At 36.9% G+C, this 72,089-nt stretch overlaps 4 protein-coding genes across 4 annotated transcripts; 2 read left to right on the top strand and 2 right to left on the bottom strand.

Moving 5' to 3' along the window:
* Window positions 1-28,994: 28,994 nt before the first annotated feature.
* On the bottom strand, window positions 28,995-51,902 carry X11L. Its single transcript, XM_067785878.1, has 11 exons — window positions 51,711-51,902; window positions 48,371-49,265; window positions 46,615-47,427; window positions 46,390-46,536; window positions 41,258-41,984; window positions 36,723-37,135; window positions 36,340-36,661; window positions 34,619-34,758; window positions 33,436-34,374; window positions 31,148-31,288; window positions 28,995-31,075 (listed from the first exon to the last, which is right to left on the bottom strand). The coding sequence occupies exons 2-11, from the start codon at window positions 48,884-48,886 to the stop codon at window positions 31,004-31,006; spliced, it is 4,230 nt and encodes a 1,409-aa protein (XP_067641979.1). The 5' UTR covers window positions 48,887-49,265; window positions 51,711-51,902; the 3' UTR covers window positions 28,995-31,003.
* Window positions 51,903-54,197: 2,295 nt separating this feature from the next.
* DENR (density-regulated protein) lies at window positions 54,198-55,074 on the top strand. The gene is made up of 3 exons (XM_067785880.1): window positions 54,198-54,420; window positions 54,498-54,759; window positions 54,827-55,074. The coding sequence occupies exons 1-3, from the start codon at window positions 54,307-54,309 to the stop codon at window positions 55,009-55,011; spliced, it is 561 nt and encodes a 186-aa protein (XP_067641981.1). The 5' UTR covers window positions 54,198-54,306; the 3' UTR covers window positions 55,012-55,074.
* On the bottom strand, window positions 55,064-56,179 carry Polr3I (RNA polymerase III subunit I). The gene is made up of 5 exons (XM_067785881.1): window positions 56,098-56,179; window positions 55,669-55,737; window positions 55,488-55,602; window positions 55,276-55,434; window positions 55,064-55,191 (listed from the first exon to the last, which is right to left on the bottom strand). Exons 2-5 carry the CDS (start codon window positions 55,674-55,676, stop codon window positions 55,090-55,092), a joined length of 384 nt encoding a protein of 127 aa, XP_067641982.1. The 5' UTR covers window positions 55,677-55,737; window positions 56,098-56,179; the 3' UTR covers window positions 55,064-55,089.
* Window positions 56,180-59,370: 3,191 nt separating this feature from the next.
* LOC137249474 (uncharacterized) lies at window positions 59,371-60,839 on the top strand. The gene is made up of 2 exons (XM_067781018.1): window positions 59,371-59,546; window positions 59,608-60,839. The coding sequence occupies exons 1-2, from the start codon at window positions 59,454-59,456 to the stop codon at window positions 60,595-60,597; spliced, it is 1,083 nt and encodes a 360-aa protein (XP_067637119.1). The 5' UTR covers window positions 59,371-59,453; the 3' UTR covers window positions 60,598-60,839.
* The last annotated feature ends 11,250 nt before the right edge of the window (window positions 60,840-72,089 follow it).

The raw sequence follows: 72,089 nt of genomic DNA, 5'->3' as shown, positions 1-72,089 counted from the left end.
TTAACTGAATTCCATTTTTGGGATGTTGCAAATTGCAACAACACTGACAACATAAATGTCATAGAAACAAAAACAAACAAAAAATGGGGGCATAAGTAATAACAACCTTGATAATCATACTTTCAACAATGTTATAGCTATTACAACTATTGGATATTGCATGCGACATTTCAGTTTAGTCACACACACACACACATACAAGGCGAATAACTGCATGACTACTAGCAAACCTACTTACCTACATAAGAGTATTCGGCGTTACGTCATCGTTTATATTTCTTATCAATGCCGGATAGTGAATTGCGAATATCCTCTACTAAATGTTAAGCACTTTTATGTGTATGTATGTATACCTGTTTACTTATACGTATGTATGTGCTGACGGGTGTATTCTTGAAACTGACAGATAGGAATATGGTAGGTGGATATTTGGTCATCATATATGGTTCCACTGATTGATTTGGCAGCGAAGGGTAATATTGCCAATTGATGTAGACTTCAAGTACAACATATGGATGTGCAAGTATAACCAATTCATGCATCATATATACATATACATACGTGTATATATTTTTTGAAAGTTTGCATCATTATACTCTATTGGGCGTTTATTCGTTGCATTTGGCGTTTATTCATTGCAGTATAGTCATGTCCTTTATTCGTGGCATCCGGAGAACGCCTTTCGAGCTATATACCAGGGCAGGCATCATTAGTCTTCTATAATGGGGCAGGAAGGGAATTTATTTTTAATTGCCTACTCAGTCCAAAGTGGTATTATTTGACAAGAGCGATTCTTGTTTAAATTTTTGGGTTGCTTTTATTGGCGAATGTTTAAAGCATTATTATTGATGATGATACTCCTTTGTTCTAGAACTCGTACCCCAAAGTAAAAGCATTAACAGCCTTATCCGCTTAAATGTTTGATTAGCAGCAATAGTGTACTGAGAGTACCTGTTTATGCCTTAACAAGTAGTGTCAGCCCTGGAATTTTTAACGATTTTATCATTTTCCTAAGCTCCAATACAAAATTCGAATTCATTTTTGTATTCGTATTGTGGAAAAATAAAAATTTAATAAATACTAATGGAACATATGGTACTACATAGGCTTGATATAGAACTCCGAATTTTTCTGAAATATTATTTTATTTTTCCTCAGAATTGGCCATTTAAATTCAGAAACTGACTAATCACGAATGAGCGCAAAAAAAAAGGCTAGTGAGCACCCGCACGCATTTCATTGGGGTTGGTAACGAAATCCTGCTTTTGCAAAATCCCGAAAGCAAAATCCTGCTTTTTAAAATCCTGTTTTTTTAAATACTGCTTTTTTAAAATCCTGATTTTTTAAAATTCTGCTTCTCAGAATCCCGAGTTTGAAAATTCTTTATTTAAATGTAATATAAACAATGTTAAAATGGACATGTCATTACTTTGAAAAGTGCGCACTTTTCAAAGTAATGACATGTCCACTTTAACATTGTTTATATTACATTTAAATACAACACTGTGTACACATTATTTTTTTATTTTATTATTCCACCCATATGAACATACATATGTATGTATGTAGACATGTTCATTGACGAATTGCTGGATATAGAAATACCTTTATACATCGTAGACTGAAAGTCATTGTAAGTAAATGTACCTCACAATTTTATAAACTCGTATCAAATTTACAAAAGGAGCTTATTTATGCGAAAACTTAAATACGAAGAAGGGAAAATGGAGAAATAATAAAAAAGAAAAGAAACATAGTTAAAAAAAAAAAGCAACAACGAAGAGTTATTAAAAAAAGGAATGACTTAAGTCAACCAAGTTATTTGAAGTGAGGTGCAAAAAATATTTCAATTTAGTAGACTAAAATAGTTTGAATACTTTTCGCTGCGTATGTCGGTTCATTTCGTTGTTCAGAAAGTTTATCTAAAGGGTACACTAAAAGCAGAATTTGTCAAGCCGGATTTAGCAAAAGCAGAATTTTGGAAAACCAGGATTTTGGAAAAGCAAAATCTAAAAAAACCAGGATTTTACCTATGCAGGATTTTTCAACATTTTGCAGGATTTTGCGATGCAGCATTTTCTAAAACAGGCAAACGTTACGCTCCCATTTCATTCGAAAGGCGTATTGGTCTAAATATAGTTTGCAAACTTTTAAAACGTTTTATCCTGACTTAGATCTAAGTTAACCGGAGGATCGATTTTGATTTCTATTTGTCGATAAACTTGGGATGATGCTTGTTAGTCCGCCGTCACCGTACAAATGGCGAGACTACTAAATTTTTGTTATTTTGTTTCAACACTCACCGGTCGGCCATGCCTTATCCACTTCGCCATTCATCAACAACCTACCATTCACCGGTTCATGGTTCAAGGGTTTCATCCTTATTCATCTACTGGCACGATTAGTACTGATCAATAACTCATTATTCCAACATCAAGCGGCCGACTATACACAATTCACAATTAACCATAAATCAGTCAACTATTTAAGCGCAGTTTTTATTTAATTTATTATTCATCATCTTCTTACTTCATTGATCATTCTAAACATCAGCCAACTGCTGATCGATTCATCCTTTCACGATTCACCTATTATACCAATATTTTAAGTACACTGCTACATGAAGAAAAGACAATGTTTTAAGATATTATTCAATAATTTCACAAATTTCTACCCGCTTACCATAATCAGCATGTTTTTTATCTTACCATGAACCGGCGACTTAGTTATATACCGCTTATCTCCACATCAACCCTTCATTTTTATGTGACTGACTCAAATAACACCACAGAAAAAGGGACGTAAGCTCGACTCCAAGTCGACAGTTGGGCTCCAAAAATCTTTAAATTGACGTATTTCGCTTATAACCCCTTGAATCTCAGAGACTCATTATGTTAAGTAGCAAATCGCTGAAAATTATTATGGGCACCTTACTCTAGGATTTAGCAGGTTAACAGGTTGCCTTACTCAAAGTGCTTAGGTTAAGCGTGTCATCTCAATAGGGAGTGCAAACAGCTTTCAACAAACTTTTATCAATTAATTCCAAGTAAGGCAGGCTCGGATTCTAAAAATATTTAACGCCAAATAAGTATTTATAAAGCCCTCTTAACATCGCATGCTCTTCTTTCTACTAAAATTGAAGCCCTGGGAGCCCCAAGGGAGTTCAAGTCTTCCTCGAAGAGTCGCTCCCAAATTATTAATTCGCATAACATGAACAAACCCCGCTACTTTTTAAGTTCTCTTCTTGGCGGTGAATAATGTTAAAATAAAAAAATTTAAATAAATAAGGCCGAGCTTCTCTTCGACTTCGCGTGCGCGTTTCAATTTTCCCTGCAGGACAGGACCTACTTGTTTTATGCCGACTTCGAACGGCATCTGCAAGTAAGATGAATTTTCACTGAGAGATTTTCATGGCAGAAATACACTCGGAGTGTTTGCCAAATCACTTTCGAGGGGCGACCCCATTAGAAAAACTTGTTTATAAATTTTGTATGTTGCTTTGCCCGGGAGTTGAACCCAGGACCCTCGGTGTGGTAGGCGGAGTAAGCTACCACCACACCACGGTGGCCGCTTAGCTTAAAGTAAGCTATCGGAAAAATAGTGATATAATTGGCAAAGTTTAGTTTATTTTTTGACTGTTGAGTGGAATGTTAGGATATCTCAGTTTCCGTTTCGAAAGAGCCCTATTTTAAAAAAAATAATATTCATAAACGTCCTATCTCAGCATAAATAAACTTAAGGAGGCTAAACGGCAAAACGTTAAACTTATCTTCGGAAGTCAAATAGCTTGGCATTATACTCGATGCCAAGTTAAGCTGGAAAAGGATATGAGATCAGCTCTAGCAGCATACTACACCTACAATACGGCTTTTGGACGGAACTGAATACTGGCACCACATGTCATGTATAGCACAGTCATTCGACCGATACCAACATATGGAGCTCAGGGCTGGTGGAAGGCGCTAGATAAAAAGAGTAATCAACAGAGTTCCGGGACGCTTCTACAAGTCTTCGTGCAGGGATAAGCCGCAAAAGGAGATCTACGACTTAGAAGTCCAACATGTGGGAATCAGCTAAGCATGGGCATCTTTCAAGGGAGGAATGGGAAGAAAGCCTAGGGGAAGGCCGATCTTTGTTGACAGCCAAGCCGCCTTAAGGGCATTAGAGTCCAACATGATAAAGCGGATATCGTGCGGAGGTGGCTCAAAATAGGGCATTTATAAAACAAAATCTGAGATATAGCTTATTCGAATTGTCAGACTATATAAGCTAGTATTTCACTATGTCGACGATTTAAAGACAACAGCTTAGAAAAGTCCCACACTGTCCATATTTCCCTAAAGTCTTGTTTGAAGAGCTTTTGAAATTCAAGCTTGATATAGAACGTTCGATTCCATCCGCAACTACACAACACTTACATGATTCTGAGCTTTAGTTTTATATTACCCATAACTTTCCTTCCTGCTGTTGGTTTTGCTTTCTCCTTCCCTTACCATGTAACGCAAACAATTTTAGACAGTTTTTAAATTGTTGTTGTTGTGATGTATTTCACTTTTCGTTTTCGCTGATATGACAGCAAATACATTTACCATCAACCATCCACCTGTGTTTACAACAACAACCATATTGCATATTGGCGCTTGTGGCATGCAACATTTTGTGCCGCAAAATTTCGACATTCAACCAGCTGCTACGCTAGCAAAACCATTAATACTCGTATCTGCGTTACAACTTGCCACAAAAATAACCTTAAAAACACTCAGACATTCATTCGTTTGTACCATGAACATATTGCAATAAGAGAACATCTGCGGCTACAAGCATTCAGCCAACAAACAAAAACTCCCCTACAAATTAAAAAACCCCATGCGCGAATTCACATGTCACATTCAAATGTGTTTTTGTTGTAAGTTATTGTATGTCCTAATATTAGAACTCAACTTTTGCGGCAAGGTAATCACATACCGTGGAACTTATCTGTGCTATAGAGCTGATAATCCCGATTATTATTAATTTGTCTGGAGAAAGATATTTGGTAGATAAGCCAGTGCAGGTGTGCGTTTAAACTAGGACTCTGACTGAGTTATGATCTATGCAAAGCTTCACAACTTCTTCAAAACGGTTGATTACACTGGACCACGAATTTCAACTTTTTCTCTTTACCAGAAACGCTGTTATAAAATTCGTATGTAAAATTACCCCCTGATTTCCAAAATTGAGTTCATTTTTGATTCTATGGCACCGTTTTTGAGATATTTGCAATTTACCGTTATTCGAAAAAACCAAAAAGATGGCTCGCTTTAATTACGTATGTCTCACGAACGGGTCAAGCAATAGGAAAAAAGTTTACAGTAGCAGAAAGACAATAAAATTTGCTATAAATGTATCATACATTGTTTTTTGTGAACTAGTTAGTTTTTGAGATATTAGCTTATCATTTCAGAGTTTTGTTTTTTTTTTATGAAAAAATATGAAAAAAAATTACAGTTTGTGAGGGCAGCATTCCAAAACCACAACTTTTTTTCCAGATATTTTTTCTTTACGTAAAGCTCTGTTTAATTAGAAAAAAGATAAGCTGTCATAGAAGAAAATCGATGCAAAACTACGTAAGTTATAGGCGGTCAAATAAAAATACCCAGGTTGCGCAATTTCAACGTATACCTGGTATAAAGAAGAGTGAAATATCTAGCTATGCTCTGTTTCTATTTAGTTAAAAGTTCAATTTATAAATGAAATTATCATAAGTCAAATTTTAAAACCGTGATTTATTAAAAAAAAATAAAATGAGTAAAAGGACGTCAGAATTTGAGTGTAATAACGATCCAGATATATTCTGTTTCATGTGTGGCCAATATACTATCATAAGGCGACGACGAGTGTTCTCAGATCATATCAAAACTTTATACTCCAAGTATTTTGGCATTGAGCCTAAAAATGCTGAAAAACCATGGACACTGAACACTGTGTGTACATCGTGTCGAGTAGAATTGATTCAGTCGGAACCAGGACAACAAATAAAATTTGATACACCAATGATATGGAGAGAACCTACTTGCCATTCAATAGAGTGTTATATTTGTCAAACAAAAGTACTTGATGTTGCAAGGTCAAGAATAGTAACCTATGTCAGCGTACCTACAGTGACATTATCAGTACTACATTCAACGGCAGTTGCGGATCGAGTTCCATTGTCAACAGTAATATCTGAGTGCGGGGAATCATGTTGTACAGAATTTCGCATGGGAAACGAGAGATACGTTCTATGACAAGCACAACTTAATGATTGGATAAGAGATTTGGAACTATCCAAGGAAAAGGCCGAGATCCACACTTCTCGTATGCAACAATTTAAATTTGTGTCATCCGATGTTAAAGTGATATATTGTAGAACTCGTCACGAACAATTTTCCAAACACTATACCAAGAAAAACAGTATATGCTACTGCAACGACATTCCAGGTTTATTCAAAGAGTTTGGTTAAACATATGATTCAAAAAAGTGGCGATTGACAGCAGTAAACTGAGTTTGAAGACTATATTATTGCATATTGGTAACAAAAAGCCTTCTATCCCGATCGCACATGCAGTAAATACAAAGGAAACCTACGAGGAAATGCAAAAACTACTCAAATTTATCAAATATGAAGAGCATGTTTGGAAAATATGTTCTGATCTCAAAGTCGTTGCAATGCTATGCGGTCTACAAAGTGGCTACACCAAGCACTGTTGCTTCCTCTGCAAGTGGGATAGCCGAGCTCGTAAGGACCACTACGTCAGAAAGGAATGGCCGGAAAAAGTCGAGTTTACCGTTGGTGTGGATAACATCAAATACACCCCTCTTGTCAAGAAAGAGAAAATAATACTTCACCCTTACACATCAAGCTCGGTCTCATTAAAAACTTTGTTAAGGCTTTGGACAAAGAAGGCGAAGCATTCGACTATTTGAAAACAATTTTTCCAGATATTTCTCAAGCCAAGATAAAGGAAGGTACTTTTGTGGGACCACAAATAAAAAAGTTGATCAACAATAATCAATTCAAAGGACTACTCTCATTAGTTGAGGCAGCAGCGTGGGAATCCTTTGAAAAGGTCGTTGCTTCTTTTCTCGGTAGACACAAAAGCCCTAACTACGAGCAGATAGTGAACGCCTTAATCAATAATTATGCGAAAATGGGTAAATATTAAGGGCTTATTAAAATTAATTTCCCAAAATTCTATAACTTGTTTACCTAACTAATATTTTCTTTCCAGGCGTAAATATGTCTTTAAAAATTCACTTTCTGCACTCACATTTGAGCTTTTTTCCGGCAAATCTTGGCGACGAAAGTAACGAACATGGCGAATGGTTTCATCAGCATATGAAATTAATTGAGAATCGATATCAAGGATTCTGGGACGTCGCAATGATGGGGATTACTGCTGGTTTCTCATAACAGAAACCGATCCTAAACTGAATAAGCGTCAAAATAGAACACATAATTATTTCGACTACATAGTAAAATCAAATTAAGAGAGAGATTGTTAGAATATAGTATAAACATAAGTAAATTTAAAAAAAAGTAAAAAATATGGGTAATTTCATTCATAAATTGAACTTTTAACTAAATAGAAACAGAGCATAGCTAGATATTTCACTCTTCTTTATACCATACATACGTTTTGAGGTATACGTTGAAATTGCGCAACCTGGGTATTTTTATTTGATCGCTTATAACTTACGTAGTTTTGCATCGATTTTCTTCGATGATAGCTTATCTTTTTTCTAATTCAACAGAGCTTTACGTAAAATATCTGGAAAAAAGTTGTGGTTTTGGAATGCTGCCCTCGCAAAAAGTAATTTTTTCATATTTTTTCATAAAAAAAAACAAAAATCTGAAATTATAAGCTAATATCTCGAAAACTGTCTGGTTGAGCAAATCATAACGTATAATGCATTTATAGCAAATTTTATCGTCTTTCCGATTCTGTAAACTTCGCTAAAAATCGCTTAACCCGTTCGTGAGATATACGTAATTAAAGGGGACCATCTTTTTGGTTTTTTCGAATAACGGTAAATTGCAAATATCTCAAAAACGGTACCATAGAATCAAAAATGAACTCGATTTTCGAAATCAGGGGGTGGTTTTACATACGACTTTCATAATGGCGTCTCTGGTTAATTTTGTTCGTCGACCAGTGTTACCCTTCCTAAACGACGGATCCAAATTCTTTGCGGCAGTGGGTATGCATTCATATGTCTTGCCACCTTTAATAGCTTTCTTATATGTAAGTTCTCGTATAGGTAGTTTGCAGGCGCTGACCGATGACCATCCTCTATCATCTTGGAAGAGACAGCTGCTGTCCTCGTAGCACCTCCAGCCGCGTGTTTGTTTGTAACACATAAATACGGTGTTGGTGTTCAGTAGAAGTTTGTGGGCCTTTTACTTAACCCTAGATTGACAGAGCTCTACCTCAGCCTTCAAAAACTCCACCCGAGGTACTGGTTTTTAGTTGAACGACAAGTCTTCAATTGATAACCACAAAAATATCCCTTCGGCCCTCGCCGAAGGATAAGACATGTATGCATTAGAGTGCTCGAAGTTGAACTTTCTTCATTATGCACGAGTATCGCCATGAATGCCATTCCTCATTAAGACTACTGGCAGGAACTATAATGGCGAGCTGATGAACAGACGTACAGAGCATGCTTAAGTTTTGAGAGAATCAGTTTTCCTCTTTGAAGAACTAAATAACCCAATTTCCGACAACGGATTATATTATGCTCCAGCCGACTCTGACATGAAAAAATAACAGCTCCAAGTAACTACGAACTACCTGTTGAGCTGCTCAAAAGGAGGGAAAAGAGTCGGTAAAGAGCATACAATAACTCTCATCCGGTCCGGAAAACAGCATCTTTTTCCCCGGAATAAGCCTGTTCAATATCGCATATAAATTTTATATAGCATGTTGTATGTCATTGCGACTACAAATCTAGAAAATATGCTAACGAATTATTTCAACTTGGCAAGGAGACGACCTCGAAAGTCCACTGAACGTGATGCTATGGATATCGGCAAAATAACTCTTCTGAATACATTTTAAAACTGTTGCATAAACCACCTTAGAATATTATACACTAGAATCTCGACGGTACATCGCCATGTGAGGAAAAAAAATTGATGGCTCATTGCGAGAAACCCCCCCCCCCCCGGATTCTTACCACAAAAAATATTCCTCCCCGCTAAACTGGTATCGTTCAGGGAACGAGTGCGAGAATGAGTCATATTCTCCAATGAGTTCAAAATAAATATAACCAATTAATATTCGCGATGAGTAGCAAGCTCTGAAATTACAGGAAGGATGGTTGAATTAGAGGTTTGGTAGCCGATTAGACCGACACAAATAAAAAATATGAAAGACTTCATCGTATTCGCCAAAAAACTTCTACTTCGGAAGGATCGGATAGAGAAGGAACGTGAAATGCAAAATGCCTTTTGGACAATAAGGAAGCGATCTGCGTTTAAAAAAACGCGCAGGATGCTGATTTCCCTTGGCATTTCAAATTGATATACTCTGTCGCAAAGAAGGAATGAACGGCGCTGTTCTTTCAGATGATCACAATTATTATGAAGACGTTAACAGATCTTTATCGAACTGCAATGCATTGCCTTTTAGTCTCAAATAAAGCAAGTATTTATCACAATCTCTTGCAAGTTTATAATAAAAATTTAAAGCACATCACAAATTAATTTATGCCTGATTTATGGTAGCATAACAATTTAAAAATTTTTAGAATCCCGAATTACTCATGTAATTTACACCATCCTATCATTTTTGTCAAACCGCGTTATAGCTTATTATATTTCGTAACAATTTCCAATATTTAGGTTGAACGCTGTTTTTTGTCGTTGCACTCTTCATGCTTCATTGCATGCAGTCATAAAGCGCAAATTCACACATACAATACACATACATTCATGAATACAATTTGTTTATACTCTCATAAATTTATTAGTGCGCACACAATTTATGTATGTGTTGGCAAGTCTGCACCCATTTTAGTGACTAATGCTCATTTTTGGGTCATTCATCGATGCTGACTAAAGCTATTTCATCATTCATGGCAGGCAGGCAGGTGATCAAAAACATAGGCAACCAAAAGTTCAAAAAAGAAAAACTGTGATAAAATTGAAAAACGAAAACTTTAGACCAAACCAACTCAATAAATTTCACTTTCATTCGCTATTTACACACACACACACACACACACACATGTTTATACAGAATTATAACAACGAAAAAAAAAATTTTAATAAAAGTAGATACCCACACTTAACCACTGACAGCCCACCTACTACCAACTATGTATATTGATCATTTGGCTCATGGCCCCAATGCGGCTTTTCATTTTCTATGCTGCGGCTTTTATGTTATTTTGCTGCTCGAACTCGATTTTGACCGCTTTAGTTGGTATTCATTTTGAAGCTAAAAACATAATGAAAGTTACACAAAACCAAATGATTTTATATTTGTTTTGTAGTTGTGCTTTTTGCGCGCGTTTGCTCACCAAATAATGATAACTAGTAGTAGCCTGGTTCATTGCTTTTGGTTCAAATTGATTAGAATTGCGCAGAAATGGTAATACATACAAACATGCACTTCCACATAGCAACAAACTGTTGGCAGCATTCATAAAATGATCCCACTGCGGTTGTTTTGCCGATTTCCATTACTTACTGCTCGCTTGTATGTGTGTGTTTGCATGTGTTCCCGCATTAGCATAATTTGCAATGAAAATTTAATTGGAAATTGAAAAGTAATGCAAAAATTGCTTTGAAAGAATATTTTGTACCCAAATCTATGGCTGGGTGTCCACGGCGTATGAGTGATTAAAATGCTTTATTTAACCATCCGTAAATTGCTTTTCTGGATACCCATCTAATTTCAATTGTGATAAGAAAAAGTTATAAATCTTCGGGAACAAGTAATAGCGACCAAAAGTCGATTGAACACATAATTCAGTTACTCCAACCGGCTATCTCAACTCAGATTTATTAGATTTATTTCTTCCTTCTTCGGGCTTCGATACTAATTCGTTCTGAGTCGGTGCATTATCCATATGAATAACTTGTCCCAGCTAGTATGGCCTTAGTTATTTTATTTGTTGTATTATGCTTATATCTGCGTAAAGCTTATGATAATTTATCTCATGGAGAGAAATAAAAATTTTCCGGAGAACTTTTCTATCGAATACTCGGATGGTTCGGTGCGGCCACTCACACTCTGCTATCAAAATCCTCTAACGGAAGTCCAAGAAAACTAGCAGTTTCATCAAAGTTGAACCATCGGGATGCTTCTGTTAGATACTTACGATCCACTTTACAATTCAAACAAGTAAGGACGGGACTGTCTTCGGCTGTGCATCATACCTTTTATGAATGGAGCTGAGCAATAATGCTTTCCATTCGTAATATCCAAATAATCGGCTGTATAACATATTGTTACGAATATTAGCAACACTAAGGGATACTATCATCTCTAAGCTATACACGTGCATCTGTAGTTATAATTATATAGCACTAACTAGTAAGTTCTGGAAATGGAAGCGCCTAGAAATATGTGAACGAGGAAACCGCACAGTATAAAATCAGCAACAGTAGAGGCGCGACAATCAGTTTTGATTTAAGACTCATCTGGCGAGCAATAGTAGTATTATTGTGAAAAACTTTAATAAAGACCATTTTGCACTATCGAATAGTGGTGTTACTTATTCAACAGTTTAGTGATTCGAACGTTATCAGAAGGGCGCAAATAAGGGGAATTGCGGTAAATTCGTTACAATTGGTGTCAGAAGAGGAATTGTTGAATAAATTCCGAAGACTTCGAATACAACTTGGACATGGCAAAGTTGAGTGAATTGAAGATCCAGCAACTGAAGGAGGTGTTGGAGAGCCATGGATTGAATACAACCGACATTAAACTCAAACTTCAAGTACGATTACGAGATGCAATGGAATTAGGAGGAATTGACGTGGAAGTGTATGACTTTCATCTTCATGGCGATGAGACAACAAAATTGGAGGAGAAAAACGAAACGTCGCAGGCAGTTACCAGCACAGACTTGAACGTGATATTGGCTGCTATATATGCACAAACATCGACAGTGGCACCCAACTGGAATCGCAGGAGAACCGCATAACGTCAAAAATTTATGCACAAGAAACGCGTATTTCACACGAGGTGGATGCTTTGAGAGGACGTATCGAGCAGTTGCAACTGAATCGCCCAGCAGTTTCAACGAGTAATCCAAAGATAAAAACACCATCCTTTAACGGTTCTGTTCCTTTCCAGGTCTTTAAGCTACTGTTTGAGAAGACCGCAGCAGTGAACAACTGGAATGCTGAAGATAAAGTTGCAGCTCTATTCGTAGCATTGAGGGGGCCAGCAGCCGAAATCCTACAGACGATTTCCGAAGGAGAGCGGAACAACTATGAAGCATTGACGGCCGCTGTCGAGAGACGTTATGGAAGCGAGCATAGAAAACAGATATACCAAATTGAGTTGCACAACCGTCACCGAAGAGCGAATGAGACTTTGCAGGAGTTTGCCTCGGATGTTGAAAGATTGGCTCATCTCGCAAATGCGGGCGCACCCGTGGAATACACCGAGAGGGTAAAAATCCAGAGTTTTATAAATGGCATACGGGACGTGGAAACGTAGCGAGCTACATACGCAAACCCAAAACCTACATTCACAGAAACGGTATCACATGCTCTGATTCAGGAAACAGCATCGCTTCTGTGTAAGCCAGCGTTCAAAGCACGCCGTGTGGAGGTGGAAAGGCCAGACTGGGTGAACAAAATATTGGAGGCGCTGAAAGGATCGCAAAAGCGGAATGAAAGAGTTATCAAATGCTTCAAATGCGGGAAGCCCGGTCACATTGCACGTCATTGCGATGTTGATCCTAGTGGTTTCAACAGCACGGGTGGTCTTAATAACAAAGCTGGAGTGGATGAGCAAGAGCGAGTAAGATGTAGAGATCGAGAGCTAGCTCCAGCTATTGAATGTCCTGTGATATCTGTGTCGCAAGTTGGTAGAAAATCGAGCAGTCTTACCGTCAGAGGGAATGTGGATGGCAGAGAACGTGTACTTACTGTAGATACGGGCGCATCTCATTCCTTAATCTGATCTGACTTGGTCAACAGGAGAGTAAAACCGCTACCTGGAGCAAGGTTGCGTACGGTCACAGGCGAGTATAACCAAGTCCAGGAAGAACTGATATGTGAAGTCTTAATTGGGAAGGTCATGGCTCTACACAAATTCATTGTGGCGGAGATTGATGATGAAGTCATATTGGGAGTGGACTTCTTAGTTGACCATGACATCAAGATCGATATGCAGAGAAGGGTTATGCGTTATGAGAACCAAGATGTACCACTTAACTTTAGTTTGGAGAAAGGGTTCAGCTTTAATCGAGTACTGGTGGAGAAGGCTCGACAAAGACCACGAAAGTCAAAAGTAAAGGTTGATGGAACGAATGGACCAAACAAAGCAAAATCAAAGATACCTGCGAGAGAAACATTGGCATTGACAAACCCTAATGGACGCACTAAAATGACTGAAAGAATTTTCCAGAAAGGATGCAAGGGTGGTTTCGAGCCAGCGCGCACTACTGTTGTGAAACTTCAAGACGATACTGATGATGCAAAGTCAATCCGTCAAGATCAAGCTCTGCGAAGTAGTTCTTCATTGGTCAAACAACAGAGTGCGAGGGAACGATCCAGGATAATGAGTAGTAAGATGAAACGCAGGTATGATGAGAACAATAATTCGGAAGTTTTCTTGGAGGGAGATTTGGTACTGCTATACAACCCTCACCGGCGGAAAGGTGTTCCATCCAAATTTCGGTGCAATTGGGAGGACCCGTACAAAGTTGTGAAGAAGATCAGTGACACCATCTACCGCATACAAACTATTGGGAAACCACGAAGCAGAAGAGTGGTACATTTGGAGATGCTAGTGGCGTTCAAATCGAGAGATTTGTCTGATCGGGCCGATCAGACTTAGGTGGAGCGCAGTGTTACGAATATTAGCAACACTAAGGGATAATATCATCTCTAAGGCGATGCTAAGCAGTGACTTGTATGCACATCAATAGATCAATCATTATGTCTACACATATGTACATACACGCAGCGGAGAAGAGACGCACAAACACATGCAAATATCTTATCTGAGATGCTCCCAAAAGTATGCAATTATAATTGTGAATTGTGAGAAGCTATACACGTGCATCTGTAGTTATAATTATATAGCACTAACTAGTAAGTTCTGGAAATGGAAGCGCCTAGAAATATGTGAACTAGGAAAGCACACAGTATAAAAGCAGCAACAGTAGAGGCGCGACAATCAGTTTTGATTTAAGATGCATCTGTCGAGCAATAGTAGTATTATTGTGATGAACTTTAATAAAGGCCATTTTGAATTATCGAATAGTGGTGTTATTTATTCAACAGCTTTGTGATTCGAACGTTAGTAGAAGATTTGGAAGAAGCGGAATTGCACTAAATTCGTTACAATATATATAATTTGAAGCTTCTAGGAGCGAAAAGCTTCCTATCTGCTTGTTTGGGGTATATACTATTTATACGACGGATCTCCGAATTTCTTCAGACAGAAAAGTATGCTCTATACCTAAGGATTTGGTGAAATTAGAAGCTTCTACGTGATAAATTGAGCAATATCTTACAAAAAACCTCTTTCCTGAAATATGTTTGGGGGGTAAATGTAATAGTAGTTCGAACAGATCGGCTTCGACAAATGTCTAATCGAACACCAAAATATACCAGCTGACAAAATTTCATCAAGATATTTCAAAAATTTCGGGACTACTTTGCGTTCAAACAGACAGACAGATGGACGGACACACGGACATAGCTAAATCACCTCAGATCCTCGTCCTGTTCAATTCGGTATACTTATTGGTAGGTCTGTCTCTTCTCCTTTGAAGACTTACAATTTTTTAGATTAGTGACCATTACTATTTCATATACCATTTCATTTCCATGAAAGGTATAAAAATGTCTGCCGTATGCAGGGCAAACATTATGTACGGGGTTGGTTCTGGATAAGTAACATTTTAACCTGTTGTAGCTTCCAGATCTTAGTTGGTTCAGAGGGACTCGTGTCTCTATTTTGATAGTCTGATTGGATAATTGGCAATGGTTCAATAATGTATACTAACAACGCGGACCACCAGACTCAGTATGAATTTGACTTAGGGCCTTTGTATGCTTAACTGGATCGAACGGTTTTGTTGAAAGGTGCTGGATCTCATCATACTTACGGAGTTATTTCCTCATCACTCTGGTACCAAAGGTTTGTGTGTCTTCCTTCCACGCAACTGGAGTAGCCACAGCCAACCTTATCAAAGGAATCGCAATACCCATGCCTATTTATGAACATCCTGCGGTACGATATCGAATGACTGACCACGAATGGTCCTCTCGATGCTCGGGTAGTGCCGATACAAAACATATGCCGGCTTTGCTGACGAGTGACGAACCCTTTCCGGGATACTCGTGAGACAATCGCGGAGCGCGAAATCTTTAACCGGGAGCATCGATCTAAATTCGAGGGGTTGTTAAGCACAATGCAAAGCTTTACAGTTTCCACAACCCAATTGTCAACCTCATCTACCCGAGGCAATCCTGTTACAAATATGAATGTACCATACACGTACTTAGCGGACGAGGCTCTGGTGACACCAAGCAGCTCACGGAACTTGGAGGTATGTGGGCTTGCGACGTAGATGGTTAAACGCGGTCATATTAAATCAGCATTGGCAAGACTCCCTCAAACCGTCTGATGGGAAGCTAAAAATCTAATCTGAAGCGCGGTGCCAACTCTATCGAAGACGGTTGTCAAAAAAGGACCCGATCTAAAAGATATAGTATCTTTAAGGGACAACCGAAGAAGCTCAAACGTGTAGATGCGGTGCTGCCAATAAGAAATACCCTCCCTTGCAGGGTAGCAAGATTCTTTTGCCCGGAAGTGGATGACAGGAGATCTTCCGAAATAACTGAGTTCACTAAAGCTCATCTATCAATAGCCATTGGGGGTTTGATAGGACACTGTCCAATGGGAATCCATGCGGTACGTCTCATTATACTGAAAACCCCATCCTGTTGCAGAGGTGGAATCATCGATTCACTTTATGCTTGATTACCCAGCTTTTACCAGAACTAGGCGAAAGTATATCGGTCGCGACTCACTTTGGTCTCCGGAGGATTTATCCAGGGTTGAGATCGGTCTCATTCGAAGGCACATAGTTGCCACGCAACGATTGTCTAAGTAGCTAAGTATAGCTACGTTACCGTTATTTTATGTGGTATCACAAGGTGCTACCACCTAACCTAGCCTAATGTAATACCTTAACAATAAGGTATCATTCATTAAAATCAAGTAAATTACACCGAAAAACAAATTTCGCTGTTTTTCGCAGGGTGTTGAAAAAAATGTGTGCCAACTTTTGAAATCTCCACGAAGAAAGTATCCATACACGGGGGCACATGGTGATACGCTCTAGTAAGCATTTACTCAGACAGTGAAATGGCACTCATGTCGCTTAATTTACCATGCGCAAAGTCCAAGGGCGTCAGTAACGTCAGGATTGTCACAGGAACATCCAGGTAATTATGGTCCACATCATGGACTTATAGATTCTTTTGCTGAGAAGACCCGCAGTGAAATTTGATGGCAATAATTTTATGAAATATTTTAACCCTCTAGTGATCTCCAAACGGGCTTATGCTTCGTAAAATCCAAAATTAGTCTTTTGTGAGGAGGATAACAAGGTAAAATGTTCCAAAAAACTACTCCTCGCAAAATTTTACCAAAGGAAGTTAAACAATTTTGAGGTTTTGCCATTTAGGTACATGTCTTTCATCAGGAGTTGGAAACATTCCGCTGCAGACAAAGACCCTTAAATTGTCACAACAGTATTTTTATTACTAATAAAATATGCGATTTTTAATCGAACCGAGAAAAGTCAGAGGCGCTGGATTTACCCACTAAACGCCTATTTACGCCCTTTTTTGTTTCCTCTGGCACATGTGGGGAGTGGGAATATGCGTACTCATTGGGACACATGCAGCAAAATGTCACATCACCACCCATAAATGAAATTCAAAACAAGTAGGAAGGCTAAGTTCGGGTGTAACCGAACAGTACATACTCAGCTGAGAGCCTTGGAGAAAATATAAGGGAAAATCACCATGTAGGAAAATGAACCTAGGGTAACCCTGGAATGTGTTTGTACGATATGGGAATCAAATGAAAGGCGTTAATGAGTATTTTAAAAGGTAGTGGGCCTTAGTTCTATAGGTGGACGCCTTTTCGACATATCGCCATAAAGGTGGACCAGGGGTGACCAGGGATATGGGAATCAAATGAAAGGAGTTAATGGGTATTTTAAAAGGGAGTGGGCCTTAGTTCTATAGGTGGACGCCTTTTCGAGATATCGCCATAAAGGTGGACCAGGGGTGACTCTAGAATTTGTTTGTAAGATATGGGTATCAAATGAAAGGTATTAATGAGTATTTTAAAAGGGAGTGGACCATAGTTCTATAGGTGGACGCCATTTCGGGATGCCGCCATGAGGGTGGACCAGGGTTGACTCTAGAATGTGTTTGTACGATATGGGAATCAAATGAAAGCGTTAATGAGTATTTTAAAAGGTAGTGGGCCTTAGTTCTATAGGTGGACGCCTTTTCGACATATCGCCATAAAGGTGGACCAGGGGTGACCAGGGATATGGGAATCAAATGAAAGGAGTTAATGGGTATTTTAAAAGGGAGTGGGCCTTAGTTCTATAGGTGGACGCCTTTCGAGATATCGCCATAAAGGTGGACCAGGGGTGACTCTAGAATTTGTTTGTACGATATGGGAATCAAATGAAACGTATTAATGAGTATTTTAAAAGGGAGTGGGCCATAGTTCTATAGGTGGACGCCATTTCGGGATGCCGCCATGAGGGTGGACCAGGGTTGACTCTAGAATGTGTTTGTACGATATGGGAATCAAATGAAAGGCGTTAATGAGTATTTTAAAAAGTAGTGGGCCTTAGTTCTATAGGTGGACGCCTTTCGAGATATCGCCATAAAGGTGGACCAGGGGTGAACAGGGGTGACCAGGGATATGGGTATCAAATGAAAGGAGTTAATGAGTATTTTAAAAGGGAGTGGGCCTTAGTTTTATAGGTGGACGAATTTCGAGATATCGCCATAAAGGTGGACCAGGGGTGACTCTAGAATTTGTTTTTAAGATATGGGTATCAAATGAAAGGTATTATTGAGTATTTTAAAAGGGAGTGGGCCTTAGTTCTATAGGTGGACGCCTTTCGAGATATCGCCATAAAAGTAGACCAGGGGTGACTCTAGAACTTGTTTGTACGATATGGGAATCAAATGAATGGTATTAATGAGTATTTTAAAAGGGAGTGGGCCGTAGTTGTATAGGTGGACGCCATTTCGAGATGTCGCCATGAGGGTGGACCAGGGGTGACTCTAGAATGTGTTTGTACGATATGGGGATCAAATGAAAGGCGTTAGTGAGCATTTTAAAAGGTAGTGGGCCTTAGTTCTATAGGTGGGCGCTTTTTCGAGATATCGCCATAAAGGTGGACCAGGGGTGACCAGGGATATGGGTATCAAATGAAAGGAGTAAATGAGTAATGAGTATTTTAAAAGGCCTTAGTTCTATAGGTGGACGCCTTTCGAGTTATCGCCATAAAGGTGGTCCAGAGTTGACACTAGAATTTGTTTGTAAGATATGGGTATTAAATGAAAGGTATTAATGAGTATTTTAAAAGGGAGTGGGCCTTAGTTCTATAGGTGGACGCCTTTCGAGATATCGCCATAAAGGTGGTCCAGGCGTGACTCTAGAATTTGTTTGTAAGATATGGGTATCAAATGAAAGGTATTAATGAGTATTTTAAAAGGGAGTGGGCCTTAGTTCTATAGGTGGACGCCTTTCGAGATATCGCCATAAAGGTGGTCCAGGCGTGACCCTAGAATTTGTTTGTAAGATATGGGTATCAAATGAAAGGCATTAATGAGTATTTTAAAAGGGAGTGGGCCTTTGTTCTATAGGTGGACGCCTTTCGAGATATCGCCATAAAGGTGGACCAGGGGTGACTCTAGAATTTGTTTGTAAGATATGGGTATCAAATGAAAGGTATTAATGAGTATTTTAAAAGGGAGTGGGCCATAGTTCTATAGGTGGACGCCATTTCGGGATGTCGCCATGAGGGTGGACCAGGGGTGACTCTAGAATGTGTTTGTACGATACGGGAATCAGATGAAAGGCGTTAATGAGTATTTTAAAAGGTAGTGGGCCTTAGTTCTATAGGTGGACGCCTTTCGAGATATCGCCATAAAGGTGGACCAGGGGTTACTCTAGAACTTGTTTGTACGATATGGGTATCAAATTAAAGGTACTAATGGGGGTTTTAAAAGGGAGTGGCCCTTAGTTGTATGTGTGAAAGAGTTTTCGAGATATCGACCAAAATGTGGACCAGGGTAACCCAGAACATCATCTGTCGGGTACCGCTAATTTAGTTTTATATATAATACCGTGATACTATTCCTGCCAAGATTCCAAGGGCTTTTCATTTCGCCCTGCAGAACTTTTTCATTTTCTTCTACTTAATATGGTAGGTGTGACACCCATTTTACAAAGTTTTTTTCTTACGTTATATTTAGCGTCAATAAACCAATCCAATTACAATGTTTCATCCTTTTTTTCATATTTGGTATAGAATTATGGCATTTTTTTAATTTTTCGTAATTTTCGATATCGAAAAAGCGGGCGTGGTCATAGTCGGAATTCGGCCATTTTTTATACCAATACAAAGTGAGTTCAAAAAAAATACTGATGGCCCACTGTGCAAGCAATGAACACTCACTAAACTTTGATGAAGTTTCTGTGTTCCAACAAGAAAAACATACAAGAAGAGATTCACATTAGAAATGCTGCACATAATCAACACACCGACAGACAAGAGAATAAATTACAAATCTGATGTAGAGAACGTAGCACAGACGTACCGATTTTTGTTATCAAAAAAGAGTTAGTATTATACTCCACGTTAAGCAGTACAAACGTGTAAATAAATGTATGTACATATATGAATAAATTTGTAGTAGGGATAATTATTTATTATATTAATGTTGTTCTTACCTCACTCAAACACGACTTAAACATTAATGCTTTATGTTGTTATTAGTTTGTCCTGAAGACGATTACCGACGGTAATTCGAAATATATTGGCAGAACGAAAAACTTGTGTTTTATTAGTTTTTGCAAGAAAAACATAGACCTCGAGCCAGCAAACTGGAAAGCAAAGTGAGTTCAGATAAGTACGTGAATTATGTTTAGTAAAGATATATCGATTTTTGCTCAAGTTATCGTATTAACGGCCGAGCGGAAGGACAGACGGTCGACTGTGTATAAAAACCGGGCGTGGCTTCAACCGATTCCGCCCTTTTTCACAGATATAAGTTATCGTCCTAGAATCTATGCCCCTACCAAATTGCACAAGGATTGGTAAATTTTTGTTCGACTTATGGCATTAAAAGTATTCTAGACAAATTAAATGAAAAAGGGCGGAGCCACGACCATTTTGAAATTTTCTTTTATTTTTGTATTTTTTTGCACCGTATCATTACTGGAGTTTAATGTTGACATAATTTACTTATATACGGTAAAGATATTACTTTAAAAAAAAAAATTTTTTAAAAGTGGGCGTGGTCGTTCTCTGATTTTGGTAATTTTTATTAAGCATACATGTAGTAATAGGAGTAACGTTCCTGCTAAATTTCATCATGATATCTTCAACGACTGCCAAATTACAGCTTGCAAAAATTTTAAATTACCTTCATTTAAAAGTGGGCGGTGCCACGCCCATTATCCAAAACTTTACTAATTTTCTATTCTGCGTCATAAGTTCAACTCACCTACCAAGTTTCATCGCTTTTTCCGTCTTTGGTAATGAATTATCGCACTTTTTCGGTTTTTCGAATTTTCGATATCGAAAAAGTGGGCGTGGTTATAGTCCGATATCGTTCATTTTCAATAGCGATCTGAGATGAGTGTTCAGGAACCTACATACCAAATTTCATAAAAATACCTCAAAATTTACTCAAGTTATCGTGTTAACGGACAGACGGACGGACGGACATGGCTCAATCAAATTTTTTTTCGATCCTGATGATTTTGATATATGGAAGTCTATATCTATCTCGATTCCTTTATACCTGTACAACCAACCGTTATCCAATCAAAGTTAATATACTCTGTGATCTCTGGTCAACTGAGTATAAAAACAGAACATAAGTACGAATTGTACGTGTCTACGCGTTTGCTCGTACTTGTTGCAACACAAATACAGTGAAATTACAATCACCTCGTTAGTAGCATTGCAAAACACAAATACGCACGCGCACTTGTTTTGCTCTAACAATAACAGGTAAACATACCAAAATGTGAGTTTTGCATACGTTTAGGATTGTATGGATCTTTGTTTGCTTCTAGGTATACAATACATTTATGTACATGCAGCGCTACACTTACCGGTCAACTGCACTTATCTAAGCCGATAAAAGTGCATAGGAGTAGGTACATGTGCGTATGTATGTACATTAGGGTGGATCGATTTGTATGGACGAAAGTTAACCGATATCGCGCCATCGATTTGTCGATAGGATATGGGCTCAGGAAAAAAAAGTTCCACTAGGCATACCCAAAAAATAATTTTCGAGCCTGCGAAATTTAATTGTTTTTACTTTTTTTCGACTTTGATTTTTAAGGTTTTTTCATGACCTACTAAAAAAATTTTCATATGTAGGGTATACACGACACAAAAATGTCCACTAAAACGTTGTCGATAACAGATTTTTGCAAAAAAAAACCTTAAAAAATTTTACAATGAAATGAAAATTTTTTTAGTAGGTCATGAAAAAAAGCTTAAAAATCAAAGTCGAAAAAAGTCAAAAAAATTAATTTCGCAGGCTCGAAAATTATTTTTTGGGTATGCGTATTGGAACTTTTTTTTGCCTGAACTCAAATCCTATCGAAAAATCGATGGCGCGATATCGGTTAATAAATCGACCCAGTCTAACGTGCATACATACATACATATGTACGTACGCTCATGCATACAATGCCCATAAACAAAGGTAAAGACGCAAATTCAAATCAAACTTGGCGTTAAGACATGACCCAATTTTTCATATACTCCCATTGTTGTGCCTGTATATTGTATGTATATACGCAGATGCTGCGCACTCCCAGTAGGAATCACAGAAGTAGTAAAATTTTGAATGCACAACTTATGTACATCTTCAGTTCGTCTCCAAGTCTGCATATTTCAACAAATAAATTATATCTTAATTTATGGTTAATATACATATCGTGGGGAATATTAGCAGTTCTATACATCACTAAGCTGCTACTAAATAAATCCACAACAACAATAAAATAAGCAGTCACACTTATGTACATGTACACATTAAAGCAAGCAGCCACACTTATGTACATGTACACATTAAAGCAAGCAGCCACACTTATGAACACCCTGCAAAACATCCTAAGGAGAGCGGTCTGCGATTGATCTCTTTTGTCCACATTGGAGTATAATTGATCCCCTCTAGTTCCTTTTGGGTATATTTGGCATCAGTCAGTTTGAAATTTATGTAGCCGTTTGAAAAATAACAATAAGCAAACAGCAACGAAATGAATAAAATAAAAAGATTAAATGTGAATGAATAGCATTATTTAATATATATGCGGAGAGCTATACCGAACCTAAAATATTAAGACCATATGTTCCATTATTCTACAAAGAAAACCAATACAAAAAAATTAATAATATTGTATAAGAGTTTAAAAAATTATAAAATCCGTAAGAATTTCAGTACATACAGTACCCATAGGCGAACAAGAGAGACTTGTCTGACAGTACCCCTAGAGATACGAAGAGAATATGTCCGACACTACCCGTATGGATACAAAAAGGGCCTGTCGGACACTTCACATAGGGGTACAAAGAGGTAGTTTCGAACAGTACTGAAAGGATCTGTCCGACAGTACCCGTATGGGTACAAAGAGGCCATGCCCGACAGTACCCAAAGGGCTTCAAAGAGGAAGTATCGAACATTTCAAAAAGGATCTGTCCGACAGTACCCGTAGGGGTATAAAGAGGACAAGTCCGACACCACCCATTCAGGCATAAACAGGTACAATTGGTCTCTCCATAGTATATGCTTAAACAAAAGGGACCACTCCAACCCATATAAAGAGAGCATATTTTGCAGCACATGCACACATCAAAGCAAGCAGCCATACATACACATATCCAGCAGCTTAAAGCAGAGAGATTATTTCACATACACCTATGGAGTCAGCAGATAAGAGCGATGAAGAAAGAGAAACAATCACACTTCACGTTATCATCAACTAATAGCAGAAGTTGTTACTCACGCATACACACGCCTTTAGCTAATAACCAAATATGAGATACAACTGTTCCAGAAAGCATGTTCGTGAAAAGTCTTGACCTTAGGAGAAATAGGTGAGGGGAGCTAACTAAGAGTATAAAAGCGGCGTGGTGCAAGCGATAATCAATCAGTTTGATAATTGTGAAGTACTACTCCCAAAGTATTCTATATAAAGAACGTTTTGTTATACTGAATATTTGAGTTTTTTTATTCGACAGTTCAGAGATTCGAACGTTAACAGAAGCTTCAAAATAATCAGAATTTCTAAAGATTCGTTACAATAGATATGTATCTTTCGGAATTCATTTTTCTCAGTTTAATTATATGATATACCAACAATTCCTATGACAATTTTCTTCCGACGAGTGCCGTTAATTGCGCATTGCGCATTGGATATTCTTTGTCATTGGGCGCTTTCAGCAAAAACAACTCTTGATCAGTCGTTGTGTGATAACATTCTGAACACAACTTTGAGTATCTTTGATCCACTCAACGGTTGGGATTTTACGTCAAATTACTGAGCATAGACTAATTGATTTTAGTAAAGTTTGAAAAATGGACGATTTTTTTTAATGGATCGATCGGATCTAAGCAAACGGTAAAAATGCATAACAGTTTTTTTTTTATATCTTTGCCTTCATTATCATTTATTTTATTTATTCTTTGTATATTAAATTTATTAAATTTTATAGTTTTTGATTGCATTATTATAAATGTTTGGAAAAAAAGCAGCGATTTTCTTTGCCATTCATGGTAGGCTATTAAACTGGCATCGCATTTATTGTGTTGTATAATATATATAGTAGTTGAATCTGGATTTTTATTTGAAGTGCAAAAAATATTTATTTCATACTTTTTTACACTTCGTAGACCAGCATTTATATAAATTTATTTTTTATAATACGTAAGCCAAACAAATTGCTTTACAAGCCGCTTTTTAGTTTTATTAGTTATTCATAATAATTTCTTTTATACATTAACAATACTCAAGTAAGAAATTTATATATATATATCATTTATATATTTTTTCTTTTTTTATTATTATAATTAAGTATACTGGTTTATTGATAGGAGTTGAGTGTTTTATTACTGAAATATTTATTAGCTAAGCTGGAGCATCTCATATTTTTTCCATCTATCTATATTTATTTAATTTTTTTTTTTTTCTTAAACTAAACAAAATAAATTAAATATAGAAAATTCATAGAAAATATTATTTGTTTTTACGCAACTCAATATAAAATTATTAAGAGTATACGCCAAGCAAAAGTTGAAGTTTCAATCTATGCAGGATTACGGGTTTCGAGTTCGAATGAATTAAATAATAAATAAATTAAAAAATTGACAATAAAATCCTTCAAACCTAACGCTTCAAGCTACTTACTTCACACTGCGAATACCCTTATATTTTCTTTTACTTGTCTTCGCGGCATAATTTTGCAATTAAATACTATATAAAAAACGTATAAAACTATGTACTAAGTTTTTTTTTTGTTTTTGCTACTATTAATTTAATGGACTGCATTTGTTGCTAAAAATAAGCTCGATACAATATATTTTACATTATTATGCTTTCAAATATATAACACTGAACGGTAGGCTGTGCAGAGAAACAAAATATCTCAGTTTATCCTATTTCCCGTCATCCAAAGAAGCCAAAACTTACGAATAAACATTTTTCCTGTTTGGCGCGTTTTGTGTTCGTTAGAAAAAACTTTTGGCTTGGTTTACAAAAAAGTTCTAGGACAACTTTGGACTCAAAGCTCAAACCATAGACGTCCCAATCAGATTGGACGAGATTAAATGAGGGCGGCAATTGTACATGAACGACCATGCAGGAAGGGCATAGACACTGCCTTCTGGCATTACGTGGTTTTTAAATTAGCCCCACCCTTTAGAGTGTGGATCGCAGTAGATAGTAGACCGCTGATCGATAATCGATTATTTTCATAATGTACAAAAAGTATGTTATTTACATCGTAAAGTGAAAAAAGTGAAAAAAGTTTCCTGTTTCGATTAAGTTAACTCTTTATAATGATTCATGGATTTAGCTATTAATTTATTGAAAAAGATTGGATCGACAAATAGTCAATTCTTTCCGATCGACACTCGCAATATGGGGTAAGCTTTGTCAATGATAGCAGCCGTGGGAAGTACGGGTTGCAGGAAACGATCGAGCACCAGCTATTAGGCTATAAGAACTAAGTAGCAGCAGCAAGAAGGTTAGATTCTAGAAAGCTTCTAATATTTGCCAAGAAGGCGGAAGTATTTTATTACACAAGTCCTGGGCCCGTATCATGTTATACGACCCATGAACGAAATTTCTTTAAATCACAATAGCTATGAAATGGCGAATCCTTTGATTGTCATATATTTACTATTGACCATACGTACTCATAACATCCACTTTGAATTACAATTTTTATAAAAAGTTTGACAGTTTCATATTTATCGTTTGATTGTGAAATTAGTTTTACATCTGTTATCGTATAACACGATGCGGCCGTTTTTCGATTTGGTCGTTTTTCAGTTTCGTCATTATGCAAACTTCTACTTAATTATCGACCGGCTTAATCAACCTAACTTTAACTGGGGTTTTATTGCTGATGTTTGAGAACTGGTTACTTTCCTCGAACCTGTTGCGTTTTGGAAACTCATTGAGTTTGGTTATTTTTGGGATTTCTTTTCAACCCCGAATTCTTTTCACGACCGGTTTCTTTTCCAAATGTATTATCTTTATTAGAACCTTCACATTCTTGTAACCTTTTCCTAATACCGGTTTTTTTTTTGGACGCAGTTATTTTGATATGATTTTTGAGAACCGGCTACTTTCCGCGATCCTGTTGCGTGTTTGAAGCTCATTGGGTTCAGTTACTTTATGGCACTATTTTTCCGTCCCGATTTTTTCACGATCAAAACTTTTTTTTTTAAACCCGATTTTCTTTTAAACCCTTTACATTCTTGGTACCTTTGTAGGGGCCAGCTATTTCTTGGAACCGGTTACTTTCTTAGGACTGGTTATTTTCTTAGAACCAATTACTTTCCTTGGACCTCTTATGTTTGAAAACCCACATGATTTTTTAGAGCTGGTTACTTTCCTCGAACCTCTAGTGTTCGGAAGCCCAAACATTTTTGGGAATCGGTTACTTTCCTCGAACCTGTAGCGTCGCGGAAACTCATTGGGCTCACTTACTTTTTGAGATCCTTTTTCAAAACCGATTTCTTTACAAAACAGATTTCTCTCCAAAGGCTTTTTTTCAAAACCGATTTATTCTTAACCCCCACTTCTTTTCAAAGCCGGTTTCTTTTCGGAGCTGATTTTTTTTCGAAACCCATGCTTCATTGAAACAAATTTATTACTTCGAAGTATTTCTTTTTTGGAATCAGCTACTGTTGAAACAAGTTTTTTTTGTAACACTTTTTTAAGTTATGCAACCTGTTTCTTGGATCCGTTTCTACAATCAATTACTTTTAGGTACCCGATGTACTAACGAAATAATGGCAAAGGCTATTTCAATCCACTTTCAAAATAGTACCGAAAAAAATTTATTGCGTTTAAGGTTTCTGCGAAACTAACCCGAAACGGTCTCGAAATCATCCACTGAAATGTTCCCGAAATTATTGACTCTACAAAACTCAAGACCAATTCCGAAAATGACGGTGGTCGTCGTAATTAACAGATAAGGTCTTTCTGAGCACGGCCATACCTTGGAATTGATTTGAAAAACAAACAAAGTGCATTTCTGCCGGAAAGTGGTTCACAACAAAGGTTCTTCCGCTTTGCTGATGTAGTGTTGTTCTGAAGAAATTGAGGAAAATAATCGATACCAGAAAGGTGTTAAAGAAAAGTACTAAATTCTTACTTACATCGTAGTCCTTAAAAAGCTCTGTACAGTATATACAAATTTACACAAATCATACCATCTTTACAATCGAAACCGAAATGAAAATCAGAACTCGAAGCAATAGGCAGTTTGCGACCTTTTGTAACATTGATGGCATAGCCTGAGGTAAGCATTATACAGGTATAAGCGCGGCATGGCTCGAGAACTGGCTTTGAGAATATTAGTGTTTCACAATATTAGTTCATTTGTGCTCAAATGTATGAAAGTGTTCACGTTATAATAAATCAGTACGCACAAACGAGCTACGTGCATGCACGCTTTGGGGTTCACATAGTTCAAATCCGATTTTTATTTTGTGGTATGCAGATATGACGCACACATTCAAGAAATCAGTGCCTGCATTACATGAGCATACTGGTTTGTTCGTGCGAAAAATTTGTTTAGATTCTTGCTTTTGTTAAAAAATTTATAGTAAACTCTGTGAGAAAGTTTAGCTGTGTAGGACTTAATTTTTAAGTAGAAAATTTAATTCAACTTTATACTTCTTTAAGAGGCCCTATTATAATTTGACTAGTAGTCTCTGTCTGCGCTTAAGTTTGTCGCTCCTTTCAAAGTTCAAAAAAAATAAAGAAATAAAGGGGAAATGGTGTACGTTATACAATTCACACCAAGTTTTTCCGATCAAAACAATGAAATGAATCCTACAATGAAAATGAATCCTAGAACCTTCGACACCTTACACTAATAGAGCTGGTTTTTTGAGCGGCGACATGGAATTTTACTTCTCAATTACCTACGCTGAAGTAGCACTTAATAATTTATTCTATGTTGTATGATCGGCGTTAAGGCTAGTTCCTGTATACAAAGTCCCACAGTTTCAAAATTACGTATGACAGCAATGACATGAATGAATGTGGTGACTATCCTTGATATTGTATTGTTGGTGTAGTAGCGATAAACACACTCGCCGAAAATTTTGGGCAGTGTAACCGATGTCGATGGTTCTTTTCGCGATATGGATAAGGTACACGCCTGAGCTAGCTCCTTATGGCCCGACTCTCTCGGTAACGATTTGGTATAACCACTTTAGACCTACTCGGTCATGCAATGAAAGTTGTAACAGGATTCGCCTTGTTTAAGTGAGGTTGAAACGTGTGGATAAGCTGTTGGCATTATGTCTTAAAACTCACGTATTTAAGCTATACTTTAAAAATTATATCATTTGAAATGGTGTAAAATTATTTTCGAATAAAGTTAGAAAATATTTAAGGACTATAAAGTTTCTGAACTGAAAAACTTGATAAATTAAAACAAAAAACTGTATTTGGATACATTCAAATAATACAAAATTTATTAATGCACATAAATGAGTCTGAGTACATAGCACATAATTATAAATTTATATCTAAATAAATGTATATTTGGTATTAAATTATAAATGTAGTTAATAGCAATATATATTAATTAAAATTTGATATACAATTATTATTTAAAATATATAAAAATTAGAAAACAATACGTAGGTATATATGTACACCTGCAAAAAGAAAAAATAACAGAAAGAATGATTTCTAAATTTCACACTTAATTTTTTTCTTTTTTTGTATGTCATGTAATTATAAAAACTAAGAAGTTTTAACAGATCTTTATGAAATTTCTAAATTTTTAATTATAATCCTAGGAAATTTTTTGTTTTAAAAAATCCTAATGAAAATTGTTTGTTTTTAAAAATCTAATATTTTTTTCAATTCATTTTAATCTGACAAAGTTCAAGTTTGATTTTTCAAAATTTTCGATTTTACAAATGAAAACAAAGTTTGGGACTGCAAATTTTCCAGGCTAAAATAAATTGAAATCATTTTCGTGATGATTTTTAAAGAATTCGAGCTTCTTCGAAATTGTTTTACATAATTTTCATTATACAATTCATTCAATTTAGGAAGATTTTTAAAAACTTTTCGAATTTTTTCGAAACCGTTCTCGAAATCGATTTACATAGTTTTCGTTATATAATTTATATGTGTTTTTGTTTATTAAAGAAAATAAATTTAGAAACAAATATCTGATAAAATGTGCATGTCATTTCTTCTGCAATTTTTGTAGTCGCAGGTGTACGTGTATATAGGCTGCGAATTCGAAAAACGCTTAATGCTCAGAAGATAGTTAAATATATGGCCCTTTTCAAAGAAATTTTACCAGTTTTTATATAATTCCGAAATATTGCTGTTTTTCAGCAATATTATTTTGGAGTGAAAGGAACTCAAGCTATGTATTTCTTAAGATAGGCCAATCACGAACATGCAGCATATATAGAGCAATTTGCTATCCAGCCAACTTCTACTTAAATAATAATATTGTGACGTCAATAAAAGATATATACGTAATTTTTTTTAATAAAATTTGTTTCGAGTGAAATATCAATTCATATTGATATCCAATGGCACTGATTTTAAAACTAAAAAAAAAAAAACAATTTACTTTATTCAAACTAAATTATCAACTAATGTGCAAATATGAAAATAAAATAAAAATATATATATACAATACATACAATTTTAAAAACTATCAAATTTTAATATCGTTTATGTTTATGGCTTACGACATGAAACTTGTGTTTATAATTATGCGCGCATTCAACTTTGTAAAACTTAAAAAAAAAACATATAAATCAATAGCAACCAAACTAAGTCACATAGCGATATCAAACAGAATTTATTCGTATTTTTGAACAAAAACAAAAAAAATATGCTCTTTTTTTACTCTATATTTTCAATAGCTGCGGCATTATTTTCTTCAACTCTTTTGTTTTTGCATAATATTAATTAAAAACTTAAAACATCTTCAGTCTTTTATAAATATTTGTATGCGATTAGTGCTTATTTGATTACTGCTGGCATGATACAACAGATATCTTTATATTATAAATACATTAGCAGCTTTTAACTCTGCTTCACATGAGTATTTTATTATTATTTTGAATGTAGTTGAATTGCATGATTTCACGGTTTTTAAGTATCGCATTTCTTTGTTTCTTAAAATTTTAAATTATTGCGTTAAGTAGAGAAGCAAATATTTATAAATGTATTTGTATAGTTAATACATATTTAGTTTTGTGATAGTTACTACATAGAATAAGTTATTAGTAAAAAAAAAGGTTTTCTGTGTGAGAGTATGCTTTAAAGCGAAAATGTTAGCCTATTTGTTGCGATAATGCAATGCGAGCAGATTTAAAAACATACTCGGTTGAAATACTAGTTTTCTCATATTTGATACACCTTTTGATTTCCATTCTCAAGAGATCAAATAGCACTGCCTGACATATGTTACACACCTTAATGTGAGTTTACGCCGTTTTTAAGTTTTTGGTTCGCTGAGTTTGGATTCGTGAACGATTTCGCTGGATTTTCAAAAAAAAAGTGTTAAATCAAAATTTTTGCTTACATTCGCAATACATTGTTTTTGTTAGTACAATAATTGAAATGATTAATTTCGCTTAAGCCCACTAGTTGTAAAATTAAATTTACCGAAAAATAAGCTTTTTTTTTAATTTTGTATGTAATGGCATGTATCTGTGTATATAAGTATGTATGCATATTATTATAGTGTAATAGGTAAGCTTAATTAAATGTAAATGGGATTTTCTTGTCCTGTGAGTAAACGAAACATTGAAGTTGGCATAGTCTTCATTAAAATCTGTAAGAAAAAGGAATCATTAACGTAATTTAAAATTATTTAGAATTTTCTTTTAAATGTATATGTTTGTACCTCGCCCACAGATGTCGCAAGCAGATTAACAATTTTTTCATGCGGCACGGCAACAACACTTTGATTGTTAATTTCTATGATGCGATGACCAACGCGTACACCACCACGCTCCGCGATGCCACCCCGCAGCAAACTACAAATCTGCGAAAGTACAATTAGTTGGAACACAGAATTAAAAAAAACAACAACAGAATTTAAAAAATGTTATTATTTTACTTATTTTTATTTATATACTTTTTTATCATTTTTAATTTTTTATTTTTATGTTAATATTTTTACGTTTATTGTTGTTTTAACTCCTTAATCATTTCCAGTTTTTTGTTTTATATTACGTTTCTTAATTTTTTTTTTTTTTTACTTTTTCAGCTTACTCTTTTTATTTGTTTTTCTTTTATGGATTTATGTTTGTTTGTTTAATGGTGTGTTCAATTTATACTTATTATTAAGAATTCATGAGCTTAACACCGGCTTATAATAATTGAATATTCAATTACTATGTTTTTTCATAAAAACAAATCTACACAACACGCAAATTCATAGAGCCAGAATGTCTCAATTGTGTTGTTAGTGTAGAAATGAGAAAAACTGAAATAAGCATGAAAACGAATACCAGCAGGATAGCCGAGTGATTAGGGCAACTGCAGTTTCACCGTGTGATTCACGGTTCGAATCTCGGTGAAACCTGTGATAACATTACGAAATTGCCTGATGATGATTACGTAGGCGGCTTTCGAAATGGATCCATCGCAATATGCCAGTAAATGTTCCTTTCCTTCTTTTCAGTTTCTCTTAGAAAAAAACATAGTAATTGAATAAATCATTTTTTTTTTTTGCTTTTATACACCTTTTTATTTTTAATGGTTCTCGTTTTACTTCAATCTTTAATTTTCTATTGGTTTAACTTGCATTTAATATTTCTGTTTTCATAATTTTTTAACTTTTTATTCTATTATAAAGTTTTATTTTAATAATTTCTATATTTATACGTATATTTTTGTTTTAACTGTTTAATTTTTCATTTCAAATTTGTTTATCTTTTTTTTTTATTTCAATTTTTTGTTCTTAATAATTGATATATTCGTTTTTACTATTTGTATTTCTTTTATCACCTTTATTTATTGTTTTCTATTTTTATGTTTTATTATTTAAAATGTAAGCACATTTTCACTTTATTTTGTCCTTTTAGTTCTAGCTTATCTTTTTAATCCTAATTTTAAATATTTTATTTTGCGTTTGAATAATCTACATATAAATATTTGTTATAAGGCAATAATTTTTTATATTTTCTTGTTTTTTTTTTTTTTAACTTTACCTATTCTTATTTTGCTTTTTTAACTTTTTTTGTATCTTCTTTCTTATTTTTTTTTTTTTTTGTTTTTTTGTGGCTTTCTTGGTTTTTCCAGCAAATGTTTTTTATTTTTTTTATGCGTTTTTATTTTTCATTTAATGTTTTTTATTTTGTTCTCGTTTTTTCTTCTTGATAATTTTTTCCATTTTTAATTTTATTTCTTTTTAATTTTTTCTAATTGGTTCTCTTATTTTTGTTATTTTTTGTTGGGTTTGGTTTATTTTTACATTTTATTATAACTTTTATTTATTGTTTTCCATTTTTATATTTAATTATTTAAAATGTAAGCACATTTTCACTTTATTTTGCCCTTTTAGTTCTAGCTTATCTTTTTAATTCTAATTTTAAATATATTATTTGCATGGCTTAAAATTTTTGCGTTTAAATAACATAAATGTATATATTTGTTATAAGAAAATAGTTTTTTATATTTTTATGGTTTTTTTATCTTTACCTATTTCTATTTTACTTTTTTCACTTTTTTTTTGTTTTTTATTTTTTATTATTTTATTTTTTTTGCTATTTACAATTTTTTTGTGTTTTTTTCTATTAGTTTTATATATACATACTTTTATATTTTTCTATTTTAGAATTTTTATTTTTTATTTGTTTTATATATTTTTTTTTCAAAACTTTTTATGTTATTTTTTTTTCATTTTTATTATATTTTTAACTTGTTTGTTATTTGTATATATATTTTTCTTTGCGTTTAGTTATTTTTTATTAATAAATTATATTTATTATTTATGAGTTAATCGGGGATTGCCCGTATTGCTTTTTTTAATGTATGAAAACATTTATTTCAAGCAATTTTTAATTTTATAATTTATTTAATAATTTGGGAAAATAAATATATTTATTATTATTATATAAATTATATTTATTAATAAACCTTAGTATTAAAAATGTTGAGTTCCATCGATCTAACCCCAATACTTACTACACCATTTTGCACACTAAATCCCAGCTGATATTTCGTATTCGGTCGCTTGATTTTCACCTCAACAACTGGTGGACACGGCACCACAGTAAATTTTACCGCTGTTTGATTTTTCGCATTACGTATATAACTTTGGCATGTCGACAGTGGCAATCCAACCAAACTCATACCATTAATCGCAATCAATTGATCACCAATATTCAATTGACCACAACGCGCCGCTGCACCAGCAGACATCAAATTCGCTATCACCACAGTAGGCAACATTGAACCCCAACCACTTTCCACAATAACCACACCAAGTATTTCACCTTTCACCTTTGGTACAACAACCTCCTTTTGTAATTCTTTTTTAGCAAAAATTTCTAATTCATCACCGAAAATCTCTTGACTATTTAGCACTTCTTGATAATCCATTTCCTTTACAAAACTATGATCCTCAATGCCATTGGCTTTTAGAAATTCCATATAGGCTACCTGAAATGCTTGACCAATTGATTGCGCAATAAATTGTGCTTCATCACTTTCAAAGACGTGACAAATCATTTTTGGTGTACGATTATGTTTATTATTACTACCATTTCCGACAACTGCAGCATTACAAGTACCAGTACCATTTATAGTGCCAGCATTGCTATTACCATTACCGCTTGTGATGCTACTACCATCACCATTGTTACCTAAGCAATTCTCTTGTGTATCTTTATTGCTATTACCACAGACATTTGTTATATCTGCATCGGAACCGCACGAGTCGGATGGCACAAAACGGCGACGTGCCATTAACACAACCAAATCACCAATATCGGCAATATATGAGATAGTGCGCAAAGCATGATCCATCATAATTTCTTTTAGGTCTGTATTGAGCACCATAATCTTTTCGGTTGATATGAATAAATCGACTTCGGTAGAGGGTTGATTTTCGCCTTCGGGTGCCTGTTGAGGTAGTTGGAAAAAATTTAGTTAAATAGTATTTTTTTTTTTATTTGTATAATAAACTGGGATCTGCATGTAAGGGAAAAGCCTAGCAAAACTTACCAAAGCCTACATATTAACAGATTGAATGTTCAGCAGCAATAGGGGACAGAAATTAAAAGTTAAGATTATATGGTAATCAAGGCAAACGTTCTTTCATCACTTTGTTTTAGTTATGTTTAAAATAAATAAATAAAATAATTACCTTTATACGAGATACAGCCTCCTCAGCCTGCATCATGCGAGTAGACTTGGTGGGCTGGCCCTCGCATACCAGCTGTGTTGATCCTAAATAACGTGCACGAAACAGCACACCTTCAATTAACACTGCAGGATCCAACAGTCCTGTTGAGGTAGATAAAATAAATTGCGTTATTATTGAATGAGTTTTCAAGTCATCAAGTCACATTAAAAGAGTAATGAATTTATTTAAAATAACATATTTATACAGAGTATTTAAATAGAAAACATAAATCTAGAACAATAAACACAATATAATAAGTGAATATTTGTATATATATCTCCAGATCATTTCGGGATTGTTTTCGGCATCATTTTGGAGATGTATCGGGATCATTTTAAGGCGTTTTTCCGATAATTTCGAATTTGTATTCGGTTTTATTTTGGATTTATCTGGGAGACATTACGGAACCATTTCGAGATTGGTTGTTGGATCAATTTGGGGACACAACTGCGATTTCATTTCGGATGTTTTCGGGATAATGTCAGAATAATTTTGGGATGATATGAGGACAATAACGCGATCATTTCGGGACTCTTTTAGCATCGTTTTAAGACCATCTCAGGATCATTTCGGAACTGTTTTCGAGGGCATGGGCTACTTTGAAAATGTTTTCGATATCAATCAAGGGCTCTCTCCAGATCGTTTCTGGATTTTTCTTGGGGTAATTTTGGAGATTTATTGGTATTATTTCAAGGATTTCTCCCGATCATTTCCGGAAGATATTCACATAAATTAATAAGCAATAATATCTTGCAATAATAAAGAATATAACTGAACAAGTATGGTAGTATATGTTCGGCTAGAACCGAGCATTATATATCCAGTAGTGGCATTGAGTTTGGGGTACTTTTTTCAAATTAATACTATATTTTGTTTTAATGTTATATTATCAAATAAATAACGTATAACAAAAATCTTTATAAAATAGAGTAAAGCTTGAAGCTGGAACTTGATATGCGTTGAAACAATTTTGCGCGATTGAATTACAAATTTACCTTGGTTTTACCAATATACATATTCTTACAATTAACTAGCATTACTGGGTATATAGATCATTAATTCCCAACTAAAAAATTTTGCTCCAATAAGTACTTTACATTTAACTTACATTGTGTATGATAAAAATGTGTAAAAACACACACAGACACACGGTGTACATTATTCAAATGCATATTGTGCATTTATATTTAGCGTATTCATTTTTATTTATTATTTGTTTGTTTATTTAATTATTTAGATATATTTCATATCGTACGTTAGCGTGCATAGACCATCAAAAGAGACAAAGAGACCGACACGAAATAGAATAAGTATACATACAAACTTTAGTAATGTATATAGAGGCTTTTAGAAGCCGCTCGCCTTAAACAACTTATAGAGATTATTCATTTTTTAATTTTTGGGAAAGGTTGCATTTTTTTCGCAAATTTGCAGAAAAAAACCTATGTACTTGATTTAGTTACTTTAATAAAAATTTAAAAGCTTGTGCTTAAAGTATAGAGTTCTACGATTTATTTAAAACAATGGTTTAAATATCTTTACCGTTGAGAAGTTATGACCAAAAGAAGAAATGATAATTCATTATCCAAAAAAAGTTGTTCTAAGTGGCCAGCTTCTAAAAATTTGTCCCTACACTTATAGGCATTAACAAATTAGCAAAATAATTTTTACGCATAACGTACCCTCTTTATTACGCGTTTTTGCCTTTTTATCGCTATTCGCTGAATCTTTTAACGATTTTATAGAACCAGTTGGGCTTTTAGCGTACTGCAACTTTTCGGGTGATGTGAGCGTAACGTCCGCGGTACCAACGATTTGGCATTGTTCCGGTGAACTAGGTGTCAACGCCGTACCAATACCCTGACGTATGGTAGCGGAGGAGAATGCTTGCGGTTTGATACTAACGGTGTTTGTTGTAAGCATTGTAATGTCCGATGTGCTAGGTGATTGGTCATTGGAATCAGTGCCTCCACCACAAATGCGTGATGTTTTAGGCCAAATTGTCTGTTGAAAATGAATAGTTGTAATATCTACACTTTTGAATAGAAGTCAACAGTTTACGTACCTTGTCGTCATAAAATCCTTGTTCATCGAGTCGTTGCTGCCCCAACAATCGGTCTGTTTCTAAATCCGTATCAGGCTCTTCTTCATCGCCGGTAGTAGCGCCACCTGCGCTTGTTCCATTGCCACCGCCACAATGCAATGTATGCAAATGATTAGTGCCAATGCGATTGCCAGTTGACATTGCTGCTGATTTTGTTGGTGAATTTTTGCGTGGTACCCATACTGGTGATTCTGGATCAGGCGGCAATACTTCATCACAAAATTTTAATTTTTCTGGCTGCGTTTTAGCTCGCTGTAGCGCTGAACGAATTTCTTTCATAGCTTCTTGTATGTCTGCTGATTCACGTTGTTGTTTAGTGCGTATACACTGACGATATGTATCAAGCACTGGCGGTGGTGGAGATAGATTTGGGTCTACAATAATAAAATAGACACACATAGGAAATTTAAATACAAAGCATATTAAAGACCAAAGGGTGAAAAGTAAATAAATATAGCGTGTGTGGGTGAAACCGAATATTATATACCCAGCTGTAGGTTACATCAAGATTGTTCAGCAAATTATCCGAAAGAACAAATCTTCCAGCCGAGAAGGTATTCTTTCAGGAGCACGCTTATGCAAGCATAGGAAGAAAAAGCCCCACTCCGTTGAATGGACCAGGTGGAAAGAGATTTGAGTTCATCTGGTGTTTCCCGAACTGATTCCGGAATCGCAACAGTAACCTAATGCGAAACCGATACCGGGACCGCAATCGTATGCGAAGCGGCACCGAAACCTTGACGGATTTAGAGCCGAAGCCAAACCGAAACAGAACAGATTTTGAAATCGAAACAGTGACCAAACCAGAGTCGAAACCGGAAGCAAATCTGAAACTGAAACCGGAACCGAAATCGAAACCGAAACCGCAAACGGAGAGGAAACCGGAGCTGAAGCCAGATCAAAACTAGACCCAAACCGGACAAAAATCGAAGACGAAATCTAATACGGATCTTGATTTCCCAACATTTTAATTTTTACACCTTCAAGTTTGAGGTAAGAGACCTACGATATTTTATTATTATATATTGGAAAAGGAGTGACGATTCACTGCTTTACACTGGATAGGAGCACTAGTGTTGCCACCTTCGGCTCTCTGGTTATTACATTCGGAATACTAGTTTAGATAGATTGATATGTACATATGTATATATTGTTTTGTACTGTGTGTTATTACTGTAAAATACAATAACTTATAAACTTAAATCTAGCTAACTCTGGATTATCTTTTTAAGCTCAGATAATGAGAGGAATTCGTTGATATTCTTGATGGATTCTATGTCGTAGCTTTTCAATGTCTACGACGGGATGTTTCTACCAAAGATGTTGGCCCGTATAGTATGTTGGCAGTTGTTAAGTAGGTAGGTCTCTTAAGCTAGCCCAACCTTTTCAGCCCAATCAAAAAACGAGACCGTACTAAACTGCACAACATTTATTACTAATTTAGTACCGGTTAATTAAATTTATTACCCTTGTATTTTAAAAAATATCGAGGGTTGGGCTAGCTTAAGTTTAAGCCAACCCAAGCCATATTCACAATCAAAAAACGAGACCGTACTAAACTGCGAAACATTTATTACTAATTTAGTGCCGGTTAATGAAATTTATTACCCTTGTATTTTAAAAAATATCGAGGGTTTGGCTAGCTTAAGTTTAAGCCAACCCAACCCATATGCAGAATCAAAAAACGAGACCGTACTAAACTGCACAACATTTATTTCTAATTTAGTACCGGTTAATTAAATTTATTACCCTTGTATTTTAAAAAATATCGAGGGTTGGGCTAGCTTAAGTTTAAGCCAACCCAAGCCATATTCACAATCAAAAAACGAGACCGTACTAAACTGCGAAACATTTATTACTAATTTAGTACCGGTTAATGAAATTTATTACCCTTGTATTTTAAAAAAATATCGAGGGTTGGGCTAGCTTAAGTTTAAGCCAAAACCCATATGCACAATCAAAAAACGAGACCTTACTAAACTGCGAAACATTTATTACTAATTTAGTAGCGGTTAATGAAATGTATTACCCTTGTATTTTAAAAAATATCGAGGGTTAGGCTAGCTTAAGTTTAAGCCAGCCCAAACCATATGCAGAATCAAAAAACGAGACCGTACTAAACTGCAAAACATTTATTACTAATTTAGTACCGGTTAATGAAATTTATTACTCCTTTATTTTAAAAAATATCGAGGGTTGGGCTAGCTTAAGTTTAAGCCAGCCCAACCCATATGCAGAATCAAAAAACGAGACCGTACTAAATTGCACAACATTTATTACTAATTTAGTACCGGTTAATTAAATTTATCACCCTTGTATTTTAAAAAATATCGAGTGTTGGGCTAGCTTAAGTTTAAGCCAGTCCAACCCACATGCACAATCAAAAAACGGGACCGTACTAAACTGCACAACATTTATTACTAATTTAGTACCGGTTAATGAAATTTGTTACTCTTTTATTTTAAAAAATATCGAGGGTTGGGCTAGCTTAAATTTAAGCCAGCCCAACCCATATGCACAATCAAAAAACGGGACCGTACTAAACTGCACAACATTTATTACTAATTTAGTACCGGTTAATGAAATTTGTTACTCTTTTATTTTAAAAAATATCGAGGGTTGGGCTAGCTTAAATTTAAGCCAGCCCAACCCATATGCAGAATCAAAAAACGAGACCGTACTAAACTGCACAACATTTATTACTAATTTAGTACCGGTTAATGAAATTTATTACCCTTGTATTTTAAAAAATATTGAGGTAGCTTAAGTTTAAGCCAACCCAAGCCATATGCACAATCAAAAAACGAGACCGTACTAAACTGCAAAACATTTATTACTAATTTAGTACCGGTTAATGAAATTTATTACTCTTTTATTTTAAAAAATATCGAGGGTTGGGCTAGGTTAAGTTTAAGCCAGCCCAACCCATATGTAATAAATTTCATTAACCGGTACTAAATTAGTAACAAATGTTTCGCAGTTTAGTACGGTCTCGTTTTTTGATTGTGCATATGGCTTGGGCTGGCTTAAACTTAAGCTAGCCCAACCCTCGATATTTTTTAAAATACAAGGATAATAAATTTAATTAACCGGTACTAAATTAGTAATAAATGTTTCGCAGTTTAGTACGGTCTCGTTTTTTGATTGTGCATATGGCTTGGGTTGGCTTAAACTTAAGCTAGCCCAACCCTCGATATTTTTTAAAATACAAGGGTAATAAATTTCATTAACCGGTACTAAATTAGTAATAAATGTTTTGCAGTTTAGTACGGTCTCGTTTTTTGATTGTGCATATGGCTTGGGTTTGCTTAAACTTAAGCTAGCCCAACCCTCGATATTTTTTAAAATACAAGGGTAATAAATTTCATTAACCGGTACTAAATTAGTAATAAATGTTTTGCAGTTTAGTACGGTCTCGTTTTTTGATTGTGCATATGGCTTGGGTTGGCTTAAACTTAAGCTAGCCCAACCCTCGATATTTTTTAAAATACAAGGGTACTAAATTCCATTAACCGGTACTAAATTAGTAATAAATGTTTCGCAGTTTAGTACGGTCTCGTTTTTTGATTGTGCATATGGCTTGGGTTGGCTTAAACTTAAGCTAGCCCAACCCTCGATATTTTTTAAAATACAAGGGTAATAAATTTCATTAACCGGTACTAAATTAGTAATAAATGTGCAATTTAGTACGATCTCGTTTTTTGATTGGGCTGAAAAGGTTGGGCTAGCTTAAGAGGCCTCAAGTAGGTGACGGAGACGATATGTTTTCTAATTAAACTTTACGAGTACATGGATATTGTTGTTGTGTTAACTTGGAGCTTGGCACACAAGTAAACCATGGGGACAAGGAATTTGCGAAACTTAATTTTAGGGCCTTGGAACTTGAATAACTACAAACGCGTACACGTGATTCTTTGTGACTTTTACTGGAAAATTCGCAGCTTCTTATCTCGAATTCCGGGGTCAAACTCTTAAATGACTGTACTACAGATCCATTGCAACTAAGAACCCGGTGAATTCACGCTGTCCCGCTGTCCCCCAGCGGGTTAGGGGGTAAGAATATACCCGCGGTAGGTATGCCTGTCGTAAGAGGTGACTAAAATACCAGATTGAAGGGGTTATGTAGCGCAACCTTTTCAGGTTGCCAGCGCAATACATAGCTTCTCCAAACCCAATTGTCAACCTCACCTATCGTGGCGAATCCTGTATCAGAGATCTGCATCCGGCACATCCGGCAAAGGACCATCAAATCGATAACACTCCCCAAGGCCTTCGGGGAGTGTCCTTATCGCTACAACAACAACGCTGTCCGTACAAACGAATAGTTTTTTCTTAATTTTGCACACACATATACATATATACATACATATATATTTCAAAAGCGAATTTCTATTTTTGTCTGGACATATGCCACACAATATCAATGCAAATGCTGTTCCGTACCAACCGTGGAATGCTCCATACACATATATGACTTTGCAAACTTGTATACTTACTCATCGTTGATGAGTAGACGGCATCGTAAATAGAATCGTTATGAGTGGGCTCATTCGATGTACTCAAACATAAACCGGTATTATTGTTGCAACAATTATTATCATTTTGTTCCCCAACTACATCATAATCACACTGTTGAATATTTGACTGATGTCGCTGTTGTTGCAATTGAATTGTTTTGTCAGTGACATTAATTAAATCGCTTATTAAATTTCCTTCCATCGTAACTGAATGTGCCAGGCTATTCGCTAGACAACTATCACTGCACTGTAGTGAGAAATTTTCATTGTATTCATTATTTTGCAACATTTTAGGTGATGTATGCTGTTGTTGATATGATTGCAATGGTGATGCTGACTGCTGTGCTTGCGTTTGACAATTCCCTACGCTATCACTTTCGAATTGTTCTTGTTTTTCACACTCAACAACGGCATTCACATTATTCTCCGTATCTGATGCATGTCCACTCGATAGACCATCTTCCAACACTGGCATGCTAGTGTATAATTTAGCATAGTCTGTAGGGCAATTGATATCATTTGATAAACTATCCAAATCACCGCAATTCGAATCATAATCAGTTGTCTCCGGGGATAGTGTGAAATTACGTGTATGTCGATGCAAATTCGCTTCCAATTCAGTGTCGCCTAAATCGCCACTGCTACGACTATTCGAATCTATGTATAACTCGATGTCGTTGTTTTCATTATAAACCGACTCACATGGCTGGAATTAGAGGGCGGATGAAGAAAAAAAGAAAATTATATAACGTGTAGCAATATAATGTATTGCACTGATAAGGCTATTATTTATTGTGCAAATATGTAATCATAAACACAGTTATATTTGTGCGTAGATTAAACTGTACTTAAAATAACCGCGTGTAGTACTGAAGATACAAAACTGAAACGCAATCCAGATTTAAGTTATGGCTGGCACCTGTTGTTGTCGTTGTAGCAGTGCTTCGCCCCACCTAATAGGTGCGACCGATCACATATTGTCATCAATATCCTCTAACGGGAGTCCAAGGAAACTTGCTGTTTCAACAGGGGTGGACCATAATGAAAGGGGTGTTAGAGGCGTTGGTTCCACATTACAATTAAAGAGATGGTTGGTGTCATGTGGGGACACGTTGCAAGCGGGGATACATTTTCTATATCGGGGTTGATTCTGGATAGATAAGAGTTTAACCTGTTACAGTATCCAGATCGAAGTTGAGCTAGAACCCCCAGCGGGTAAGGGGGTCAGAATATACCTGCGGTAGGTATGCCTGTCGTAAGAGGCGACTAAAATACCAGATTCAAGGGGTGTGTAGCGCGACTCTTCAGGTTGCCAGCGCAATATATAGCTTCTCCAAACCCAATTGTTAACCTCACCTATCCGCGGCGAATCCTGTTTCACTAACAGACGAGGCTCTGGCGACCCCAAGCTCCTCATGGAACTTGGGGGTGGGGAGGGAGGGGATGGCCTGAAGGTTGAATGTGGCCACATAAATCGTTCCCGAGATGGTCGGGCTAGCACCTTAATGGTGCTGTGGTACCGGAGCGTACCGGATCTGTATCCGGCAAAGGACCATCACATCGATAACACTCCCCAAAGCCTTCGGGGAGCAACCTTATCGCTACAACAACAACAACAACAACAACAACAAGTTGAGCTAGAGTGACTCGCGTTTCCCTGGGGAGTACGCGTTTCTCTTCCGCAAGTTTTGGGTACTGTTCTTTGAGTACTGGATTCACCGGGCAGTTCCTGGACAGTCGGTAGCGTAGTGCCATTGACGTGGATGTTCAGGGGCTAATGCTCGGCATTGCTCCCGACTCTACTACGGAGATTGTAGGTATGAGTGGGAGCAGCCATATGAGTTGGTGGCGCGAGCAGCAGCGGGTACTTATTATTATTATTATTATTATTATTATTATTATTATTATTATTATTATTATTATTATTATTATTATTATTATTATTATTATTATTATTATTATTATTATTATTATTATTATTATTATTATTATTATTATTATTATTATTATTATTATTATTATTATTATTATTATTATTATTATTATTATTATTATTATTATTATTATTATTATTATTATTATTATTATTATTATTATTATTATTATTATTATTATTATTATTATTATTATTATTTGGAAGTTGTCTAAATTTTTTCTTTCTTCTATTCTAATTTAAAAATTTTTTCAATTAAGAAAAAATTTATCATAACAATAATAATGATAAAAAATTATTGTTAGGCCTTGAGCTCGATTCGAACCCGCGATCTTAAATTCAGTAGGCCGATATAACAACAAAAATTGTTAATACATCCCAGAGCACGGGGAAAAAAGTGTCAATAAAATATGACACTATGGCAGCATTGCCATCAAATAAGTCCAATTTTCACATCCATTCTGCAACAGATGTCGCAGTGTTGTGAATATCAATTGGCACGAACCAGAATAGAAGTAGGATTAATGAAGACAAACAAAAAACCGCTGTGATGGCTGAATGGTTATAGCAGCGGCGCCTAAACGTTGCCGATGAAGGAATTTAGCAGTTCCCGAAATGGATCTATACAACGAGCTTTGGAAAATGTCTAAATTTTTTCTTTCTTCTATTCTAATTAAAAAATTTTTTCAATTAAGAAAAAATTTATCATAACAATAATAACGATAAAAAATTATTGTTAGGCCTTGAGCTCGATTCGAACCCGCGATCTTAAATTCAGTAGGCCGATATAACAACAAAAATTGTTATTATTATTATTATTATTTTATTTATTACGGCCAAAAAAAGCCTAATTCATTGTATAGTACAATTAAATTTCATAATTGTTTCTTAAAACTATTTCATTAAAAAGAAATGAGTAAATTCATTGTTTAACTAGTATTACATATTTAAATTTTTACAATATAGAAGTAGTTTTTCTTTAAACTTAACAACGTTTTCACGTTCATTGTGGCTTGCTGAGCAGCGGGGCTGCTGGAAGGTATTGGGGGCGTTAATGCGTAGACTACGGGACGCCCTAGGGCGTGAATAGCAAGGAGCCACAAAAGATTTATAGAAGTTACGTGGACGTCTGATTTTGGGATCTAGCCCAGAACAACCTGTCCGATGCAACCATCCCTTACACGAGACACACTGACAAGAGTATGACCGTCCTAAAAAGATTCTTTTCCGGCAGATGCAGCAAAACCATTTCTTAGGACCGGGGTCAGGAGACGGACCCGGATTGGGTTCGATACCTTCCCGGAGCAAGAGAATATGGAGCAGTCCCACTGCAAGGAGCTGCTGGGAGGATGACAATTTGTGGGAGGGACGCAACAAATTAAATGGGAGTTGCTCCGGTACATAGAACCGACTGCCTTGGGAAGCGTCACCTATTTTCCTTTCATAACTATGTTTTTGTGCAACCACAGTTTATCTGATATCTCATAGCATACATAGACCTGCGAATAATCCAACCAGTTTTACAATATGGCAACCATATGTATGGGCACAATAATGTCTAGGGTTAGAAATACCGTACAAAAAAATAGCAAAATAAATCGTATTAAAATTGAAGTTTTAGAAGAAGTTTTTCCAAATCTTACCATGGGTCAACTATATGGTTGGCTCATCTCCACAGCAACAACATACCTTTGTTCAGATTGTCAAAATTTGCGTGTTGGTGTTAGGTGAATGGAATGGAGAGAAAACATAAAACTTTGCGATTCTTGCGTGTTGTGGGAAAATAATGCGCTAAATTAAATGCATTCACTAAAAAAATAACTTAAAGTGATGTGAAACTATGTTTTTTTTTTTTTAATTTACCACCACGTCAGTAAATAACTGTCAATGTGTTGGTTACATTTTTGACAATCCCTATACCAGTGGAATGAAAAAAAAATAAATAAAATGAGCTGATGAGATGAGCCAACCATATAATTGAGCCATGATCTTAACTAAAAAATCATACATATTTCAAATGTAAGACTAAAAGGAACTAACAAAGTTTGAAGAAACTGCCAGTGAAGTTTTCGTATCTTGTTCAAGATAATATCATCGATATAACTATTCCTCAAACTTCTTCTTTTCCCTCTAGAAGTTATAAGATAAAACATTTTTTAGAAACAACGTAGTGCAGAATGCATGCAACTGTATAAATCCGTTTCTGTTTTCTTTTTCGTATTGACTTTGAGAAGATATTATATTTTTCTTAAAATGGTATAATAATGAATATTATTATGCAAGAGAATTAAAAGTACAATTTCAATGTGATTTTATTACAGCAAATATCGAATTGTTCAATGTCATAAAAAACTTAAAAAGTCCACTCATTTTTGAAAGGTCCTTATAGTTTCTGAGTAAAGCGTGGTAAGTTAGTAAATTTACCAAAAACTTAGTAAATCTACTAGGTTCGTAGAAAAGTTCTAACCCTGGCCACTTCTGTTTTATTGTGTCGCATTTGTCTAATTTAATTCACATTAGCTGCAACCGTCTAAGTTGACTTTTAACTTTTCAGATATAGTTGATTTTTTTGCTGCTCCCGTCTTAGATTTTGTGCCTTGCCAACTCATCGACTTCTTCGTTCCCTTATTTTCCTTAATGACCGGCAACCACGTCTCGATAACTATCCTAGCAGTCCAGCGGGCTAGGAGGCCTTGAAAATTTCCACGATAGGCTTGCCTGAAATAGGCGACTAACATCAATAGACGCGAAGGTGCAATGGACACAACATCAACTTAAATGGTGGGCCAACACCGCCAAGGGGCTTAAGAAGTGATCTCCGTAAGCATTATGAGGAAATACGCCACCTGAGAACACATCCGTATGAAGCCAAAAACACAAGCAGGTCATCGGTGAACTCCACAAACAGGCGCCGGACCTCTATGCTAGGAATTTCCCGGTGAATCCTGTACTAAAAGAACAATACCCTAAACTTGCAGAAGAGGAACGCACACTCCCTAGGGAAACGCGGGTCACTCTAGCTCAACTTCGAAGGGTCTGAAAAGTTACAATGATCTGCCTATGGATATAAAAAGCATATCCCCGGTGCTCCTAAAGCATACTATTCGGATGATTGGTTTTTCACTGCAATTATTTGCCCTATAATATATATCATTACTGTATATTTTTTAATACTAACTTGTTTGCGTGGCGAACGATGTATCATATTCAATTCATCTTTTGGTATTCTAGCTAAACGTTGTCCAATATAAGTTTGTTCCATATGTTTGCCCTCTTCGCGTTCGCGTTCACGTTCACGTTCTCGTTCATACTCTAATTGAGTGTCCTGTAAAAAAAAAATATAAAATTGGCGTTAATTTACAATGCAACAAAGGAATAACGAATGAGGTATAAAAAAACTTACAGAACTGCCCACATCATCCCCACTTTCAGTATTGTCTGTAAATCGTTTTTCGTCCTCTGAATTTGCTTTAAAAAATTCTTCTAATACTTTGCGCGTCTCCGAACATTCATATAAATAATCAAAAGCAGGTGTTTTAACCCCGTCATCCTGGGCAGTGGCAGCTGTAACGCCACCATCATCGATGTCAATCAAATTACCAATCGATTTATTATCACGATTGCTCATGACGATGGATTTTGCTGTCGTTGTTGCTGCTATTGTTGTTGTTGTTGCCAGGGATGAAATGGCCGAAAACGGTTGTAGATGTTGTTGTTGTTTTTGCTGTTGTAAGCTACGTTGTGCCAAACGTACATTAAGTTCCTGTTGTATTATCTGTTGTTGCATAGTTGAATATTGTTGTTGTTGCTGTTGTTGTGGCTGCTGGTGCTGGGCGACTGCAGTTGGAGATACACGTTGCGGAAAGCCTGGTGGCCTTTTGGGAAATACAATAGCATTTGCTTGTTTCGTATTTCCCTGCATTTGATTACCAAAACGACGTGGTGAGCCTTCATATTCGGCAATCGGTAACTGACCTATCATTTTTGTCACTTTCAGTATATCCTCATTATTGTGTTGTTGATGATATGCGGTATATGTAGTGTTTGTATTTGTATATGAAGCTGCACTATTTAATGAGTTGTTGATGCCAGACGTATTTGTCTTATTCATCCAATTGGTGTCAATGTCATCGAAAACGACTATTTCGCCTTCACGCAAACACTGTACGCCTACTTTGGCAACATCTGTAGGTGAACCGCCGGGACTAGCGAGACCCTGTGAATGAAAAGTGAGGGGTGAAGAAATTGAACTATGCAAGAGTAACAGGGCAGTTGTACAGTTCAATTCAGGATATAATATCTTTGTATATTTTTGACCTTTTCCCATTTCAGGTGTCAGAAGTTAGTACGAAGAAGATGAAAATAATCGAAAGAACAACCAACTTCAATCGAATGAAAATCTGTGTTATGACTGAAACTACATCCCAAACCCCTACTGGACTGAAGCCAGGGTCAAAATCGGAACCGGAACCTAAACCGGACCATAACGCAACTGAAACCGATCTGAAAGTAGAGCCATAGAGCGGATAAAAATTAGAACCGAAACGAACTGGATCTTAGAGAGAAAACGGACCGAAACCTGGACCAAATTTAAACTGGAACGTGCACCGAAAACGCAAAACCGAAACCAGAGCCGCACCCGGATCGAAATCTAGTTAGAAATTGGACCAAAATAGGTACCGAAACCGAATCGACAAAAGGAAATAAGCCATAACCGAATCTAAAAGTAAAATCGAGTCCAAAACAGACACTGGCAACTGAAATCTGGGCCAACCAGAACCGAAGTATGAACCGCAACTACATCAAGATAGACTAGTTTCGGGAGTGAAACCCGAGTCAAAAACCGGGGCAAAACCGGAACCGAATCCTGAACTGAAACCTGAATTGTAATCAGACCAAAACATAGTTCCTCATACCACTGCATCAGAAAATTGTGTTCGAATACCATCTCTTGTATAAGCCCGAAAATGAAACAACAATTCAGATGTATAAAATTTGGGGATAATGGAAACCGAGACATGGAAGCTAAGAATCCCCCATATTCAATGATTAGTATAGAATATGACCCTAAGCGGCCATCGTTTCCTAACAAAAAAAAGGTTTCCTTCATTCTAAAAAAAATAAAAAAATAAAAATTTATAAATTTAAGTTTTACTCACCTGTGGCAAAACATTTTGTTGTTCAAATTGGCTGCCAGGACTACGACCGACACGTATTTGATGATGTTGTCGATGTTGATGAAGTTGCAACTCATACTGTACGTCCGTATTTAAATCAGGTGAATTTAGCACAGTACTGGCGGGTGTAACGTTGGAACTACGCGTGCGCATTTCCCAAACATAACGTTCCTGTGGCTTTTCATTATATTTACTAGCAGCAGCTGTAATGGCGGTAGGCGGTGAAATCACTTCGCTATTCAAATTTACATTGTAATCACTACCAACATCTGTTGATGCTCCACCACTACTACCACCTTCTAAACCGCCACCGCCAACAACAACAGAATAAATCGTGTTGCTTGTTGGCATGGCGTTTGGATTGTTGACGACCGTACTGTTGCCGCCAGACATACAGGGTATTGCTGGCACGACTGTCGTAGGAGCGTTTTGTGGCAGATGATATATAACGCGTCCATTGCTAGATGTCTCCAATTCACCGCTGCAATCAGAGTTCATTGTCTAATAATGTTTTTTTTTTTGCAACTGCGTTCGCTTTGAGTTAGAATGTATGTATGATACGATTTTTGTATGGAAGGATTTTTATTCTTTTTTTGCTTTTTGGATTACAATTGTATTTTGTCGTCTGCACACTGTTTGCTTGGCGCCGAAAATTGCTGTTGAATTTTTTTTTTTTTTAAACCATTATGAGGATATTGGTTGTTTGAACTGACTATACAATTACTATTTTGGAACGGAGTAGTCAATATTTTATTGTCCTTGTAGTACTTTTCAATTAACGTGCTCTATTTGCTATGATGTTTTAACTCATTTGCTTTTTCCTTTCACGGAAAAGCAATCAATAACTGGATTCAAAATGTTGGCAATTGGATTCCATCTAAGTCGTTGGTAAGAGAAATAAAGGAAAAATAAATGCAAATATTTTCTTTGTTTCGAAAGTTCATTGACATATAATTTATTCAGAATACGGCGCAGTTAAGCTTCGGCCTAGGGTGGTTGTTTATTTCGGTAAATTTACGTGTTTTAATAAGTTTATGGCATTCAACCATCACAAGGTTGAACGCCGAAAAATATACTAGTGGAATCTAGCCTTTTGTACACCCGTTCATTTTCTGGGGTGTCATATTCGTTACTCTGTGGTTCAGGACACACGCTAATCGGATGGAGTAACTAGCCGATAAGCGCTTCAGCTGAAATTCTCAACAGAATGCGGCCTGACTGTAACGAAGAATAACGATACCTTCATTCCAGTCCTCAGTGCAAGTTGTTATCTCTCCTCGAATCTAACTTTGATATACATATGTACATAATAAGGTGTACTGGTTGTTGTTGTTGTAGCGATAAGGTTACTCCCCGAAGGCTTTGGGGAGTGTTATCGATGTGATAGTCGGTTGCCGGATACAGATCCGGTACGCTCCCGTAACTCAGCACCACTAAGGTGCTAGCCCGACCATCTCGGGAACGATTTATATAGCCACATTAAACCTTCAGGCCGTCCCTCCCTCCCCACCCCCAATTTCCATGAGGAGCTTGGGGTCGCCAGAGCCTCGTCTGTTAGTAAAAGAGGATTCACTGCGGACAGGTGAGGTTGACAATTGGGTTTGGAGAAGCTATATATTGCGCTGGCAACCTAAACGGTTGCGCTACACAGCCCCTTGACTCTGGTATTTTAGTCGTCTCTTACGACCGGCATACCTACCGAGGGTATATTCTAACCCACTAACCCGCTGGGGTTACTGGTGGTTGTTGTTGTAGCGATAAGGTTGCTCCCTGAAGGCCCCGGGGAGTGCCATCGTTGTGATGGTCCTTTGCCGGATACAGATCCGGTACGCTCCGGTAACACAGCACCATTAAGGTGGTAACCCGACTGTTAGCGCGCAACAAACCAGTACACCCTTGAGTACCTAAAGTTACAAATTTATTCTACTTCAAAATGCAACCTTGTGTCTGTATGTCAAGTAAATCGCCTACACGAGTTCAACTGACGTTAAGGCATTGCATTGGATCCTTTGCCTTTGCCCTTTCTTTTCGTTGGCGGTGTTGAACAAGGAGGACAAGCAGCACAAGTATTTTAGCGACCACGACTACGCTTATAATTAGATTTACAATCATATAATTGCAATATAAGTTAATCATTTCCTTTGTACAGAATTACACCTGAATTAAATGAATTTTACAAGGTAATACAGCTTAAAATACGTGTTATTTCTCCACCCGCCAACACCGACCATCTCGGGAACGATTTATATGACCACATAAAACCTTCAGGCCATTTTTAATATCATCACTGATAAGCTAAATGAGTGGAATCTGTGAGAATTGATCACGGTCGAAGCAATGTTTTCAGCCATTTTGGTAGATCAAGGAGTGGATCGAACAGAATTCGTACTCAGTTTTTGACGACAGCACCACCTTATGGAAAGCCCGCACTCTCCCGCATATGAATGCACACGCCCATGGCTAATACAAAGCAAGATGAAATCATCGCGTCGCATTCATACCAAACTTCTAAGTACATATGCGCATACATATGTTATATTTATTTGCTTTTGTTTGCATACATTTTTTAAATTGCTTGTCTCTTTATCCCAACCAACATCCAAATATAGGATCATGGCCATCATGATTTTAAAATGACTCTATGGCTAGCAGCCAAGAAACACTAACAATCCATGCTACCAACACTTTGGTTGCGATGTTTTTAAAGTTGAACTGCATATACAAATGTACAAATACCTATATAGGTGTAACTCGTTTTTTGCACTTGGCCTCTAAAATTTTTAAAAAGGCGAAATTTCTGAACCAAAGTCTACCGATAGCTGTTCGTACAGATACAAAGTCACACACAAACGGAGTCAGCTCCATGCTGGTGCGAACGTGTACATGGCCAGCGCAGCATCTCAACCCTAAATAGCTTTACTGCGCAACACCCCGCCTATGGTACATAGTTATGTTCTAGTTAAATGGATGGGGTAGGTGAATCGATGGTTGAATGACTAGTAACTTGCATGCTTCACCTTTCCTGCCATCAACTTCGCTATACTGATCAGCAGACCGTTTTGCATTTAATGTTTAGTGGGTGGTGTAGTGAAGCAGGCGCTTATTATCTGATGCAGCTGGATGCTAACGAATCGTCATCAAAAAGCTTTGTCTGCGCGGGTTGACCCTTTGTATATCTGCGATAATCACGTCTAAATCGCTTTATTGTTTATTACTGAGAATGTTTGTTAGGAAAGACTTTCAGTTCTTCTAAATTTCCATTGCAAAAATTCAATGTAAAAATCAATATTTTACAAACGTCTGCAAAGTTTTGCATGTAAACCTCACTAACTGCTGGCTCGCCTTCTAATTTTAGCATGTTTTAAACATTTTCACAGTAGTTTTTTATGTTTTACTTGATCATACACTGTTTCTTCACATATTATTTCTCTTTTAAACGTTATTTATTAAAAAATACTCTTTATTGCACTAATATTCCTTGCAGCGGCCAATTTTTTCATGAAGCAGCAATTTAATGTATGTATGAATGTATTTTTTTCAGATTTCCCTTTTCTTATTTGTCATTCGACTCTTCCTTTTACACTCGACAACGTCATTGCCAACTTGAACAAAAGACGTAGATTAAAAGCATCTACGTCGCTGTCTACACATAAATATTTTTGTTCGTGCAACTTGTTGTATCTCGAAGAGGATGTGACAAGGAAAGAGGATTGATTGGCACCATGTTTCTTGTGCTCAGCGATTTTCTTTGTGCTGTCCATCTTCTGTTTTCAAATTCTGAATTTTTGTGATGAAACAATTTTTTAGAGAGAATTGAATTAAAATGTAAAATTGTTGCTTAGAGAGAGTGGCCATGTGTAAATATGATAAGCAACTCAAAAAAAGAAGCTGCCGATAATCGGCAACAAAACTTTTTGCGTGTAATGGCTGTGTCCCAATGAGCTTTTTCAGATAGATGTGTTCAACGCACAAATTACACATAAAAGATTGCGCATTGCGCATGTAAACAAAATATCAGCTGTTTTTTATGGGCAATTTTTACGTCATTTTCCTTTAGCTCTTGCTTTTTTCTCTCTTTCATTCATTCGATCAAGCAGTCAAGTGTGACGTTGTTGAGCAGAACGAAGCCATTTTGAACTCGTGAGTGCGCAATTTTCTGTGTATGATTTGTGTGTTCAACGCAATAATATGCATGCCAGCAACGCCGTCACATTCACGCAAGCTGTGTTGCGTTTGTAAATATAAAGGAAATTCAGACTTCGCAATTGAAGTTTAATCCGCCTTGCCCATTCACATACACAATTTCGAGGAGCACTGTTATCACTTCCTAGCATATTTTTTGTCCTATTCATTTGTTTATTTATTTATTTAAAATCGACACAAACAAAAGCGGTCGATTAATTATTGTAATAAAACAGATATATTTGTAAATACAGAGCCATCCTTAAAATTAAAAGGTTTAAAAGAGGTGCATGGAAAATTTATATGTTATAAAAATTTGACATCGCATTGCATAAGAAAAAATAAAATTAAAATATCTGGCTAAACCAAGAGTATGGCAGTATATAAAGCGGCAAACGAACATTCAAGACTAATGCAGTTGTACAAATTATTGTAACGTGAACAACAATGACACAGGGGACTATTTCTAGCAAAATTTTGCCGGCATAGAGGTAAATGAAAAGGTACAAAATGACTGAACTTTAGTTGACTGACTAGGTCAGGAAGGTCAATCACGCTAATGATGAACATAACGCCGAGTAAAGCTCTACGATTTTCTAGAGATGGAAACTTAATTAAAAGAAGACTATTTCTGTTTGGTGGAAGACGCGTACTTGAATCCCAGTTGAGACCTCGTAATGCAAAAATTAAATTGAAGTTTTCAACTGTGAAAAATGTTAGAAAAGTACCAATAAGTAATTTCGCTTGCAAAGAGTGAAAGCACCCCTTGACAAAGCAAGTGCAGAATTATTCTTCTTATGTTTTACATGTATCAAAAGTTTAAGGTTGACATTTTTTGTATCTCAGATGGCACTATTGTCGCTCGATCCGTCGTTCTCCACACAAATACGATCAATCTATTCATCATGCATAAGACCGTGTTGAACGTTGAACGCACCTATACGCTCAAGCACCTCATTTGTTTAATTTTTACATAAAATGCTCGGTTTTTCAGTGCCAGTTTAAACACCAGTTAAAATTGATTAGACTTCATAATATTGGGTGCAACGATCGATTGCAGTGTTTTGCATATGCAGCCGGAAATGCATCCAAATTCTTAGTTTTCTGGCAGCTCTTGGGGTTAGCTTCGAAATGGATTTTGTAGATCTCACTAATTCAAAATCAGCTCCAAAGCGTTTGTTGCATGATACCAGCATTTTTTTTTTATTTTTTTTGTAGAACAAACCAGCACAAAGGACCATAGAGTGCAGAATACAGATGAATATGGCCACGAGATCCCTATCTTCTAGACCTCATCGTGACATTTTTTTTTATTTTATTGAATAATTTTTTGCTGGGATTGAATAAAAAGTTTTTATAATTTTAATTGATATTTCTTATACATATATTACCATAATTTTAAAAATTTTCGATAAATCAAACAAATGTTTAGATAGAATTGAAGGAACATGTCAAATTGTTGCTGAGAAAAAGTCGACGTATGTAAATATGATAGATTATACCAATTGACAACTTACCGATAATCAGTTGCAAAATTTCTTATGTGTAGCCCGCGACTTATATGTTGTTGTTTTGAACACAGTTTCAAACCTTCCGTTCGTTTGTTTTCATTCACATTTTCGTGTTTGCTGTCAAAGCTGACATTAACAGCTGGTTTTCTGCCGAATTTCTTTCATAACATTTATAGAATTTTAATTGTAATTATATCTAGTTTGTAATAATTTAAATAAAAAGATATGGCAGATTTAGTAGGTGTGGATCCAGCAGAACGGTTAAAATTGGGACCGCGAGAGGGCGTCACATACCCTCTGGTAGTGCAATATTGCGGCAACTGCACAATGCCGCTTGAAGTGAGTTCTGCTAATAGCATTTCAAACATATACCTATATTGCTAAACAATTATTTTTTTTTTGCATTTTCAATGCAGTATTGCGAATATTATCCAGAGTTCGAAAAATGTAGAGCTTGGCTAGAAAAGCATCTTCCAAGTGAATTTGAACAAATGAAGATTAAGGATGAGGCAGCTGCAGCAGATGGCACAGACGATGACAAGAAACGGCAGAAACGTGGTGGTAAGGGTATGATGAAGATCAAAAAGAAGGAAGAGGTGCTCAAAAAAATAACGCTTTCAAGAGCGCCGCGTGGCAAAAAGAAGTCTGTAACAGTGGTAACTGGTCTGAATACTTTCGGTAGGTTTTGATTTATGGTATAGCAAGGCGAATATATATGAATAAAAGAAATATATTCTACTTATAGATATAGACTTAAAAGTAGCTGCAAAATTCTTTGGCACAAAGTTTGCTTGTGGATCATCAGTTACTGGAGATGACGAAATCGTCATACAGGGCGACGTGAAAGACGATCTTTTCGACGTCATACCAGAAAAATGGCCAGAAATCGATGAGGATTATATAGATGATTTGGGGGATTTGAAACGTTAAACAACAATCAGTACGCAGCACAAACTGAATTTCCAATAAATAAAACAACAAATTATCTTACAAGTGCATTTATTTTTTTCAACTATTATCAGTAGGTGAATTAGGGAAATGTCTAGCCACAATCTGCAATAGTTCACTTACTTGTTCCTCGCTTAAACGTTCTTCACTGTCTTCGATTAGCTGAAAAGTTGGCAAAAATAATTTAGTATTATATGTATGTATGTCGGTGTGATACAAATTATTCTATACGTATCTGCCTATTACCAATTGAATATGCAAGGCGCTCATTGGTGGATCATTGACCATCATTAAGCATTCGGTTGTTGTTAGTTTGCAAGTTAGCTGTCGTACTTCAGCTAAAAATGCAAGAATAGCTTCACGAGATTGATGTTTGCATTGTGAGTCCTCTAGGTATTGCAGAGACTAGTTGGAAAAAGTGGTTAAATATACCCGTGAATTATTATATTGCTCAATACCTCATAAGTAATAGTAGCAAGATTTCGCAATCCATATTTCTTTTTGGTGTCCTTGAGGGTCTTAAGTGATTCCATTACCTCATAATTGGATATTACTGAGAAACAAGGATTAACTCTGTCGACAATGGAAAATAAATAACAGATATTTGTACTAAGTGAAAGAAAAGTGTATGTTACTTACATTTCCATTTTATTTAAAGCAATGCCTTGTTAAAACTTTTTTTATCACTTTGTTTATATCGATTGTGAACATTGTAAATTTTACCAAGTAGCGCAACTAACAGCTGATCGGTGAAAATTCGCACATTCACACGCACAGTTCTCGACTCAGTTTCAAAAACAAACTTTAGATTATTTAACTCAAATTTTAAAGTGAGACAATCCTTACGAGTTTTATGTATATAGAATATATAAGGCGTTTTTGTTGTTATTAAAACAGTAGTTTTATTTTTATTAAAGCTTTTATCATTTTTTTTTTAACTTTGAAAAGACTCCGAACACCATTTTTTCATTATATGACATTCGACTGCCTAGTCCACTGCCTTCCACTCTATTCGCAACAAAACCTCTATTTAAGTTGCCAAACTATATAGTAAACAATGATTGTGAATTCACAGCGAAAAGTTGTCATATCCATATCCACATGGCGGAACGATACAAGGTGTCAGCATGGTGACATACCTACAAACATATATAAAACTTCCATGTACTTTGTTTTTGTAAATTCGATGGATAAATGTCAAGATATTACTGCGCCGGAAGTTGATGTATCAAATCAAATAAAAAAAGGTTATCATCAGCTGTCCCGTGCTGCCACCTTGTATCGTTACGCCATGCATATCCATATAAAACACCTGATCAAAACAACCTTAAGGGCGCGGCACAATTTCATTTTTCATATATATTTGTTTTACACAAGCTTATGCATTGCAATAACCTGGCCACGATTAAAAAATATTTAAAATTTTGTTGCAAGCAAAACATAAGAACAGGAATTTGACATTTGCTTTGGCTAAGTGTTGTTGTTGTTGTAGCGATAAGGTTACTCCCCGGGAGTGTTATCGATGTGATGGTCCTTTGCCAGATACAGATCCGGTACGCTCCGGTAACACAAAACCATTCCCGGCGGAGGCCGTAAACTTAGCGAGAGAACGTGACCTTATAAGACAGCTTGATCCAGGCGACCCCCCAATAAGGGATATAAACCAACGCATCAGATTGCTTGTGGATGAACACAAGCGGGCGAAATGGGAGGAGCACCTAAGAGGTTGTAACCTCTCTACCGGTGTGGGTAAATTTTAGTCCACCGTAAAGTCCCTATCGAATACGTCTAAGCACAACGACAAATTTTCCATCGCCTTTGGCGATAAAGTTCTGTCGGATGCGAAAAAATGTGGGAGCGCTTTCTGCCGACAATATATAATGCATTCTACGGTCGACAAAGATAGACGGAGCGCAAACAGACACGCATATAAACACAAATTCAGCGCGTCACCAATCACCATCACCGCTAAAGAGGTTGAGGACGCCATTGGTCACGCTAAACCATCCAAAGCAGTGGGACCAGACGGCATAGCCATGCCGATGCTTAAAGGCCTAGGGAAAGAGGGTTTCAAATATTTAGAGTATGTCTTCAACCTGTCTCTTTCCACCTTTGTCATACCCGAAAAAAGGAAAATGGCCAAGGTGGTCCCGCTACTAAAGCCCGGGAAACCAGTTAACATAGGAGAGTCGTATCGTCCGATATCTCTCCTATTGCCAGTAGCAAAGACGCTTGAAGCCAGTTTGCTCCCCTATTTCCAAGCAAATTTGCAGCTAGCCTTTCATCAGCATGGCTTCAGAAAACTCCGTAGCACTAACACCGCGCTAAATGCCATTAGCACCCAGATAAATTGCGGTTTAAATCAGAACCCCCTTCATAGAACAGCACTCGTAGGGCTAGACCTATCAAAAGCTTTTGATACGGTCAACCATGGCTCGCTACTGCAAGACCTGGAAGGGTCTACCCTTCCCCCATGTCTTAAAAGGTGGACCGCAAATTATCTAGGTGGTCGGCAGGCATCGGTGCAATTTAGAAACGAAACAACAAAGCCAAGAAGATTTAAACAAGGGGTGCCACAGGGTGGTGTCCTATCCCCACTTTTGTTTAATTTCTACATAACTAAGCTACCTTCACCACCGGAAGGAGTCACACTCGTTTCCTACGCCGATGACTGCACAATAATGGCCACAGGCCCAGGCCCACAGATCGATGAGTGATGCAATAGAATAAACGGCTACCTCCCTGATCTCTCCAGTTTTTTTGCTTCGCGAAACCTGGCATTATCATCGAATAAATCCTCCGCGACCTTATTTACAACATGGACGTCCCAAATGTCGACCATTTTGAACATCCACGTCGATGGCACTACGCTACCGACTGTACTACACCCCAAAATCTTGGGTGTGACATTTGATCAGGATCTAAATTTTGGTGAGCACGCAGCCGCAATTGTTCCGAGAATTCAGAGCCGTAACAAAATCCTCAAATCCCTCGCTGGCAGTACTTGGGGAAAAGATAAAGTAACGCTCATGACTACATACAAAGCAATTAGCCAGCCGATTACGTGCTACGCGTCACCCATATGGTCGCCAAGCCTAAAAATTACCCACTGGAAGAAGCTACAGGCCTGCCAAAATACTGCTTTCAGAATCGCCACGGGCTGTCTTCTTATGTATCCAGAACACCATCTGCATAATGAAGCGAGAATACTCCCCATCAGGGAGAGAAATGAGATGCTGACCAAACAGTTCCTGTTGAATACCCAGAAACCTGAGCATCCCAACAGACATCTGATTGATGAGCCAGCACCGCCTAGGGGCTTAAGGAGTCATCTCCGTAAGCATTTTGAGGAAATACGGCACCTGAGAACCCAGCCGTATGAAGCGAAAAAACACAAGCAGGTCCATGGTGAACTCCACAAACAGGCGTCGAACCTCTATGCCGGGAATTGCCCGGTGAATCCAGTACTCACAGAACAGTACCCAAAACTTGCGGATGAGGAACGCACACTACCCAGGGAAACACGAGTCACTCTAGCTCAACTTCGATCTGGAAACTGTAACAGGTTAAACTCTTACCTATCCAGAATCAACCCCGACATACAAAATGTATGCCCCGCTTGCAATGTGTCCCCACATGACACCAACCATCTCTTTAATTGTAATGTGGAACAAACGCCGCTAACACCCCTTTCCTTATGGTCCACCCCTGTTGAGACAACAAGTTTCCGTGGATTCCCGTTAGAGGATATTGATGGCAATTTGTGATCTGTTGCGGCTGTTAGGTGGGGCGAAGCACTGCTACAACAACAACACCATTAAGGTGCTAGCCCGAGCATCTCGGGAGCGATTTATATGGGCGCATTAAACCTTCAGGCCATCCCTCCCTCCCCACCCCTAAGTTCCATGAGGAGCTTGGGGTCGCCATATCGTCTGCCGTAACTGTTCGTAGTTTGCAACAGAGCGGAGGCGCTGAAAGCGGTGAGTATGCCGTCAGCTCTTTAGCGCCCTGCTAAACAGAGCTGACGGAAACTCCAACCCATTAACAGAACTCCAACCCATTGACATCACTAATACACTCGCATAAATTTTTCCTTTTATTCGCATGGAAAACCATGGTATGTATGTGGATGCATTCACGTATACAGAATGTTTACATCAGGTTTGTCATGTCGCCTCTAACAACCTGACAGAAACTTCGTTTTATAGTCCACAAACTTGTGTAGCAAGATACACGTGCGGCCATACGGCCAGGCGACGCGACGAAGCGAAGCGTACTATCTCAATCGTCGAGGTTAAAAAGAACTTAAAGCTCACAAGTCTGGCTACCCACCTATTTACCGTTTGACAATTGACGGATGACATTTGAGCGACTACTTTTTTCAATTTTTTTCGAAAAGTGAAATTCAATTAAATAAAAATTACATGGGTAGATGTATCGAATCTAAATTATTTGTACAAACAAATTTTAAACACAAATTATTTTTCAAAATGCAAGATGATGAACATAAGTTTACTGTGAGTACATTGATATATCCGTATGCTTAGAAACCTAACTCCCGTTCATTCTGCTACACAGCCCGCCAGAATACGTCGCAAACGAAATCGTCTTCGACGTCTGGCAAGTAATCCTACAAGCGCTGGTGACCAAATTATAAAAAAAGAAGAACAATCAAAAGTGCGAAACTTCCTGCGAAAGGTAAAACGCGTCCTATGCACCACACTATTTTTATCTATTGCAGCTGCCGTGCTGTTAGGACACCATCTCACACAAAACAATGCCAAACAGACTAGCCTTTTGCAGGATTTTCTTAGCAGTTATCGACGAAATTATTACCAGATTATTCATGGAAAGCCTCACTATTGCGATATTGAATTAGATACAAAATTTTTATTCGCGCGCATAGGTGAACATCAAATATTACACCAGCAACAGGCATTGCAGCAATTAGAGATGGTGCTACGTAATCAGTCACATTTTCGTTCCATAGCATTTGTTGGCCCGTCTGGCGTGGGTAAAACAATGACAGCCAATGCTTTGGAAACACATTTTCCATGGCGTGAGAATGTACATTCGTACGCTTGGAATACACATGTCGAAGAGGAGGCGCAAAAAATTCGTATGCTACGTTTTTATGTCGAGCATCTCTCTGATTGTGGACGTAATTTGTTGATTATTGATAACCTTGCACCATGTGAAAGCGAAGTTGTGGCGATATTAAATCAAATGATTGCCGCAGAAGATAACGCTTATAGAAAGCATGTTATTGTAATTTATATATTCCATTTAAATGCTTTGCTTGATTCAAATTTGTATCAAAAACAAAAATATGAATTGCAAAATTTACCTGATACAACAACAATACATTTTAAAGCACTGAACAAAGAAGAGCTAAGGGAATGTATACAACGCGAAACTTTGACAAATAATCTAACGCTGAATGATGCGGATTTTAACGAAATTGTTGATACAATTGATGTAACCACTTCCGGTTGCAAAAAAGTACAAGCAAAAGTGTTGTTGTATGGACAGCGATTAGATGAAATAAATAATTTAGATGATAATTAAAGGTGAAATAATACTTAAAACTATACAAAATAGCGCTTTAAGTGATGTAAGAATATGGACTGAAATTTAGATGATTAATTGAAATATTTATGTAGGCAATCACGTATTGATATTTTTTGTACAGAAATTTTATACGTATTTATATGTATGTAACTATTTATACGAATGTTTGTTTTTATGTTAAACCTAATTTTGGACGAGCGTATATCAAATCGCACTCAAAATACATAATAGAAACGAAATTATTTGTTTTTTCTTCTCATATTTTTTTTAAAGTCTTACTGCAACTGCGAATCCAGAGATTTAATCCTAACTGAAGTTATTCGAAATTATATCCAGACAAAGCATACCAATCCACTCTTAGCTATGGGTCCTCACACCGTATACGAAGACATTATTTTAATTTTATTTATTGTTGTTGCTGTAGCTATAAGGACACTCCACGAAGGGCTTGGGGTGTTATCGATGTTGATGGTCCTTTGCCGGGTGCAGATTTGGTGCTTTCCGGTAACAATCACCATTAAGGTACTAGCCCGACAATCTCGGGAGCGATTTTGTATTTTATTAAATTTTTCCTAACACAACAATTTGACAAAATTATTTTATAGTGCTAGTCAGAACAGTGACAGAACAAAGGCGAAAATTCAAAAAATGTTTCAATAACTTAGATAAACAATAGATAATTTGTAAAATAAGACTTAATGGTTACAATAAATTTTAAAGAGCTTAGCCTAGTGACACAGAACAGAAATAAGAATAAAGGGGACATTGCAAAGGTAGGTAGTACAGTAATAATATTAGGTTCTATCCTTTGAGGAAATAGGAGCTGGCAAGAAAAACGGATAGAAGATCAGTAAAGAGAGTCAGTTGAAGAAGGAGAGGTGAGTCAATTAAAGAACAAGATTAATTCTTTTTTGAAATGCAGTGCATTACTTATTTGTCCACAAATCAAACCTTCTAGTCCATACCGCCTGTCGTCCCCTAGATCCATGACGAACCTGCGGTCACCAGTCCTAGTTAGGAGTGGCCATGTGCAAGTTAGGAGTTGCTGTTTTTGTTGCCGTAGTCCGGAGGTTTTGGGGAGTGTTATCGATGTCGATGGTGGTTTGCCGGATATATATCCAGCACGTTCCGTTAACGAGCACCATTAACTCTTTCCGGGGCGGTGGTATGAAATTTATACCACTTATTCAAATATTTTTCCTGCATTTTATGCGCAATGGTATACTTCGTTTATCACTTATACAGGCAAATTTAAGCTTATATTTTCTAAAAAAAAATATAACAAGTGTGTGAAAGAGATACATATATATGTTTTTTATGTACAAAATGAGTAAAATAGTGAACTATTGAAGTGTTACTGAGAATTTATCATATTTTGTAAATAAAAGCACGTGCAGCACGGTTTCCTGCAATTTAAGAAAAATAAAGTGTTTTGAATTACTCAGCCAGTGGAATAAAAATAAACAAAAGTGTTAGCGTGGAAAGTGTTTAAAGTTGCTGGTATAAAAAGTATACCACCGCGCATTATATACGTACTTGAATGACAATGGCTAAAAAACTTAAGCAGGGTGATATATGCAAAATATTGGAAGCTTTATCTAAATTTCATGATCCTAGTAAATTTGTAAAGGTACAACAACGCCAAAGCGATGGTTCTCTCAAAGAAATCGAAAAGCCTGAAATAATACACGACTATAACATGCACATGAATAATGTTGACCAGTTAGATCAGCTAAAGAAGTACTACGAGCCGAATAGAAAAAGCCGAAAGTGGTGGCACCGAATATTTTTTCACTTTCTTGATATTACAGCGGTGAATTCTTTTATTATTTCTAAAAGTCTAGGGTACCACTTACCCCTTAAGGACTTTAAACTTGATTTGATTTCAATACTATGCAGTTCAGCATCACCACCTACTCTTGGAACCAAAAATAAAAAGCAAGCTAGAGTCCGCATGAAGAAAAACAAACCCTATGTAGATCCAAGCCTATGATCCTCGTCATCCCACCAACCAGTCAGATCAACCTTACGTAGATGTGCGTACTGCAGCACGACAAGCCACCAAAGAAGGACTCAGTGGATGTGCTCCACTTGTAATGTGCCACTTTGCCTCAGCAATACAAAAACTTGCTTCAATGAGTTTCTAAGTAATCCTCGCATTCTATGCGCGATGGTATAAAAATCGCACCACATCCTTGTGCAAAATCCTGTAAGGATAAAATTTTTTTTTTTACATTTTCTTCACTAAATGTCTTAAGTAAATGAAATAAAATAATCTTTGTGTTTAATTTTTAGCGATTTGTTTCAGTGCCCCGGAAAGAGTTAAGGTACAAGCACTTCCTAGGCCAGTCGGTTCTATTTACCGGAGCAATTCTGGATTTTTTACCCCCGATTAAGAGATGTTATTCAGTGTAACTCCATGCGACGAAGCACTGTTAACACAGCAGCAACATTGAGGTACAAGCCCAAACATCTCGGGAACGATTTGATATGACCAGATTGAACCTTCTAGGCCAAGCCGAATTCAGTACCTCAGTATTCGGTATTCGCCTTGTTCTATGCCATCCCTGAAGAAGACATGAAAGCGTTAAAAAGTGCAGAAGTGAAAAGAAAAACTCAACGTTGCTTTATTTCTTGCGGAACTGTTTCAAAATGTGTTTTTCATTTGAAATCCAACTTCACTTCTAGGCAAATTAAATATTACTTCATTGACGGGCTCGATAACCAACGCTAGGTCAAGCAATGCGTTTCTGTAAACTGTCCTACAACGGCCACACCTTCCCAGCTCTCTGGTGCGCTATCCGCTACTCCTTTGCAGGTGACTGTCGTGCCACCTCGTAGGGCTGTATTTGTGTCCCGATTACATTCCTCGCATACCGAAAATGATATTGCTCATTACGTTTGCTCTAAACTTGGTGTTGAACCCACTAGTAACATCAAAGTGTATAAATTTATCTCTAAATATGAGAGAGACATCTCATTTAAAATATCTCTTTCAGATGCATATATCGATAAGGTACTTGATTCCTCTTTTTGGCCTAAGCATACTGTGGTTCACCTGTTCACAAGAAAGGCGAGGGCCGAACCTGTTTTATTACAGCCAAAAAACGGTATGACGAACATAGTAATAACAACACAAAGGTACATAGTTGCTGATCTGTCCCGTCTTCTCATTAATTACCAAAATGTTCGTGGTTTACGATCAAAACTTGTTCCATTCTTCCTTAAATCTTTCAACTTTTCTGCACAAGTTGTAGCTTTTACGGAGACCTGGATAAAGCCTGAACATTACAATTCTGAGGTTTTTTCAAATAAATATGCTGTTTATCGGCGTGATCGCATCTCTAGAGCGGGAGGTGTCCTTATTGCTGTTGATTCTAAGTTGATTCTGAGTTGATTTCGCTGGACAATATCCCTCATATCGAATTCATAGCAGTTAGGCTTTCATTCGGTAGCTATAGCGTAATGGTTTGCTGTTCGTATATACCACCTCTTTCGGATATGGATGTTTATGCTAGTCATAGCTCGGCCATCTGCGATTTGCTTTCGCAGTTGGGAGATAACGATCGACTTGTTGTTGTTGGTGACTTTAACTTGCCAACACTTAGTTGGGTTAATATAAGTGATTTAAACTTTTTAACTCCCACTGCCCAACACGAGTTTCTCAATTGCCTGTTAGACTCATCTCTTTTACAGATTAACAATGTTCCAAATAGTGGAAATAAAATGCTGGATTTAGTATTTGTGGATGGCTCTGGGTACTGCCCTTACGCAAATCCCACCTTTATCCCTTCCAGAAGACCCTCTTCATTCTACGCTAGAGATATCACTTGATATCAGCCTACCCCATAGGATTCAAGTACAGTCTCGTCGCCGATCTAGATGCTTCTACAAAGCGAATTTCATTATGCTCAATGATCTGTTGGCTTCCCATGATTGGTCGGATGTCTATGCTTGCACTGATGTCGATTCGGCAATCTCTATATTTTACGTACGCTTGATAGCTTCTTTGATACCTGCATTCCTACTCGCTATACCCTATGTTCGAATAAGCCCCCCTTGGTTTTCAAGGCAACTTATCAGACCTAATAAGATTAAATCTAGGCTTTATAAGAGATTCAAGAAATCTGGAGCATCTGCAGACCTCGCTAAATATCTAATAGCTCGTTCTAAATTTCACCGTCTTAATCAGCTTTGTTATAAAAATTACTTGAGTTGTTGTAAAGCCCAATTTTTTAAAAATCCAAAAAAGTTTTACAGTTCCGTAAATTCAAAGCGGAAAATTTCTGGGTATCCTCCCTCATATACCTTTGGATGTAAAAAAGCTTGTACTGATGACGATGTTGCAGAGCTATTTTCAGAGTTCTTTAGGTCCACCTATTCCTCCAGCGGTTTTCATTCCGGTCAATACCCGTATCGCTTAGATAACTCGAATTCCATTATGAATCCTGCTATTGATAGTGATATTGTTCTCCAGAGTCTTCAATCTTTGAAGCCCACCTTTTCTCCGGGGCCAGACGGTATTCCTAGTTGCGTGGTTAGGTACTGCGCCGAAAATATGTATAAGGCTATTTTGAAATTATTTGAGCTATCTCTGGGATCTGCGTCATTCCCGCCACTTTGGAAACAGTCTTTTATTATAAAAAAAAAAAAAATAAATGTAAGGCGCGATAACCTCCGAAGAGATCTAAGGCCGAGCTTCTCTTCCAATTTGCGTCGTGCTCCTCTTGATTTTTCCCTACAAATTGGCCGGACGGGACCTACATGTTTTATGCCGACTCCGAACGGCATCTGCAAGGCAGATGAGTTTTCGCTGAGAGCTTTTCATGGCAGAAATACAATCGGAGCGCTTGCTAGACACTGCCGAGGGGCGACCCCGCTTAGAAAAATTTTCTTCTAATTGAAAAATCTTATTTCTAAAATTTTGATGTTGCTTTGCCCGGGAGTTGAACCCAGGGCATACGGTGTGATAGGCGGAGCACGCTACCATCACACCACGGTGGCCGCCAAAAGGTAGTAGGTCAAAAGTTGAAAACTACAGGGGTATTGCTAAACTTTCAGCCATTCCTAAAGTCTTTGAACAGATTGTTACAAGTCAACTCCAATATCAGTGTTCTAGTCTTTTATCTCCATGCAAACACGGTTTCATTCGTCAAAGGTCAACCACTACAAATTTGCTTGTATTCACCTCTATAGTTATGGAATGATTTTTAGCAAACAAGCAAACGGATGTCATCTACAGGGAATTGAGCAAAGCATTTGATACCGTCAACCATGAGTTACTTATTCATAAGCTTGATTTATTGAGCTTTCCGTTTCACCTAATAATGTGGCTGAAAAGCTATCTTTTTAACCGGACCCAAAAAGCTCTGTTCAAGTGCAATCTGTTGGAATCGTTCGGAGTTTCCTCCGGTGTACCCCAGGGAAGTCAGCTAGGCCCTTTGCTCTTTAACCTTTTCATGAATGACTTGCCACAGACAATATTATATTCCCATACTATAATGTATGCGGATGATGTAAAACTTTGCTACACTTACTGTCCTACCGATTTGAGTTCCTTGGATCTTCTTCAGGACGACTTGGACTCGTTCCAATGTTGGTGCACAACAAATTTAAAAAATTTGGAATTTGGCGTATATCTATTGCAAATGATCTAGTTGTCCTTTTTGATCCGAAATTGAATTTTAACATGCATATTTCATCTATTGCCAACAAAGCGTTGGGTGTACTTGGATTTGTTAAAAGATGGGCTAAAGAGTTCGATGATCCGTACCTCACTAAGGTTCTTTACACATCGCTGGTTCGTCCAATACTCGAGTATTGCTCATGCGTTTGGTCCCCTGTTTCTCAAAAGCATATAAAGCGTCTTGAGTCAGTTCAAAAGCAATTTTTGACATTCGCATTGCCCGGCCTTAATTGGGACTCAAGTCTTCACCTTCCTCCATACAGAAGTAGACTTCTTCTTATTAACTTACCCACTCTGGAAAATCGGAGAATATTACTGGGGGTATTGTTCATCCATAAGCTCATTATTGGAGAAATTGATTCTGCGGACCTTCTCAGCCGCTTGTTTTTTGCGAAAATTTGCTAAAAACAACCCTCTTCTTATCTGGTGCACGCACTACAATTATTTGTATAGCTGTATCAATCTTGAATGTACTTTTGCCACTATACGTAATGCAATACTTGCTTATCTAATTTAAGAGATACAAGGTAATTTAATTTGCCGGCATTTATTTCTTCCGTAAAAAACAATAGTGCTCGTATAAGGATGGAGGAACATTTATCAATATGTGTCATTAAGAAGGAACAAGACAGTACTGTGTTGATTGGAATCTGTTCATCCCAACAACGTTAAAAACGTTCTTTTTCATGAGTCACTGACCGGAATCGTATGCATTCCGGCAGTATAATGAGGCATCGAGCTGATTGGAATCCGGTGCATTCCAACAACACAGGTCATGTTACTTTTTTTGCCTTGTGATGGCGTATCCTCATTACACTACTCTTATCACTGCCGTATTCCCATGGTATGCTGATTGGAATCTCGGTATAAGATCTTATTTCTGCTCATATTTCTTATTATTATATTCTGAAATTAAAGTGTAATGTTCAATAATATATCTTTGTTTGTAATATAACATTGTTGAAATCTCGATATATCTTAAATTTTAACTTTTGAGTTGTATATTTATATATCTTTTATATTATGCAGTCGACCATAGTTTGTCGTCGACTTTAAATAATAAATAAATAAATGACATGGCAGCCGCCGTGGTGTGGTGGTAGTGTGCTCCGCCTACTACATCGAAGATCGTGGGTTGAACTCCCGGTCAAAGCAATATCAAGGGCCATCCCGCCCTTCCCACCCCCTAGTTCTATGAAAAGCTTCTCAGTGAAAACTCATCTGACTTGTAGATGCCGTTCGGAGTCGGTATAAAACAAGTAGGTCCCGTCACGCCAATTTGTAGGAAAAATTAAAAGGAGCCCTACGCAAATTGGCACAGAAGCTTGGCCTAAAATCTCTTCGGAGGTTATCGTGCCTTACATTTATTTGTTTATTTTAAATGACATTATTTAAACATTTTCCCGTTCATAGTGCTTAATTTGAGTGCTTGCTGAGTAGAGTTTTCTATTCTCTTACAATTTTCATTGCTCTAAGCCATTGTTTAGATTGAATATTTACATCATTTTTAATTTATGCAATTTTTGGGTGTTGTGTTGCGCATCTCATGGCGTTAGCGTGGGAAAATTGCAAGTGTCAAATCACAATAACTTGAAAGATAAACGGAATTAATTATAGCTAACGGGGTTTAGCACACACTGTATGTGAAGTGATTGTATTTTATGGCATTTTAACGAATTTTGGAAGTTTCTGATAATTATGCACCTTCTGCTAACGTTCGAATCGCTGAACTGTCTTATAAATAACTCCAATATTCAGTATTCCAAAATGGTATTTACTTAGACTACTTTAGGAGTAGTTCTTCACAATTATACTTCACAGCTAATAGCGTATTTAAATCAAACTGATTAGCTATTCCTCAGCTGGCGCTGCTTTTATACTCTCTGTAGCGTCGTTGTTGTTTTTGTTGTAGCGATAAGATTACTCCCCGAAGGCTTTGGAAAGTGTTATCGATGTGATGGTCCTTTGCCGGATACATATCCGGAACGCTCCGGTATCACACACCATTAAGGTGGTAGCCCGACCACCTCGGGAACGATTTAGCTGGCCACATTAAACCTTCAGGCCATCCCTCCCTCCCCTCTCCCAAGTCTCCCATGAGGAGCTTGGGGTCGCTAGAGCCTCGTCTGTTAGGATTCGCCACGGATAGGAGAGGTTGACAATTGGGTTTGGAGAAGCTATATATTGCGCTGGCAACCTGAAAGGGTTGCGCTACACAGCCCCTTGAATGTGGTATTTTAGTCGCCTCTTACGACAGGCATACCTACAGCTGGTATATTTTGACCCCTAACCCGCTGCTGGTCTGTAGCGTCGTTTGAATATTTCTCCCAAGGTGTAGACTTTTCACGAAGATGGAACAGTTCTATCGCATACTTCGTTATTTAACTATATGCGTGTGTATGTGTGAGTAAGAACTTCTGCTTTTAGCTGATGACTACAAGTGTGTATGTGAGATATTTCTTCACTTGTTGTTGTTATAGCAGTTCTTCGCCCCATCCAATAGGTGCGACTGATCACAAATTGTCATCAATGTCCTCTAACGGGAGTCCAATGAAACTTGCTGTTTCAACAGGGGTGGACCTTAATGAGAGGGGTGTTTGAGGCGTTGGTTCCACAATATAGTTATAGATGGTTGGTGTCATGTGGGGACACATTACAAGCAGGACATATGTTTTGTATGTCGGGGTTGATTCTGGATAGGTAAGAGCTTAACCTGTTACAGTATCCAGATCGCAGTTGAGCTAGAGTGACTCGCGTTTCCCTAGGGAGAGTGCGTTCCTCCTCTGCTAGTTTTGGATATTGTTCTCTGAGTACAGGATTCACTTGGTAATTCCTGGCATAGAGGTCCTACGCCTGTCTGTGGAGTTCACTGAGGACCTGCTTGTGTTTTTTAGCTTCATACGGCTGTGTCCTCAGGTGCCGTATTTCCTCATAATGCCTACGGAGATGACTCCTCAATCCCCTGAGCGGTATAGGCTCATCAAGCAAATGTCTGTTGGGATGCCCAGGTTTCTGGGTATTTAACAACAGAAAATGTTTGGTTAGCATCTCATTTCTCTCCCTTATGGGGAGTATTCTCGCCTCATAATGTGGATGGTGTTCTGGGGACATAAGAAGACAACCTGTGGTGGTTCAGAGGGCGGTATTTTGGCAGGTCTGCAGCTTCTTCCAGTGAGTAGTTTTTAGGCTTGGCTTGTTTTCGTTGTAGCGATAAGGACAATCCCCGAAGGTTTTGGGGAGTGTTATCGATGTTGGTGTAGGGTTCTTATTATTTTTATTTTACTTTGTATTTTAGTTACTTTGAACTTTTTAATTTTTAAATGTATTATCAATATTTTAAGTTTCAAAATTGATTTTCAATTTTCAAAAATTTTCATTATTGTGAAAAATAAAAAAATAAAATAGACGTATACTTTTAGGCGTGTTTAAAAAAAATATAATTTAAAGTTTTGTTAAAAAAATAATACGTGGTTTAAATTACTACAGTTGGTGGTCCTTTTCCAGATGCAGATACGGTTCGTTCCGGTGACAAGCACCATTAAGGTACTAGCCTGACCATTTCGGGAGCGATTTGGTATGGCTACATGAAACCTTCTAGGCCATAACGCCCTCTCTGGTGGGTGTTAAAAGAACTCCATTTTTAAATAATGTTCTCAACTTCGTAGTTATGTTCGGTTTCATAACGATATTTATTTATTAATAAAACAGAAATTAAATCAATATATTTAGGGAGATTTTCATAGTTAATAAATTACAAATTTAAGGCTTGTAGCCAAACTGTTTTAAATAAAAACTTTCAGAACTCAACTCTTTGAAATCCTCAATTCAACTGCCGATTTAATTTTATTTTTTCAACCGGCCTACTACTCAAAAACAATCATTTGACAATCTTTTCAATTGCATACAGTACTTAACTTAATTTCATAAATATGTAAACAAGTGATTGAAACGTAAGGTAAATTTGCATTATAGTGTGGTTGAAAATTGAATCAATTAGTCGCCTCTTAGGACAGGCATACCTGCCGCTGGTATATTTTAAGCCCCCTAACACGCTGAAACCGCATGTTGTAGTTGTTGTAGCGTTAAGGTTACTCCCCGAAGGCTTTGTGGGGTGTTATCGATGTGATGGCCCTTTGCCGGATATTAAGGTGCTAGCCCGACCATCTGGGGAACGATTTATATGGCCACATTAAACCTTCAGGCCATCCGTCCCTCCTCACCCCCAAGTTCCAGGAGGAGCTTGGGGTCGCCAGAGCCTCGTCTGTTAGTGAAACGGGATTCGCCGCTCGAAGGTGAGGTTGACAATTGGGTTGGAGAAGCTATATATTGCGCTACACAACCCCCCTAATCGTAATTTATGATTAAAAACGTGCCCTTGTCCATTGACTTAATGAAACTGATACATATGTGATTTTTATTTATTTATTTATTTATTAGCCTACAAATTTAAAAATTAATCAGAATAAATATAGTATAGTATTAAAACAAACAAAAAGACTTGGCAACTTAAATATATAATAATTACAAAAATATACTGTATACTTATGTATTAAATCATTCAAATGCAAAGACACACAAGAGGTATAGGGGGTTACACCTTACATATTTAAGGTAGTAAGTAGGTACTTTTTAATTCTGAAAATCGAATCGCATGTATTTAAGTTTTTGCAGTGATTATTGAAATCATGGCAAATGCCACGAAGTGGGTCATGCATTTCAAAGTTCCCTCTGCATGTAATTATATGCAGTTGTTGAAAATATCTAGACGGGCACATTGAATTTAATTGCGCTAAGCAGAAAGGGGCTAGCTATCATCCCTCTTAAGAGTTTTACTATAAATAATACATTAAGCATCTCCCTACGGCTCTGTAATGTAGGCAACTGTAATAGTTTTAACCGGCTGCAGTGCGGTGGAAAATTCCTTGAAGTGTCCCAAGGCAAGTGTTAGTTTTAGTAACGTACGGATCATTAAATTCCCTAGACCACCTTTTCACGAACACCAAATCACCTTTAGCCCTATTAACGCAAGTTTATATATTTAACCTAAAGTCAAGCTTAGGGTTCATTGTAACACCTAGGTCAGTGAAGTTGGTGACTTGCTTAATAACATAATCTCCAATCACATACTCATGGGAATTAAAAGTTTTGCGTGTAAAACACATGAACTTACACTTCGAAAGGTTTAGTGACATGAAGTTAGCATTACACCATACAATTAGGCTGTTCAGATCCAACTGAAGAAGTGCTCTATCCTGTGGTGAGCGGATAGGCATAATAAGTTAAACGTCATCCACATACATCAACGGCTTACAGTGTTTCAAAACACTTGGTAGATCGTTAATGAATAGTAGGAATAACACTGGCCCAAGAAGGCTACCTTGTGGAATACCAGAAGTTACATTGATAAATTTGGACCAACAGTTGTTAAAATAACTGTTTGTTTACGTTTATTCAAATAAGAAGAACCCCAAGAGAGAAGTAAAGGCGGAAAGCCTAACCGGTCGAGTTTGTGTAAGAGCAGAGAATGGGATACTTTACCAAACGCCTTACTAAAATTTGTGTAAATAACATCAATTTCGCAGTTAGATTTAAAGCTATTGGATACAAGGGTCGTGAGCTCTAGAAGGTTGGACACTGTTGACTTTCCCTTCCAAAATCCGTGCTGTGATAAGTCAATAACCGAAGATAGACTGAACGCCAGTTGCTTTGTGACAATCGCTTCAAACAGCTTGGGAATGACATTTAGTTTAGCTATTCCTCTGTAATTTGTAACACAAGATCTGCTGCCACTCTTATGGAGAGG

This window comes from Eurosta solidaginis, chromosome 4 (genome assembly GCF_040869045.1).
Source record: "Eurosta solidaginis isolate ZX-2024a chromosome 4, ASM4086904v1, whole genome shotgun sequence".
Taxonomy (NCBI): Eukaryota; Metazoa; Arthropoda; class Insecta; order Diptera; family Tephritidae; genus Eurosta; species Eurosta solidaginis.
The sequence above is the reverse complement of the archived record's forward strand: the minus strand, read 5'-3'. Positions and strand labels throughout refer to the sequence as shown.

Excerpts from the sequence above, each read along its gene's own strand:
- X11L (XM_067785878.1), bottom strand. The coding sequence starts at position 48,886 with ATGAACTCTGATTGCAGCGGTGAATTGGAGACATCTAGCAATGGACGC. Across the intron at positions 36,662-36,722 it reads AAGGATTTTATGACGACAAG|ACAATTTGGCCTAAAACATC; the intron begins GTACGTAAACTG and ends CATTTTCAACAG. Across the intron at positions 34,759-36,339 it reads AAAAACGCGTAATAAAGAGG|GACTGTTGGATCCTGCAGTG; the intron begins GTACGTTATGCG and ends CTACCTCAACAG.
- DENR (XM_067785880.1), top strand. The coding sequence starts at position 54,307 with ATGGCAGATTTAGTAGGTGTGGATCCAGCAGAACGGTTAAAATTGGGA. Across the intron at positions 54,421-54,497 it reads ACTGCACAATGCCGCTTGAA|TATTGCGAATATTATCCAGA; the intron begins GTGAGTTCTGCT and ends TTTTCAATGCAG. Across the intron at positions 54,760-54,826 it reads AACTGGTCTGAATACTTTCG|ATATAGACTTAAAAGTAGCT; the intron begins GTAGGTTTTGAT and ends TTCTACTTATAG.
- Polr3I (XM_067785881.1), bottom strand. Across the intron at positions 55,435-55,487 it reads TTGCTACTATTACTTATGAG|TCTCTGCAATACCTAGAGGA; the intron begins GTATTGAGCAAT and ends TTTTCCAACTAG. Across the intron at positions 55,192-55,275 it reads GCGCCTTGCATATTCAATTG|CTAATCGAAGACAGTGAAGA; the intron begins GTAATAGGCAGA and ends CCAACTTTTCAG.
- LOC137249474 (XM_067781018.1), top strand. The coding sequence starts at position 59,454 with ATGGGTAGATGTATCGAATCTAAATTATTTGTACAAACAAATTTTAAA. Across the intron at positions 59,547-59,607 it reads ATGATGAACATAAGTTTACT|CCCGCCAGAATACGTCGCAA; the intron begins GTGAGTACATTG and ends TCTGCTACACAG.